The 60948-nt window shown below is 37.9% G+C and overlaps 3 protein-coding genes and 2 pseudogenes across 3 annotated transcripts; 3 read left to right on the top strand and 2 right to left on the bottom strand.

Moving 5' to 3' along the window:
- Positions 1-792: 792 nt before the first annotated feature.
- On the top strand, positions 793-1758 carry Or52n1 (olfactory receptor family 52 subfamily N member 1). The gene has a single exon (NM_001000175.1). It carries the CDS (start codon positions 793-795, stop codon positions 1756-1758), a length of 966 nt encoding a protein of 321 aa, NP_001000175.1.
- A 19139-nt stretch (positions 1759-20897) lies between these two features.
- On the bottom strand, positions 20898-21857 carry Or52n4d (olfactory receptor family 52 subfamily N member 4D). The gene is given in 1 exon segment (NM_001000174.1): positions 20898-21857. A coding segment is annotated over 1 exon segment (960 nt).
- Positions 21858-50159: 28302 nt separating this feature from the next.
- LOC120100117 (U4 spliceosomal RNA) lies at positions 50160-50310 on the bottom strand (annotated as a pseudogene).
- A 3797-nt stretch (positions 50311-54107) lies between these two features.
- Or56b2k (olfactory receptor family 56 subfamily B member 2K) lies at positions 54108-55067 on the top strand. Its single transcript, NM_001000173.1, is given in 1 exon segment — positions 54108-55067. A coding segment is annotated over 1 exon segment (960 nt).
- Or56b37-ps1 (olfactory receptor family 56 subfamily B member 37, pseudogene 1) overlaps positions 60637-60948 on the top strand; it is a 753-nt pseudogene continuing 441 nt past the window's right edge.

Here is a 60948-nt window from a genome sequence, read left to right as displayed (position 1 = left end):
TGACTCAGACAGAAAATCAAACAGCATGCTGTTATGGGAAAGTCAGTTGCTTTTTTTATGATGTGATTTATCTTTATTCCCATCCAATAGACTCTAGAGTCTACTAAAGTAGATGCTTTTGTGAGGAAAACTTTGGCCTTTCAACTGTATTTCTAGTGACTCATTGTCCTCTGTCTACCTTTCTATTCACCAAGTAGATGATTTCTGATGGGGGTTAGGCAAGTATTTATTATTTATAGTAGTACATTTTTATTTTTGAGAGAGTATATTGATTATGTTGGTGATTTATATATTTTGGGCTATTTAATTTTTCTATGAGTTATAATGGAGTAGTTTGAGCTAGAAGGTATGTGAAATCATTTCCAGAAGGCCTACAAAGTAATGTCTTTGACAGTGAAATACATAAGAATCACTAGTGTTGCTAATAATTCAGTACAGACTGGGCATCCTGAGGTGAATAAGGAATATGTGGAGCAGAGCAAATGTTTTGTCAACCTGGCTGCCCCATTAGAGGCCATCTGCAGTCTGTGGAATGTATGACATGACAGCATCTCAGACACAAAGACCAGACTTTATGTTTTGAACATCTAGTACTAAAGGGATGGATACCAACTGTGTGTACAATGCAAAAAAAAACCTTGGTAGAACACATGTAATCAGACAGAGATGGACCCTCAAGAAAGACTCTAGCCAATATAGGGAATAAAATTATGTTGGTCATGTAGTGTGTGAACTTTAGGTGTATTTTTCTTTTCACAGAGACAACTCTACCATGAGTTTCCAACACTCATTATGTCAATTCTAAATGTCAGCAGCCTGACTCCAGCTTCATTCATCCTCAATGGCATCCCTGGTCTGGAAGAGGTTCATTTATGGATTTCTTTCCCACTATTTACCATGTATAGCATTGCCCTTACAGGGAACTTTGGACTTATATATCTTATCTATTCTGAAGAGGTCTTACACAGACCTATGTACATCTTCTTAGCCCTTCTTTCCTTCACAGATGTGCTCATGTGCACAAGCACCGTTCCCAACACTCTCTGCATATTGTGGTTCAATTTCAAGGAGATTGACTTTAAGGCCTGCCTGGCTCAGATGTTCTTTGTGCACACTTTCACAGGAATGGAGTCCGGGGTGCTTATGCTTATGGCCCTGGACCGCTATGTAGCCATCTGTTACCCTCTGCGCTATGCCACTATCCTCACTAATGTGGTCATCGCCAAGGCAGGGATGCTTACTTTTCTTCGGGGCGTGGCTCTCGTCATTCCCTTCATATTCCTCACAAAGCGCTTGCCGTACTGCATGGGCAATGTCATACCCCACACCTACTGTGACCACATGTCTGTTGCTAAAATATCCTGTGGCAATGTTCAGATCAATGCCATCTACGGTTTAATGGTTGCCCTCCTGATTGGGGGCTTTGACATCCTGTGCATCACAGTTTCCTACACCATGATCCTAAGGGCCGTTGTGAGTCTGTCATCGGCAGATGCGCGACAGAAAGCTTTCAGCACCTGCACTGCTCACATATGTGCCATTGTCATCACCTACGTCCCAGCCTTTTTCACCTTCTTTACACACCGCTTTGGGAGGCATACCATCCCTCCCCACATACATATCATTATGGCTAATCTCTATCTACTCATGCCTCCCACCATGAACCCTATTGTGTATGGGGTGAAAACCAAGCAGATACGAGAGAGTGTCATTAGGTTCTTGTTTAAAGGGGGAGAAAATTCTTCTCATAAAATTTAATGGATGCTTCTAAGAAGCCATAGTTCCATTGGTCAGCTTTACCTCAGAGAAAACTTTAAATCCTGTATCTGACTGTAAGAAGTACATCCATGTGGCTCAGATTCTTCTACCTATTTTGAACAAGTGAAATCATGTTCAGGTAAACAGAAAGTATGAACTCAAAATCTCTTCCCTTGAGCTCTCTAAGTTCACTGCTTTCAATCTTCATGAACACGTTTGCTCCTGCGTTATAATTTTCCAAACGTTTCAGTATAGTAATTGTGTCACTAGGGCTGCAGTTGACTGGTTCAGAAATACTGATAACTGTCAATGGATGGCCTATCTTCAGGAATATTTGTGCTTATTTTCTTCGTTTTGCTGTTCTAAAATCAATTGGAGTTTGTTGTTATTTCCTATGTTATCTGATTTCTAATCCTAAATTTCTGAGCTATGTATTTCCTTGGTAATTCATGCACATGCTAACTGAAAGAACTTTAAAGAGATGTGAATGATGGAATACTTATATTCTGTAGGGATAGTTGTGTCAGTATTCGTCAGTATCAAAGAAATTGAGTAAATAGTATGGGATTAGTCAAATATAATAATAAATGAAAGAAAAATATGTTTTCATTTGCATGAAATTCAGAAGCATGCAAACTAACCTATGTTGTTAGACATTAGAATATTTTTTTGCTTTCTAAAGTATGACACTAAGTAAAGAAGGGTGTGACTGAGATATTTTTAATATGATGACAGGTGGATAATTATATTCTTTTATTTAAGATGTGAACTTTTTCTTCATGCCATCTAATTTTTGCTTTTGATAACATCAACTGAGCAATACTCCAACTATCTAATCTTTGAAAGATTTCTTTTTAACCTCTCATGCTAGCTATGCATGGTTTACAAATTATATATATATATATATATATATATACATATATATATATTTCTTTCCTTTCAGAAGAGTGTGAAAATTAGTATATATTATATTTAAATATTTGTACAAATTATAACAAAAAATTGTAGGCAAGATTACAGGGAAAATATCCCTCTGTTCAAATTCTCCTTCATTTAATTTTTACCCAGCATGTTCTTTTAAAGAGGTTGTGTTCTCATGTATGTGTTTACTTTGTTTTTCTGATGATTCTTCTCCAAGGTATTTGAATTTTAAATAGATTATTAATCAGTCAATGGGAATTTAACCCAATCATTACACTTGTACCTACTCTACTCTCTAGACAATCTATGTGTGTATATATAGAGAATCTCTAGATTGTCTATATATGTACTCTCTGGTACACATGTGTTGTGTACCAACAGATGTGTTGTATACACATTATGTGTGAGCAGATCACTGTTACCCCAACATCACTGTCAAAAGTCCATATCTTTGGCTTTTCTGATCTTGAGAAAGTTTTGTTTGCCATGATTCTGGGACTCGAATTCGTTCACATTTTCAGTGGGTTAATAACTAAAAACTAAAAATTCTTGAATTGGTATCATCATATGAATATTAATGAGTGTGGAGGATGAACACTGATCACTTTATAACCATTGCAAGGTTTTTCTTCCTTTGTTATTGGTACAGCCACATTACCCTATCTTTTCTGTAGTATGTTTCCAAGATCCACATTTTTCAGAGATGTTTGAGAATATATTTTACTAGTTAAACAGTGGAGACATTTTTATGGAATTGGATCAAGGAGACAATTTAAAATATTAAGAAATTACATCATGTATAAGAAAAAGTGATAGTTAAAAATCCCCAGGGGAAGATAATAGTGCAAATGTAGTGTAGAAAGGAAAAAAGAAAGCCACAGCAATAAAAACTCAAAGCAAGCCTGTCCCAAGGTGCACACCCATAATCAACTGCTCAGTATACTGAAGTAAGAGAATCATGAGATCTAAGCCATCCTAAACACTCAGTGAGAGCTGGCTTAAAGATCAGACAAAAAGAATAATTCAAAACATGTATCAATACTGTGTCTAGGGAGAAAGTATCTGCCTTTAAGAGTTGTCCTTAAGAGAAGCAAGAGAAGATCTGTGTAACAAGAGAAAATCTATGTAAAATATCATAAAATCTTTTCTTTTTTCAATACAAATTTAGATTTGAATGATAAATAACAGCTGACATATTTGTAATGTCATAATTCATATGTAGTTAAATGATCAAATAGGATTGGTGACATTATTTGTCACCTCGCATGTCATTTATTTCTCAAAATAGTGCTCAAAATCCTACCATCTCCCAACTCTTTAGTAGAACTACAGATACTATTCTTGTACAGATGGAAATGTATGTTTGTTAACTTTCTGCTCAAAATGCCCCTGTTTCTGGTAAACGTTATTCTGGTCTCAAACATCTATTAGCTCAACTTTTTAGATTCCACATTTAGTTGAAATTACACAATACTTGTCTTTTTTCTCACTGGTATACTTCATACAGGACATATTTTCCAAGACCATTTCTGTTGTCACAGCAAGCCATTCCTTGGTAGTGGATAAATCACATTCATTGCATGTATACATTATATTTTACTGATTCATTTGCCAATTGATGAACGACTAGATTGGTTCAATTTCTCTCCAGGGTGTGTCATATGTTAGGATGGTATGTTTTATTTTCACTATTAAACTTTTAATAAAGTCCTAAATTCTTCTTTTTCAGTTTATTCCAATAAAAACAAAAATGCTGAGGGCAGAAGATGCTCTAGGCATGTCTGAATAGTGTTTTTAAAGTCAGTTCCCTTCACTCACAATGAAAAATAAAAAAAATATTCTTTAAATTCGCCCTGGAGTATGCTTGGAGTTCTGGGCAAGGGGGAAATTAAGATATTATAAAGGGAACATTGTAGATATGGAAGAATCTTCAAAGAAATAACATTCTATCTTCCCCTAGGGAAAATTAACACACAAGAAACCAAACATTAGATCATATGAAGAGATGAATTGGTTCACTTTTTGTTAGTCCACAAATCTTATAAACTGCCTTATTAGAGGATATTGTTTAATGAAACAGATGCACAAACACAAGAAAATTTGAACTTCATTACGCTTAATCATGAATAGAATTGGGATAGTAAATTAAACATTCATTTTCATAGCACGGACATTTTTTAGTTTTGAAACTAAAACATAATTATATTCGTTTGTGCTTTCTCCTTTTTCATTTTTTCATCTGTACAATGTTTATTTTCTTTTTTTATATCTGTACAATGTTTATTTTCTTTTTTTATTAACTTGAGTATTTCTTATATACATTTCAAGTGTTATTCCCTTTCCCGGTTTCTGGGCAAATATCCCCCTCCCCCCTCCCCTTCCTTATGGGTATTCCCCTCCCAACCCTCCCCTCATTGCCACCCTCCCCCTAACAGTCTAGTTCACTGGGGGTTCAGTCTTAGCAGGACCCAGGGCTTCCCCTTCCACTGGTGCTCTTACTAGGATATTCATTGCTACCTATGAGGTCAGACTACAGGGTCAGTCCATGTATAGTCTTTAGGGAGTGGCTTAGTCCCTGGAAGCTCTGGTTGCTTGGCATTGTTGTACATATGGGGTCTCAAGCCCCTTCAAGCTCTTCCAGTTCTTTCTCTGATTCCTTCAACGGGGGTTCTATTCTCAGTTCAGTGGTTTGCTGCTGGCATTCGCCTCTGTATTTGCTGTATTCTGGCTGTGTCTCTCAGGAGCGATCTACATCTGGATCCTGTCGGTCTGCACTTCTTTGCTTCATCCATCTTGTCTAATTGGGTGGCTGTATATGTATGGGCCACATGTGGGGCAGGCTCTGAATGGGTGTTACTTCAGTCTCTGTTTTAATCTTTGCCTCTCTCTTCCCTGCCAAGGGTATTCTTGTTCCCCTTTTAAAGAAGGCGTGAAACATTCACATTTTGATCATCTGTCTTGAGTTTGATTTGTTCTAGGCATCTAGGGTAATTCAAGCATTTGGGCTAATAGCCACTTATCAATGAGTGCATACCATGTATGTCTTTCTGTGATTGGGTTAGCTCACTCAGAATGATATTTTCCAGTTCCAACCATTTGCCTACGAATTTCATAAAGTCGTTGTTTTTGATAGCTGAGTAATATTCCATTGTGTAGATGTACCACATTTTCTGTATCCATTCCTCTGTTGAAGGGCATCTGGGTCCTTTCCAGCTTCTGGCTATTATAAATAAGGCTGCGATGAACATAGTGGAGCACGTGTCTTTTTTATATGTTGGGGCCTCTTTTGGGTATATGCCCAAGAGAGGTATAGCTGGATCCTCAGGCAGTTCAATGTCCAATTTTCTGAGGAGCCTCCAGACTGATTTCCAGAATGGTTGTACCAGTCTGCAATCCCACCAACAATGGAGGAGTGTTCCTCTTTCTCCGCATCCTCGCCAGCATCTGCTGTCACCTGAGTTTTTGATCTTAGCCATTCTCACTGGTGTGAGGTGAAATCTCAGGGTTGTTTTGATTTGCATTTCCCTTATGACTAAAGATGTTGAACATTTCTTTAGGTGTTTCTCAGCCATTCGGCATTCCTCAGCTGTGAATTCTTTGTTTAGCTCTGAACCCCATTTTTTAATAGGGTTATAGTCTCCCTGCGGTCTAACTTCTTGAGTTCTTTGTATATTTTGGATATAAGGCCTCTATCTGTTGTAGAATTGGTAAAGATCTTTTCCCAATCTGTTGGTTGCCATTTTGTCCTAACCACAGTGTCCTTTGCCTTACAGAAACTTTGCAGTTTTATGAGATCCCATTTGTTGATTCTTGATCTTAGAGCATAAGCCATTGGTGTTTTGTTCAGGAAATTTTCTCCAGTGCCCATGTGTTCCAGATGCTTCCCCAGTTTTTCTTCTATTAGTTTGAGTGTATCTGGTTTGATGTGGAGGTCCTTGATCCACTTGGACTTAAGCTTTGTACAGGGTGATAAGCATGGATCGATCTGCATTCTTCTACATATTGACCTCCAGTTTAACCAGCACCATTTGCTGAAAATGCTATCTTTTTTCCATTGGATGGTTTTGGCTCCTTTGTCAAAAATCAAGTGACCATAGGTGTGTGGGTTCATTTCTGGGTCTTCAATTCTATTCCATTGGTCTATCTGTCTGTCCCTGTACCAATACCATGCAGTTTTTATCACTATTGCTCTGTAATACTGCTTGAGTTCAGGGATAGTGATTCCCCCTTAAGTCCTTTTATTGTTGAGGATAGTTTTAGCTATCCTGGGTTTTTTGTTATTCCAGATGAATTTGCAAATTATTCTGTCTAACTATTTGAAGAATTGGATTGGTATTTTGATGGGGATTGCATTGAATCTGTAGATAGCTTTTGGTAAAATGGCCATTTTTACTATATTAATCCTGCCAATTCATGAGCATGGGAGATCTTTCCATCTTCTGATGTCTTCTTCAATTTCTTTCTTCAGTGTCTTGAAGTTCTTATTGTACAGATCTTTTACTTGCTTGGTTAAAGTCACTCCGAGGTACTTTATATTATTTGGGTCTATTATGAAGGATGTCGTTTCCCTAATTTCTTTCTCGGCTTGTTTCTCTTTTGTGTAGAGGAAGGCTACTGATTTATTTGAGTTAATTTTATACCCAGCTACTTTGCTGAAGTTGTTTATCAGCTTTAGTAGTTCTCTGGTGGAACTTTTGGGATCACTTAAATATACTACCATATCATCTGCAAATAGTGATATTTTGACTTCTTCTTTTCCGATATGTATCCCCTTGACCTCCTTTTGTTGTCTGATTGCTCTGGCTAGAACTTCAAGAACTATATTGAATAAGTAGGGAGAGAGTGGGCAGCCTTGTCTAGTCCCTGATTTTAGTGGGATTGCTTCAAGTTTCTCTCCATTTAGTTTAATGTTAGCAACTGGTTTGCTGTATATGGCTTTTACTATGTTTAGGTATGGGCCTTGAATTCCTACTCTTTCCAGGACTTTTATCATGAAGGGGTGTTGAATTTTGTCAAATGCTTTCTCAGCATCTAATGAAATGATCATGTGGTTTTGTTCTTTCAGTTTGTTTATATAATGGATCACGTTGATGGTTTTCCGTATATTAAACCATCCCTGCATGCCTGGGATGAAGCCTACTTGATCATGGTGGATGATTGTTTTGATGTGCTCTTGGATTCGGTTTGCCAGAATTTTATTGAGTATTTCTGCGTCGATATTCATAAGGGAAATTGGTCTGAAGTTCTCTTTCTTTGTTGGGTCTTTGTGTGTTTTAGGTACAAGAGTAATTGTGGCTTCATAGAAGGAATTCGGTAGTGCTCCATCTGTTTCAATTTTGTGGAATATTTTGGATAATATTGGTATGAGGTCTTCTATTAATGTCTGATAGAATTCTGCACTAAACCCGTCTGGACCTGGGCTATTTTTGGTTGGGAGATCTTTAATGACTGCTTCTATTTCCTTAGGAGTTATGGGGTTGTTTAACTGGTTTATCTGTTCCTGATTTAACTTCGGTACCTGGTATCTGTCTAGGAAATTGTCCATTTCCTGCAGATTTTCAAGTTTTGTTGAATATAGGCTTTTATAGTAAGATCTGATGATTTTTTGAATTTCCTCTGAATCTGTAGTTATGTCTCCCTTTTCATTTCTGATTTTGTTAATTTGGACACACTCTCTGTGTCCTCTCGTTACTCTGGCTAAGGGTTTATCTATTTTGTTGATTTTTTCAAAGAACCAACTTTTGGTTCTGTTGATTCTTCCTATGGTCCTTTTTGTTTCTACTTGGCTGATTTCAGTTCTGAGTTTGATTATTTCCTGCTTTCTACTCCTCCTGGGTGTATTTGCTTCTTTTTGTGCTAGAGCTTTTAGGTGTGCTGTCAAGCTGCTGACATATGCTCTTTCCTGTTTCTTTCTGCAGGCACTCAGCGCTATGAATTTTCCACTTAGCACAGCTTTCATTGTGTTCCATAAGTTTGGGTATGTTGTACCTTCATTTTCATTAAATTCTAAAAAGTCTTTAATTTCTTCCTTGACCAGTTTATCATTGAGTAGAGCATTGTTCAATTTCCACGTATATGTGGGCATTCTTCCCTTATTGTTATTGAAGACCAGTTTTAGGCCGTGGTGGTCCGATAGCACGCATGGGATTATTTCTATCTTTCTGTACCTGTTGAGGCCCGTTTTTTGACCAATTATATGGTCAATTTTGGAGAAAGTACCATGAGGAGCTGAGAAGAAGGTATATCCTTTTGCTTTAGGGTAGAATGTTCTATAAATATCCGTTAAGTCCATTTGGCTCATGACTTCTCTTAGTCTGTCTACGTCTCTGTTTAATTTCTGTTTCCATGATCTGTCCAGATCACAGAGAGTGGGCTGTTGAAATCTCCTACTATTATTGTGTGAGGTGCAATGTGTGCTTTGAACGTTACTAAGGTTTCTTTTACGTATGTAGGTGCCCTTGTATTTGGGGCATAGATATTTAGGATTGAGAGTTCATCTTGGTGGATTTTTCCTTTGATGAATATGAAGTGTCGTTCCTTACCTTTTTTGATGACTTTTAGTTGAAAATTGATTTTATCTGATATTAGAATGGCTACTCCAGCTTGCTTCTTCTGACCATTTGCTTGGAAAGTTGTTTTCCAGCCTTTCACTCTGAGGTAGTGTCTGTCTTTGTCTCTGAGGTGTGTTTCCTGTGGGCAGCAGAATGCAGGGTCCTCGTTGCGTATCCAGTTTGTTAATCTATGTCTTTTTATTGGGGAGTTGAGGCCATTGATGTTGAGAGATATTAAGGAATAGTGATTATTGCATCCTCTTATATTCATATTTGGATGTGAGGTTATATTTGTGTGCTTTCATTCTCTGTTTTGTTGCCAAGACGATTAGTTTCTTGCTTATTCTAGGGTATAGCTTGCCTCCTTATGTTGGGCATTACCATTTATTATCCTTTGTAGTGCTGGATTTGTAGAAAGATATTGTGTAAATTTGGTTTTGTCATGGAATATCTTGATTTCTCCATCTATGTTAATTGAGAGTTTTGCAGGATACAGTAACCTGGGCTGGCATTTGTGTTCTCTTAGGGTCTGTATGACATCTGTCCAGGATCTTCTGGCCTTCATAGTTTCTGGCGAAAAGTCTGGTGTGATTCTGATAGGTCTGCCTTTATATGTTACTTGACCTTTTTCCTTTACTGCTTTTAATATTCTTTCTTTATTTTGTGCGTTTGGTGTTTTGACTATTATGTGACGGGAGGTGTTTCTTTTCTGGTCCAATCTATTTGGAGTTCTGTAGGCTTCTTGTATGCCTATGGGTATCTCTTTTTTTAGGTTAGGGAAGTTTTCTTCTATGATTTTGTTGAAGATATTTACTGGTCCTTTGAGCTGGGAGTCTTCACTCTCTTCTATACCTATTATCCTTAGGTTTGATCTTCTCATTGAGTCCTGGATTTCCTGTATGTTTTGGACCAGTAGCTTTTTCCGCTTTACATTACTTTGACAGTTGAGTCAATGATTTCTATGGAATCTTCTGCTCCTGAGATTCTCTCTTCCATCTCTTGTATTCTTTTGGTGAAGCTTGTATCTACAGCTCCTTGTCTCCTCTTTTGGTTTTCTATATCCAGGGTTGTTTCCATGTGTTCTTTCTTGATTGCTTCTATTTCCATTTTTAATTCCTTCAACTGTTTGATTGTGTTTTCCTGGAATTCTTTCAGGGATTTTTGTGACTCCTCTCTATGGGCTTCTACTTGTTTATTTATGATTTCCTGGAAATCTTTCAGGGATTTTTGTGACTCCTCTCTATGGGCTTCTACTTGTTTAATTATGTTTTCCTGGAATTCTTTCAGGCATTTTTGTGATTCCTCTCTGTAGGCTTCTACTTGTTCTCTAAGGGAGTTCTTCACATCTTTCTTGAAGTCCTCCAGCATCATGATCAAATATGATTTTGAAACTAGATCTTGCTTTTCTGGTGTGTTTGGATATTACATGTTTGTTTTGGTGGGAGAATTGGGCTCCGATGGTGCCATGTAGTCTTGGTTTCTGTTGCTTGGGTTCCTGCGCTTGCCTTTCGCCATCAGATTATCTCTAGTGTTACTTTGTTCTGCTATTTCTGACAGTGGCTAGACTGCCCTATAAGCCTGTGTGTCAGGAGTGCTGTAGACCTGTTTTCCTGTTTTCTTTCAGCCTGTTATGGCGACAGAGTGTTCTGCTTTCGGGCGTGTAGTTTTTCCTCTCTACAGGTCTTCAGCTGTTCCTGTGGGCCTGTGTCTTGAGTTCACCAGACAGGTCACTTGCAGCAGAAAAGTTGGTCTTACCTGTGGTCCCGAGGCTCAAGTTCGCTAGCAGGGTGCTGCCCAAGAGCTCTCCTCGGGGTCAGCAACCAGGAAGATCTGTGCCACATTTTCCGGGAGCTTCAGTGCACCAGGATTCCAGATGGCGTTTGGTGTTTTCCTCTGGAGTCCGAGATGTGTGTGCAGACTGCAGTCTCTTCTGGTTTCCCCGGCGTGTCTGCCTCTCTGAGCGTTTAGCTCTCCCTCCCACGGGATTTGGGTGCAGAGAACTGTTTATCCAGTCTGTTTCCTTCAGGTTCCTGCGGTGTCTCAGACGCAGCGGTCCTGCGGCTCCTGGGCCGTCCCCCACGGGAACCCAGAGGCCTTATACAGTTTCCTCTTGGGCCAGGGATGTGGGCAGGGGTGGGCTGTGTTGGTCTCTTCCGCTCTGCAGCCTCAGGAGTGCCCACCTGGCCAGGCGGTGGGGTCTCTCTCCCATGGTTTCTGGGAGCAGAGAGCTGCTGCGGGCCGGGATCCGCGGGTGTGGGACTCCCGGTAAACACAGGAGGTGCCCGGTCCTAGAGGAATTCTGCCTCTGTGTGTCCCGAGATCACCAGGCAGGTCTCTTGCACCAGAAAAGTTGGTCTTACCTGTGGTCCCGAGGCTCAAGTTTGCTCCCGGGGTGCTGCCCAAGAGCTCTCCACGGAGTCAGCAACCAGGAAGCCCTTCTCCTTTTTCTGTAACCCTTCCCAAGTACCCTCCACAAGATAATGGACTTTTTGCTTTAATGTTAATTATGTTTTTCTGTCTGTTTGTGGGTTTGTGTGTGTGTGTGTGTGTGCGTGTGTGTGTGTGTGTGTGTGTGTGTGTGTGTGTGTGTGTGTGTGTGTGTTACTAAATATATAAATACAACCATCTGTCCATATATTACTTGCATGTATATAATCTCAGCAGGGAATTCATTGGCCACTGCAAACTCCAAATAGGTTAGATCAGAAAAGAAATTCCTCTTGTCACTAACAAAGAATATTAATAGCAGTAAGGGAAAAAGGGCAAGTAACATATAGAGTCAGACCTATCAGAATTTCACAAGACTTTTCAACAGAGACTATGAAAGTTCAAAGATCCTGGAGAGATGTCATACAGACTCTAAGATAACAAAAATGCCAGCCCAAGCTACGATATCCAGCCAAACTCACAACTACCATAGATGGAGAAACCAAGATATTCCATGACAAACCAAATTTACAGAATATATTTCCACAAATCCAGCCTTACAAAAATATAATTGGAAAACTCCAACAGAAGAAGGGAAATGCTTTGTGGCTATTTTTAGTCTGTCCCTCTGAAGACTTTCCCTAGTGTTTCTTAGGGATTAGATTGCATCTTAGGTCATTTTGTATGCCACATAAAATATAACAATATTAATTGTGATAAATAGGTAACAATTTGTTTTTATCCATTTATTTATGCATTTTCAATGTATTTCTTCAATAATTGGTAGCTTTCACTAAGCACTTTAAAATTTTTGTTTGACTAAGTTCCTATGGTATGTTTGGAATCCAGTGTAAATAAACTGTCTTCTTGATTTTGTGCAAATCTTCGATTGGACAGATAATGACATCAAACACTACAGTGTTTTGTTTGTTAATTTTGTGACCTACAACTCGACGAAATTCATTACCAATATTGACAGTCCTTAAATGCTAGATATTCTATTATATGACTGTGCCACCAAACAACAAAGGTTCTTTAGGTTTTCTTGTTCCATTTGAATTTTTTTTATATCATTCCCTTTTATTTAGGTATTTTGGTTTATTTATTCATTTTTATTGGATTTTTAAATTTACATTTCAATATCTCATCCTCTCTCACACTTCTTCTATGAGGATATTCCCCAACTCAACCACCCAACCCTTCCTGCCTCCCTGCCCCACCCCACCCATCCCACCAGACCTCTAAACTTCCTGGGGCCTCCAGTCTCTTGAGGTTTAGCTGCATCTTCTCTGACTGAACCCAGAACCAGGAATCCTCTACTGTGTATATGTTGGGGGCCTCATTTCATGTGGTTTATTCTGCCTGATTGGTGACCCAGTGTCTGAGAGATCTTGAGGGTCCAGGTTAATTGAGTCTGCTGATCTTCCTACAGGGGTGTTCTCCTCCGATTCCTCCAGCTTTTCCCTAATTTTACCAGAGGAGTCAGCAGTTTCTATTCATTGTGTAGGTGCATATATCTGCATCTGACTCTTTAAGCTGCTCATTGGGTCTTTGGGAGGGCAATCATGATAGGTCCTTTTGTGAGCACTCCATAGCCTCAGTAATGGTGTCAGGTCTTGAGGAGTCCCCTGGAGGTAGATTCACCTTTGGCCCTGTCTCTGGACCCTCTTTTCCCAGGGTTCTTCTCCATTTCTAACCCTGCATTAGTTTCAGACAGGAAGAATAATGGGTCAGAGTTTTGACCTTGGGATAGCAATCCTATCCCTCACTTGATGCCCTGTCTTTCTGCTAGAGGTGGGCTCTACAAATTCTCTCTCCCCACTGTAGGATCTTTCATCTAGGGTCCCCCCACCTTGAGTCTTGAGAGTCTCTCACTTCCCAGGTCTCTGGTACATTTTGGAGGGTTCCCCACCTCCTTCCTCCTGAAGTCACCTCTTTCCCTTCTTCATGCTTGCTTTCAGGGCTTCAGTCCTTTTCCTCCACCCAATACCAGATCATGTTCCTTTGCCCCACCTCCCACCTCTTTCCCTTTCTCCTTGTTCCTCATCCCTCTCCCCTTGTGGTTGCTTTCTTCTTCCTCCCAACTGAAACTGAGGCATCCTCACTTGGGCCCATCAGATTCTTGACCTTTTTGAATTCTCTAGACTGTTTCTTGGGTACTCTGTTTTTGTTTGTTTGTTTGTTTGTTTGGGTTTTTTGGTTAATATCCACTTATTAGTGAAATCATACTACATATGTCCTTTGGGGTCACTGAGGACAATATTTTCCAGTTCCACCCATTTGCATGCAAAACTCAAAATGTACTTATTCTTAATGTGTGATTAATATTCCATTGTGTAAATGAACGACATTTTCTATATACATTCTTCTGTCGTGGGACATCTGGGTTGTTCCCAGCTTCTGGCTATCACAAATAAGGCCACTATAAACAAAATGGAACATGTGACCCTGTGGTATGGTGGGGCAACTTTTGGTGGTATATTCCCAAGGGTGGTATTTCTGGGTCTTTAGGTATGTCTATTTCCAATTTTCTGAAGAACCTCCAAAATGATTTCCAGAGTGGCTATACCAGTTTGCAGTCCCACCAGCAATGGTGTTCCTCTTTCTCCACATCCATGCCAACATGTATGGTCTCCTGAGGTTTTGATCTTAGCCATTATGACTGGTGTAAGGTAGAATCTCAGGGTCATTTTAATTTGCATTTCTGTGATCAATGAAGAATTTGAACATTTTTTTAGGTGCTTCTCAGACATTTGAGATTCCTCTGTTGTGAATTCTCAGTTTAGTTCTATACCCCATGTTTTGATTGCTTTGGTTTTCTTTTGTTGTTTTTGGTTTGTTTTTGTTTTGTTTTGCTTTTTGTGGTTAGCTTCTTTAGTTCTTTAAATACTTTGGATATTAGCTCTCTATCAGATATAGGGTTAGTAAAGATTTATTCCCAATCTGTAGGTTGCTCATTTGTGTTATTTACTATGTCCTTTGTCTTACAAAAGCTTTCCAGTTTAATGAGGTCCCATTTATTAATTATTAATCTTGAGACTGAGCCATTGGAGTTCTGTTTAGGAAATTGCCCCCTGTACCAATGAGTTCAAGCCTCTTTCCCACTTTCTCTTCTATTAGATAAAGTGTATCTGGTTTTATGTTGAGGACCTTGATACTCTTGGACTTGAGCTTTGTGCATGTTGACATATATGGGTCTATTTTCATTTTTCTATATGCAGACAGCCAGTTAGACCAGCACCATATATTGAAGATACTTTCTTCTTTCCATTGTATATTTTTAGCTTCTTTGTCAAAGATCAACTCTGCAAAAGTGTGTCGTTTTACTTCTGAGTCTTCAACTTTATTCCATGAATCAACCTGTCTTTCTCTGTACCAATACCATGTAGTTTTTATCACTATTGCTCTATAGCAGTGTTGAGGTCAGGGATGGTGATTCCCCCAGCTGTTCTTATATTGTTAAGAATTGTTTTTCACTATTCTGATTTTTTGGCCTTTCCGAATGAATTTGAGAATTGCTCTTTCCATGATTTATAGAATTGTGTTGGGATTTTGATGGGGGATTGCATTGAATCTGTAGATTGCCTTTGGTAGGGTGGCCATTTTTACTATGTTAATTCTGCCAGTCCATGAGCATGGGAGATCTCTCCATTTCCTGAGATTCTTTGATTTCGTTCCTGAGAGACTTAAAGTTATACAGAGCTGTCACTTGTTTGGTTAGGGTTAACCCAAGATATTTGATATTATTTGTAGCTATTGTGATGAGAGTTGTTTCCCTAATTTATTTCTCAGTCTGTTTATCATTTGTATAAAGGAAGAATACTGATTTATTTGAGTTAATTGTACATCCACCCACTGCAATAAAGTCTTACCATCAAGGTCAGTAGTAACAGTGAACAAGGACAATAGCCTGCTTTGTTATTTTTCATAGTGTAATTGCAATATCTTATGTAATTGTTTCTAATTAGACTCACTATCATTTGGTTATTTTGTTTCCTTTTGATTGTGTGAGATACCTCCCTTCCTCCTCTCCTTCCTTCCTTCCTTCCTTCCTTCCTTCCTTCCTTCCTTCCTTTCTTTTGTATTAGCATAAGAACTGATGTAGCCCAGGATGATTTAATTTCATTATGAAGCTGAGAATGACCTTAAACTCCTGTTCTTTCTGCTCTTTGTTTCCAAATGATTGGGATAACAGGTGTGCTCCAAAAGTCTATCTGCATTTTATCTCTTAAGGAAAACATCTTAGGTCTTCTCACCAATGATGTAACAGAGGCTTGGCATGCACTCTTTCTTGTCTTGTTTTTATTTATACATCATATTTATTTTACTATATAGCAGGTACAATATGGAGAACTTTCTATGTATTCAGAGACTGGATTCCCACTACCATCTTAACAATATTTTTGTAACCTGGCCAAAGCAGTGGAGCAAATAGCAGTAATGTATACAGAAGGCTTCCTTATGCATTAATGGCAAAATTTAACCCTCTGTTTCATGTCAATATGGCAATAACTATTTAAACATATAGTTTACTTTTCTCATTTTGTGATCAAATATCCAATAAAAACAACTTATTGAGAGCAGAGTTGTTTGCCTTACAGTTTGAGGGCATAGATTCAATCTACAATGGCAGGGAGGCATGGGCAGGCTGATGAGGCAATAGTCACATTTCATCGACAGTTGGAAATCAGAAAAAGCTGACTGCTTGTTTTCTTGTTTTTATTTATTCTGAAGTCCATGAAATGGAAAGACATCACCCATGTTCATTATAGCTATTATCAATCTAGAACCTCGCTCACAGACAAGCCCAAAAGATTTGTCTGTCAGAAGATTCTAGGTCTTGTCAATTTGAAACAATTGGGCATCACACTCTGATATAATATCTTTGCTTTGTAGGTTTTATTATTGTAGTTTACAAGTTTATTTTATGACTTATTTCTTTATACCCTAGTTTTTTTTTTTAATTTAGATACCCCAAGTATCAGATGGTTTGTTGTTGTTTTTTTTTTTTTTTCCAAGAATGTACTTTGATGATGACTATATAACTGTTAGGCTTTAGAAATCTAGAAACTCCTTCGGTAAATGAATGTCATAAATGGTATGGTTTGATTGAGTTCTTACATAAGGACCTTCCTTCATTGAAGACATCTCACTCTTTCTCCCTCTCTCCCCTGTTTGCTTCTATGGGTTTGCACTGAATGCTACCAGACTAGTTATTGCAAGAGTCACTGCTGTGTTATATACACGTTCATAATAGTCTTCTTTACAATATATGTTCTTGGAATATTATAAATCTAAAGAAGACTTTGGGACAAGTTTCTTTTTCTTGGAGCTGAAATATGGTTATAATCCTGCCTGATGGACAGGGGCAAAGAATTCCTTCCTAATAATTTCATTTTGCCTATTCATATCACTCAGATACATGGCATATAATTTCCATTTAGTTCCTATTACCAATATCAAAATTTTTTGAAACTTCATCTACCTTAGAAATATCTACCTCTGTCTTGGGCAACACACAACCCCCTATCTGCTATCTATCTATCTATCTATCTATCTATCTATCTATCTATCTATCTATCTATCTGTCTGTCTATCATTTATTCTCCTCTCATGTAATACATCTCAATAACAGTTTCTACTCCCTTAATTTTTCCCAACTTTACTCCTTCCCCCAGATCAACTTCTCTTCTGTTTCCCTTCAGAAAAGAGTAAGCCTCCAGGGAGTCCAGCCAAACACAATAAGTTTAGGATACAATAAGTTTAGGATAAACCCTGATATCAAGGCTGGGTGAGGTAGCTAGCAATGTGTCAGGTTGGTCAATCTTATGTTGTAATATTAACACCATGATTGTATAAAATGTTTTTATATTTTTGTATCACTTACACATTTAAATGTCTTAATATTGTAACAAATATTATTTTAAGTTTTTACTTGCAGCATATAACAAGTTAAATAACACCTATTATCCATCAAAGTATTTTTGAATGGATAGGCAGATTAATAAAATTTAAACTGACTTGAAACATTATTTAGCTGCAATCTAATAATGCTATGTGGGAAATAGAAAAGGAACCACCCTAAAAACATAATTTCTGCCTCATATGTAAGCAAGAACATTAATTTTCCCAAAGCTCATAACTAGACAAAAAAAGAAAAATTCATCCCAAGATAAAAAGAAAATGATTTAATGCAATTCAAATGTTTCTTTTAAAAATAAATAATTTGACTAGTACCAGGAACATCATAATTCAGTGTGTTTTAAAAAACAATAAAATAGGTGCATAATAATTAAAATTATACTTAAATTGTGAGTCAATGTGAATGTATTAAAATAAAATAAAATAATGAAAATACCCCCTCTAAAGAAGAGAAAGGGGTTAGTGGAGCACAATGCCACGTGATACACTGCTTTTATTTATCTCTAATTTTGGTCAAGTTTCTTAATAATAGTCTGCCTAATTGGAACAATCCATAGATTTCTAAATGGGGCTGTTATTTTAATCACCAAATCAGTTCCTTGGTGCATCTGAGATATATTTTTCCAAATAATAATTGATTTTCAACAAATGCCAAGAAGGCTAAAAGAGCCTTGACGTTGCATTTTTATCAAAAGAACAATATCAGCCTATAAAAAATTTGTGCTTCCATGAATACTAAAATGCCCATACACTCTTTTGTCAGGCTTGTAAATATGTGCTATACACTTTGCATATATTACATTTTTCAGATTACTTTTACAGATCTTACTTTAAAAAGTTATATACCCATGCACCTAGGTTATACACACATATAACTGACTACCAGAAAGAAAGATTAAATTTATTTCTTGAATACTTTTGTAGTGTGTCCTAAAGTGTCACAGTCATTTCCAAAATTAATCTCATCACTCATTGTTTCTTAATGTCCTTGACTAGCAGGACTCTATGTAGTGTCTGTACAAAAAACATAAATAGTAAAATTAGAGAAAGCATAGGGGTCCATGACCAACAAATTTCAAAAGCTCCTCAGCTTGTGCTGTGATTCTCTACCCATCTCCCCTATCCATGCTGGTATTTTGTCTGATTTAAGTTTACATAGGTCTTATCCATGCTGTCACAATTCCCATGAGTTCTTATGTTTATCTGCCCTGTAGCATTTCTAACACAGTATTCTTGAAGTTATCTACCATTTCTCCCAATCTTTCGGTACAATCACCCCCCCCCAAAAAAAAAATCCTTGAGCCTTGTGAGTGAAATATAAGCGTGTATAGATACTTTCCAAGTTTTGGAAATTAGGCTGAGCACTTCACAGTTTTGTCTTTCCTGTGTAGTGACCAGTTAAACATCTACCGCAGTTGCCATTAACTGCAAGAAACTTCTTTGATAAGGGTTGAGCAATGTGATGATCTATGGATGTAGCAATTAGACTAGGGTAGCTGGACAGTAAGTCACAGGAATCTTTTTGCTTCCAGCCTCTGGAATCTGGGATTAAACGTTCATACCACCACGACTATTGGCTATTTTACATTAGTTATAAGAATCATAGGGTTCTTATGACTGCATGACAAACACTTTCCCAAATAAGTCATATCCTAACCACAGTTTTAACTACTTTTACTCTTTTAAGAAATTCATATATTACACTCTATTTACATCATTTCCATTCCTCCCCAAACCCTCCCATGCCTCATCCAATCTCAAGTTCCAAACTCTTCCTAAATAATTGCTTCATATGAATACATATGTGTACATACATGCATGCATACATACATACATACATTTATTTACCAAGTCTACTTAGTGGTGCTGACTATGACCACTTGGTAGTGGATAACCCACTAGGGGGATATGAAATTTATTCTCTTCTCTCTGAGACCATCGGTTACTATTAGATCTTCATCTGGAACATGGTCTTATGAAATTTCTCCCATTCACAATGGAATGTCATTGTCATGTCACTGTACTCTCATTATGAAGATCTTGTTTTAGGCAACAATACTGTTAAGGTTTCATAGGTTTGGCTTCCTTGTTGTATTTACAAAACACTATTTAGGAGCAGGTATCCTGGTCATCTGGTTCTCATAATCTTCCCACCCAACTTTCTATGATTTTCCTGAGCCTTATGTGCATGACTTTAAATTTAGTTGCATCACAGGGATTGGACACCCTATAGTCACATATCCAGTGCCTTTTGACCAGTTTTGGATCACCAAATAGTCTGTAGCACCTATTTTAAAGATGATGTCATTTCATTGTTATTAAATGTGATACAGTACAAAAGGTTTACAAATGGATGAATGAAATGTAATGACTATAGTTCATTCATCATTATGATCTCTCAAATTATGATTTGAAAGAATGTGTTTTCTTGCCTCCTGGACAAGGAAAAATGGGAATAAAAAAATTAGTTTACTCTGCATTCCTTACAAATAAACTCAGCTAACAAAAAATTAAATATACAAATACTGTTTCTTTGAACTGTTTTTATTAATACAATAGAATATTTAAATATTAGAGAAATATTCAATTCTATTATACTCACAATTAAAATTAAAAAAAATTTAATAGTTTCTTATATATATTTCCTATGGAAAATATGTGGATTTCCTTAAATGTGTTTCAGAGAAATAGCTCTAGTTCTGAACTGCTTGATCTTTAAGACTGTCGTGAAGGAAATGGGATAGTGAGTTGTTCTGCTGTGAAATAATTATAACAGTGGCTTGGACAGAGAAGCTTAGTTAGACTAATAAGATTCTATTGAGCTCCAAAGATAGTAACATGACTTTGTGAGAAACATCTCTTTCCTTTCAGGAAGAAAGAAGTATTTGAAAAGCAAGCACTTTGTAATATATATAAAATATATATTATATATGTAATATATATGCCTATGTATAAGATCTATACACACATTTACAATTGTATACATATAAACATATATACTCTATCAAAACCAATAACTGATATATCCTAAAAATTACAGTTGATATATCTAAACAAGACTTAAAATCCTCCTTCTTAACTCATTTTTCACTGGCTTCTATCAATGAAACTTGGTTCTTCCAGTAGATTATTATTCAAAAGGGAAGGTATGTATAGTCATGGGAGATTGGTGACCGTTCTAGGACTTTTAAAGAATACATGTAACATGGTCTGGTTTTTAGTGCTATGGTAAGATAGTACATCTACAAGGATTTTACCAACTTCCACCTAAGAAAACAATTAAATGTAATTATACTCTCTTACCCTGCCAAAGCTCATTTATATACTGTGAGCTTTGAAATCCTTCGACCCTGAAAGAATCCTTATGACACAGTCTCGTATTTGCTTCATTTTCACTCCATAGACAATAGGATTCATAGTGGGAGGCAAAAGCAGATAAATATTAGCCACAATGATGTGACAAGATGGAGGGATGGTATGCCCCCCAAACCAGTGTGAAAACAAAGAAAACAAGGCTGGGCTATAGGAGAAAACAATGGCACAGATGTGGGCAGTGCAGGTGCTGAAGGCTTTCTGCCTAGCATCTGCTGAGGATAAGCTGACCACTGCCCTCATGGTGTAGGAGACTGTGATGCACAAAATGTCAAAGCCCCCAATCAAGAGAGCAACCATCAGGCCATAAATGGCATTTACCTTGACATTGCCACAGGACAACTTGGCTACGGACATGTGGTCACAGTAGGTATGGTTTATTATATTGCCTCGGCAGTAGGGTAGGTACTTGATGACAAATATAATTGGAATAATCAGCAGTGCTCCTCTTAGGAAGGTGGCAATCCCAATCTTGGCAATGATAGCATTGGTGAGAATGGTGGAGTAACGCAGAGGGTAGCAGATGGCTATGTAGCGGTCCAGAGCCATGAGCATGAGCACCCCAGACTCCACCCCCGTAAAGGTATGGGTAAAGAACATCTGTACAAGACAGTCATCAAATCCAATTTCTTTTTGATGAAACCAGAAGATGCAGAGGGCTTTAGGGATTATACTGGAGCATATGACAAGATCTGTCAGAGAAAGCATTGCTAAAAAGTAGTACATGGGTCTATGTAAGGAGTCCTCAAAGACGATGAGATAGAGCAGTCCACAGTTCCCCATCATAGCCACTGCATACATGGAACAGAATGGGAAGGAAATCCAGATGTGTATGTCTTCCAAACCGGGGATCCCATTCAGAACAAAGGAAGCTGGAGTTAGATCTGTGTTATTCTGCACTGACATGACCAGGCTGGTACCACCATGAAACTGCTTAAAATTATGTAGGTTTTTCTAAAGAAATGACAAGAGAAACTACAGGTTGGGATTGCTATTTATAACTCTGCTCTACTTTTAAAAACCATAGAATACATTTTAATATTCAATCGACCAAAGGAATAGCTATGTCTGTATTGTTATTTATTGTTAATTCATTGATTCACTTAGGAAATTGTAACTGATCAGATCATGACTGAATTTTTGAAAGACAAATTTTCACCTTTATAGAATAATAATCCACTGTATTCTGTAACGATTTGTTAAAATGTGGCTTTATTCAACTGTTGATACATATTTTACTATAGATATGGTCTTAGAATGTAGGTTGGTCTGGGAATGTTGGCTGCATGCCTATCATACCAGCTCTGGGGAGACTGAGTCAGGAGAGCTGGAGTGAGTCCAGTTTGTAATATATTGCACGTCTCATAGATAGATGATAGACAGACAGACAGACAGACAAATGATTTCATCCTCTCAGCAACTATTAAACACTTAGGACTTAGACTATTAAAATTCTTATCAATAGTGGTTGAAGTTTATCTTTGTTACTGATGCTCTATTCAAAGGATTCTGAAAATAGTCTCATGATTTATTCCCCAGTAAATCTCAGGATCTCACAAGTCAGTGATATTGTTCCCTCATTCTTCGTGATTTCTCTTTACTGTATTTTAACATGCTGAACTATGATCCTTTTTCTCCACAAGATGAATGTGTGGTCACAGGTCAAGAGCAGCTTGTGGTGCCTAGAATGGTGAGTTCCTTGGTTTACTTTTTCTACAAAATAAGCAGTAACATCCTTTCATTTATTCTTTCAACAAATCCCCCTGCTTTACCTTCCTTGTCCTCTGAGAGTTTCCATTGCCTGTGTTAGATGTATCATACATATTTTATACACATTTTCTACATTATACAAATGCCATTAATATTACTATTTCTTATTGAAGGCTATTAAGTCTTTGCCTCTATTATACTATCTCCCCATTTAATATGCATTTTTCTCGATAACATGCTAACATCTATGATATTGTTTGCTCATTTATACTCTCTGATCTTTTGGATTCATGTTTTCATAGTCATAAAAATGGAACCCATTTTAATTTGTCTTTTGGGGATGAGTAGTCACATAAATAAAAGTTATATTTGGATAAAGTCTTCCAGGTTTGCCCACAAGAACTACCAGGCAGTTCCTGGTGAACTCCACTGCATTCCCTCCTCCATCTGTAACCAAGGAACTGACTGCACCCATCCTGACTTTCTTCTCTATCTCCACCATCCAATAGCAGGAGCTCAGCCTCCAGGAGCACTGACCACACCGAGCTCCAGTATGGCCACAACAATGAGGACCCAGAGTCATGTTAGACTCATCCCATCCAAAAGGGCTGCAGGACCTGTGTATTTGAGCCCTTTTCTTTTCACCATCCCAATTTTTCCACCCTGCTCTGTGACCACCCCTCTGCGCCCCAAACACACCCGTGGATCTACCGGAGATTACAGCTGCCAGAAGTGGACAGATAAGGCATTGGATCTGGAGGTTGACAGCTGTGTTTTGGCAGGATCTCTGTGGCCAATATCCAAGGTCCAAATGAGCACCTCACTTCCTGAGCCCTCTTGGTGATGCTGCATCTTGTACTCAACCCTGCAGCCAGGCGCCAGGGATCCCCCAAAGTCCGAGGTCTTCTCACCTAACCCAAGAACATGCTAGAGCTTCTGGAGGTGAAAGCGAAGCGGACTAAGCACACCCTTAACTGCAAGGGCAACTCAGGACCCACAGCAAGAGCACAAGCACAGGAGTGACCTGCTCCACCTGGCCACAGGGATGGCTCAGATCGATCCAGTGCTACCTGCACCACTGCGAGCGCTGTGGCTATCTGGCACTGCACATGTATCAGGACGCCCTTGCCAACCTCGTGTGGCTGGTTCCATGCACCGGGAAGGTCTCATTTCCAAACTCTAAAGTGGTACTTATTGAACACTGAGGACTGGGCTGGGCAGTGTGGCCACTGAGGGGCTTTCTCCATATTCAAAAGACAAGGACTCCACCTCTCCAGCCCCCATGAGTGAAGGTCTTAGGGGAAGTAGACAGGAGCCTCTTAGACAAGTTTTGTTTGTAAAATAGTACAGTAATTGTGTCCTTACTCCCTCGAGTCCACTAGAGACTTGAGTATGTCTGCCTTGGGAGAAGCTGCCTTCTAGTGTACTGTCTGTGGTGTTTTGAATAAAATTCTGTGTAAGAAACCTTGAAAAATATTGCTTTGCCACAGATAAAGGAAAAATGCATGTTTTCATTGCCTCTTTTTCTTTAAAAGAACTGCTTGCCTGTTTGTTGTTGTTTGTGGTGGTGGTGGTTTTTAAGTTTTGCTTCTTTGTAGGAGAAATGCTTGATATTGGGCAGTTCTAATCTTATCTCATATTTGTTTGTCATACTAGAAGAGTATTATTGAATCCCAAATTTTCTTTGCTTCCAAACTCTGTTTCTAACTTAAGTGTTTGGAGTAGAGAAATGGGAGAAATTGTCTTTGTTTGTTGTGGTTTTTGTTTGTTTGTTTTGTTTTCTGCTATGGAACAATGTGAATCCACACAGGCCTACCCTGGAAGCTCAGAACTCCGTGGTGAGAGGCTACAAATACCTGAGCAACTCTTGCAGAACTAGAATCCAGTGCTAAGGATCCCAAAGGAACACTGGACACTCTGTCTCTCTTTCTCATTGTCTCTCTGTATCTTTCTGTGTGTGCACATGTGTCTGTATGATGCATGTGTGTGAATGTTGTGTGTGTGTGTGTGTATGTATGAAGTCTATATGTGGTATGCAGTGTGTATGCATGTGATGTAATGTGTTGTGTGTATGTAAGGGAGAGAGTGTGTGTGTATGGTTTGGTGTGTGTATGTGTAAGGGAGTATGTCTGTGTGTGTGTGTGTGTGTGTGTAGTATGTGTATAATGTGTGAGTGTATGTGTGTGTGTAATGTATGTGGATGGTGTGTGATGTGTATGTATAGTATGTAAGTGTGTGTGTGTCAGCATCAATATGAACAAATTTTTATACACTCTCACAGTAAAATTCTATATAATAGTGATGATAAAACCTGGATTTTCATACAATCTAAATAAATTTTGTATACTGTGTTGATGTTAAAAACATTACGCATTAAGCAGTGTATTTGCTTAGTGACCCCTTTATAAAATAGAAAACTAAATCAATTTTGTGTAAACTGTCAGAAATAATTAGTATCTGTGAGGCTGAGACCAGGGAAAGTTCAAGTTTGAGACTAACCAGGGCTACATAGTGTCGTTATCTCAAAAAAATATTCAATATAAGTGGAAAATGTTCTTATTGGGTAAAAAAGAGTGACTAATAGAAGTATAAAGTAGAGGGCTCTTGCAAGCTACTGAATTTATTCTGTCTGGATTTGGACAGGCGATTACTAGTGGGGGCGGAAGAGTTACTTCTTTTCATAAATATGGACACTGGTGAGTTCCCTATACCATGGTGGATGACCTCACATTCACATCTATATGGGGAGAGCTAACTGAACTCAAAGGTTAAAAATACATTATTAAATATAAATGGAGAAGAAGTTGAGAGGGAGATGAGATGAGGATCCTTAGGAGTCAGAGTGGGTACAGGACTGGGTATGATCAAGAAACATTGCACTCTTGTATGAAATATTTAAAGAATAACTAAAGTAAATTCATCCCTTTTATATATTAGGGTGGCCACTATATGATGACAGTAGTGTGTGCCAGCTGCAAGCAGGCTGTCACCTGTGAGTTGGCTCAGCAGTTAAGAACACCTGCTGCTCAATCATGAGACCCAGAGATTTTATTCCAGCACCCAAATCAGGCAGCTCTCAAACATTTGTAACTCCAAGGAGCCAGTGCCCTCTGCAGATTTCTGTCAAAACACACACACAGACATGCATACACGCACACACGCACACACACACACACACACACACACACACATGCCTGCCTGTGTACAGACTCACATGGACACACACACACACACACACACAAACACACACACACATACACACATGATTAGTCTTACTTCATATTAGTAATCATGTTTTGTGATGGGAATCTGTGATTCTTCATATGGACTTGATGCTATTATATGATCACATTAATGAGAGTATGAACTGCTTGAAGGGTGAATATTGTAATGAGCTGATGATACATTAATTGACTTGATTATGGTGGTCATTTCACAAAACATAAGCATGTGAAAACAGCATACCGCATACATCAAAAATGCATATTTTTGCCCATTTCATCATAAAGTTGAAATAATATGAGAAAAATGTCTCATTCAGACATAAAAATATCAAATGGCATTTTTTTTATATTTTTTTTATTAACTTGAGTATTTCTTATATACATTTCAAGTGTTATTCCCTTTCCCGGTATCCGGGCAAACATCCCCCTCCCCCCTCCCCTTCCTTATGGGTGTTCCCCTCCCAACCCTCCCCCCATTGCCGCCCTCCCCCCACCAGTCTAGTTCACTGGGGGTTCAGTCTTAGCAGGACCCAGGGCTTCCCCTTCCACTGGTGCTCTTACTAGGATATGCATTGCTACCTATGAGGTCAGAGTCCAGGGTCAGTCCATGTATAGTCTTTGGGTAGGGGCAACAAAAACAAGATTACATGGCATCATCTGAGCCCAATTCTCCCACCAAAACAAACACTGAATGTCCAAACACACCAGAAAAGCAAGATCTAGATTTAAAATCACATTTGATCATGATGCTGGAGGACTTCAAGAAAGACATGAAGAACTCCCTTAGAGAAATGCAGGAAAACATAAATAAACAAGTAGAAGCCCATAGCGAAGAATACCAAAATCCCTGAAAGAATTCCTGGAAAACACAATCAAACAGGTGAAGGAATTAAAAATGGAAATAGAAGCAATAAAGAAAGCACAAAGGGAAACAACCCTGGATATAGAAAACCAAAGGAAGAGACAAGGAGCCGCATATACAAGCATCACCAACAGAATACAAGAGATAGAAGAGATAATCTCACGAGCAGAATATTCCATAGAAATCATCGACACAACGGTCAAAGATAATGCAAAACAGAAAAAGCTACTGGTCCAAAACATACAGGAAACCCAAGACTCAATGAGAATATCAAACCTAAGGATAATAGGTATAGAAGAGAGTGAAGACTCCCAGCTCAAAGGACCAGTAAATATCTTCAACAAAATCATACAAGAAAACTTCCCTAACCTAAAGAAAGTGATGCCCATAAACACACAGGAAGCCTACAGACCACCAAACAGATTGGACCAGAAAAGAAACACCTCCCGTCACATAATAGTCAAAACACCAAATGCACAAAATAAAGAAAGAATATTAAAAGCAGTAAGGGATAAAGGTCAAGTAACATATAAAGGCAGACCTATCACAATCACACCAGACTTCTCACCAGAGACTATGAAAGCCAGAAGATCCTGGACAGATGTCATACAGACCCTAAAAGAACACAAATGCCAGCCCAGGTTACTGTATCCTGCAAAACTCTCAATTAACATAGATGGAGAAACCAAGATATTCCATCACAAAACGAAATTTACACAATATCTTTCTACAAATTCAGCCCTACAAAGGATTATAAATGGTAAAGTCCAACATGAGGAGGCAAGCTACACTCTAGAAAAAGCCAGAAGTTAATCATCTTGGAAACAAACAAAGAGGTGAAAAGCACAAAACCATAATCTTACATCCAAATATGAATATAAAAGGAAGCAATAATCACTATTCCTTAATATCTCTCAACATCAATGGTCTCAACTCTCCCATAAAAAGACACAGATTAACAAACTGGATAGGCAATGAGGACCCAGCATTCTGCTGCCTATAGGAAACACACCTCAGAGACAAAGAGAGACACTACATCAGACTGAAAGGCTGGAAAACAACTTTCTAAGAAAATGGTCTGAAGAAGCAAGCTGGAGTAGCCATTCTAATATCAAATAAAATCGATTTTCAACACAAAGTCATCAAAAAAGATAAGGAAGGACACTTCATATTCATCAAAGGAAAAATCCACCAATATGTACTCTCAATCCTAAATATCTATGCTCCAAATACAAGGGCACCTACATACATAAAAGAAACCTTAGTAAAGCTCAAAACACACATTGCACCTCACACAATAATAGTAGGAGATTTCAACACCCCACTCTCATCAATGGACAGATCATGGAAACAGAAATTAAAGAGTGACATAAACAGACTAAGAGAAATCATGAACCAAATGGAATTAACAGATATTTTAGAACATTCTATCCTAAAACAAAAGGATATACCTTCTTCTCACCACCTTAAGGTACTTTCTCCAAAATTAACCATATAACTGATCCTTAACTGTAAAACAGTCCTTAACAGATACACAAAGATAGAAATAATCCCATGTGTCCCATCAGACCAACACGGCTAAAGCTGGTCTTCAATAACAATGAGGGAAGAACGCCCACATATATATGGAACGTGAACAATGTTCTACTCAATGATAACCTGGTCCAGGAAGAAATAAAGAAATTAAAGACTTCTTAGAATTTAATGAAATTTAAGGTGCAACATACCCAAACTTATGGGACAAAATGAAAGCTGTGTTAAGAGGAAAACTCATACCTCTGAGTGGCTGCAGAAAGAAACAGGAGAGAGCATATATCAGCAGCTTGCCAGCACACCTAAAAGCTCTAGACCAAAAAGAACCAAATTCACCCAGGAGGAGTAGAAGGCAGAAAATAATCAAACTGAAAGCTGAAATCAACCAAGTAGAAACAAAAAAGAACCATAGAAGAATCAACAGATCCAAAATTTGGTTCTTTGAGAAAGTCAACAAGATAGATAAACCCTTAGCCAGACTAACAGGAGGACACAGAGAGTGTGTTCAAATTAAGAAAATCAAAACTGAAAAGAGACATAACTACAGAATCAGAGGAAAATCAAAAAATCATCAGATCTTATTACAAAAGCCTATATTCAACAAAACTTGGAAATCTGCAGGAAATGGACAATTTCCTAGACAGATACCAGGTACCAAAGTTAAATCAGGAACAGATAAACCATTTAAACAACCCCCATAACTGCTAACAAAATATAGGCAGTCATTAAAGATCTCCCAACCAAAAAGAGCCCAGGTCGAGACGGGTTCAATGCAGAATTCTATCAGACCTTCATAGAGGACCTCATACCAATACTATCCAAACTATTCCACAAAATTGAAATAGATGGAGTACTACCGATTTCCTTCTATGAAGCCACAATTATTCTTATACCTAAAACACACAAAGACCAAACAAAGAAAGAGAACTTCAGACAAATGTTCCTTTTGAATATCGATGCAAAAATACTCAATAAAATTCTGGCAAACCGAATCCAAGAGCACATCAAAACAATAATTCACCATGATCAAGTAGGCTTCATCCCAGGCATGCAGGGATGGTTTAATACACGGAAAACCATCAACGTTATCCATTATATAAACAAACTGAAAGAAGAAAACCACACGATCATTTCTTTAGATGATGAGAAAGCATTTGACAAATTTCAACACCACTTCATGATAAAAGTCCTGGAAAGAATAGGAATTCAAGGCCCATACCTAAACATAGTAAAAGCCATATACAGCAAACCAGTTGCTAACATTAAACTAAATGGAGAGAAACTTGAAGCAATCCCACTAAAATCAGGGACTAGACAAGGCTGCCCACTCTCTCCCTACTTATTCAATATAGTTCTTGAAGTTCTAGCCAGAGCAATCAGAAAACAAAAGCAGATGAAGGGGATACAGATTTGAAAAGAAGAAGTCAAAATATCACTATTTGCAGATGATATGATAGTGTATTTAAGTGATCCCAAATGTTCCACCAGAGAACTACTAAAGGTGATAAGTGGCTGGGTATAAAATTAACTCAAATAAATCCGTAGCCTTCCTCTACACAAAAGAGAAACAAGCCGAGAAAGAAATTAGGGAAACGACACCCTTCATAATAGACCCAAATAATATAAAGTACCTCGGTGTGACTTTAACCAAGCAAGTAAAAGATCTGTACAATAAGAATTTCAAGACTGGGGTTGGGGATTTGGCTCAGTGGTAGAGCGCTTACCTAGGAAGTGCAAGGTCCTGGGTTTGGTCCCCAGCCCCGAAAAAAAAAAAGAATTTCAAGACTGAAGAAAGAAATTGAAGAAGACCTCAGAAGATGGGAAGATCTCCCATGCTCATGGATTGGCAGGATTAATATAGTAAAAATGGCCATTTTACCAAAAGCAATCTACAGATTCAATGCAATCCCCATCAAAATACCAATCGATTTCTTCAAAGAGTTAGACAGAACAATTTGCAAATTCATCTGGAATAACAAAAAACCCAGGATAGCTAAAACTATCCTCAACAATAAAAGGACTTCAGGGGGAACCACTATCCCTGAACTCAAGCAGTATTACAGAGCAATAGTGATAAAAACTGCATGGTATTGGTACAGAGACAGACAGATAGACCAATGGAATAGAATTGAAGACCCAGAAATGAACCCACACACCTATGGTCACTTGATTTTTGACAAAGGAGCCAAAACCATCCAATGGAAAAAAGATAGCATTTTCAGCAAATGGTGCTGGTTCAACTGGAGGTCAGCATATAGAAGAATGCAGATTGATCCATGCTATCACCCTGTACAAAGCTTAAGTCCAAGTGGATCAAGGACCTCCACATCAAACCAGATACACTCAAACTAATAGAAGAAAAAGTGGAGAAGCATCTTGAACACATGGGCACTGGAGAAAATTTCCTGGACAAAACATCAATGACTTATACTCTAAGATCAAGCTTCGACAAATGGGATCTCATAAAACTGCAAAGTTTCTGGAAGGCAAAGGACACTGTTATTAGGACAAAAAAGCAAGCAACAGATTGGGAAAAGATCTTTACCAATCCTACAACAGATAGGGGGCTTATATCCAAAATATACAAAGAACTCAGGAAGTTAGATTGCAGGGAGACAAATAACCCTATTAAAAATGGGGTTCAGAGCTAAACAAAGAATTCACAGCTGAGGAATGCCAAATGGCTAAGAAACACCTAAAAAATGTTCAAAATCTTTAGTCATAAGGGAAATGCAAATCAAAACAACCCTGAGATTTCACCTCACACCAGTGAGAATGGCTAAGATCAAAAACTCAGGTGACAGCAAATGCTGGCAAGGATGTGAAGAAAGAGGAACACTCTTCCATTGCTTGTGGGATTGCAGACTGGTACAACCATTCTGGAAATCAGTCTAGAGATTCCTCAAAAAATTGGACATTGAAGGACCTGGGGACCCAACTATACCTCTCTTGGGCATATACCCAAAAGATGCCCCAACATATAACAAAGACATGTGCTCCACTATGTGCATAGTAGCCTTATTTATAATAGCCAGAATCTGTAAAGAACCCAGATGCCCTTCAACAGAGGAATGGATACAGAAAATGTGGTACATCTACACAATGGAATATTACTATCACAAACAATGCCTTTATGAAATTCATAGGCAAATGGATGGAACTGGAAAATGTCATCCTGAGTGAAGTAACCCAATGACAGAAAAACTTACATGGTATGCACTCATTGATAAGTGGATATTAGCCCAAATGCTTGAATTACCCTAGATGCACAGAACACATGAAACTCAAGAAGGATGACCAAATGCGAATGCTTCACTCCTTCTTTAAAAGGGGAACAAGAATACCCTTGGCAGGGAATAGGGAGACAAAGTTTAGAACAGAGACTGAAGGAACACCCATTCAGAGCCTGCCCCACATGTGGCCCATACATATACAGCCACCTAATTATATAAAATGGATGAAGCAAAGAAGTGCAGGTTGACAGGAACCAGATGTAGATCTCTCCTGAGAGACACAGCCAGAATACAGCAAATACATAGGCGAATGCCAGCAGCAAACCACTGAACTGAGAACGGGACCCCCGTTGAGGGAATCAGAGAAAGGTCTGGAAGTGCTTGAAGGGGCCCGAAACCTCATATGAACAACAATGCCAACCAACCAGAGTTTCCAGGGACTAACCCACTACCCAAAGACTATACATGGACTGACCCTGGGCTCCAACCTCATAGGTAGCAATGAATAGCCTAGTAAGAGCACCAGTGGAAGGGGAAGCCCTTGGTCCTGCCAAGACTGAACCCCAGTGAACGTGATTGTTGGGGGAAGATGGTAATGGGAGGAGTATGGGGAGGGGAAGCCCCTGTAGAAGGGAGGGGGATGGGTTAAGGATTGTTGGCCCAGAAACTGGGAAGGGGAATAAGAATCTAAATGTAAATAAGAAATACTCAAGTTAATAAAGAAAAAAATGGAAAAAAAGAAATACTCAAGTTAATAAAATTTTTTAAAAAAGACAACAGTCCAGATTGTGTTATATATATGGTTTTCAAAAATGTCAGAAATCCACAAAATTTGAGATTTAAAGTTATTTATTTTTTCTTGAGACATATCTACTCCTAACAGTTTCCCTTTGGTGGATTTAATGAAGAATTTGAACATCTCTACTTCAAGGTGAGGCAATACTTTGTGACTAGGCAGTCACTGGACAAACTGCCTCTTTCATCTGCAGACTAATACTGTCCAGAAAAAGACAAATTATGCAGAATAATTGACTGATAAGCTCTGGCAAAACAGGTTATCAGCCCTTCAAAAATCTGCATTTCAAGAGTCTGTGAGTTGATTTTGGTACAGAAGGCTGAAGACTTGCACTCAAACGTTGCTAACAGAGGACTATGCTAGTGGACATTTATTTCTACAACCTCTCAGTTCTGGAAGCCTTGGTAGACTTCCTATGTGTGTAGACATTTGGTCATTCAAAGATTTCTGACATGTTTGAAGACTGGTAGTCTTATAGAGAACCCAAGCTGTTTAGCATTGAGAAGGATAATAAATTTGAAAGGTGGTTTTTCAGATGGCATATGACCTCAAACCAGGATATAAGTCAGGTATAGAATTATAGTCTTTTAGGATGGATGGCAAGGTTCTTTAGTTAATGGACATTATTGATGGATTGGGTGTTGAGTGTATCATATGTTTTATAAATTGTAGATTGGTAATAATTGCACTTAATTTAATATAAGTGAAAAGGCCTTTTTACTGGACAAAAAGGGCAAAAAGGGGGAGCGAAGTGGGTGAGAGGCTTTGCTGACTGAGAATTAAGCTATGCAGCAGATATCTTGGAGCACTGTGGTGTAGACCTAGTGGAAATGAATGATACCATTTTATTTTTTATATTTTCATAACAACACTGGGTAAACCCCAAATTCTGCATCTGCTTGTCTGCTATCAAAGTAGTCTTCAGATCCCAACTCATTTTCATCTTTGTTGACTGCAATAAACTTCTTTTTCCTGGACTGGTTCTACTCCCTGTTATCAGCTTTTCTCAGCAGATAGTCCACGATTCTACCTTCTTGAGCATCTTGGGGTCTCCAAGGCAACTTTAGTGTTATAGATTCTTGATTCAGTGTCTGGAATCCACACATGATCTTCTGGTTCCTCCAAAGGGCTGCATCACTTCTCTAGCTCTGCCCTCTGTAGTACTCTAAGCTCAGGCTGATTCATTCTACTGCCCTGTGTTCTTGGTGATCATCCCATGGAACTGGAATCTCTGATACACTGGGGTCTTCTGCTGCAACTATGCTTCACCAATAGCCTCTCACAGGCTCTCTTCATGGTGCCAAGCCTCAACTCCTTTGCATGACCCCTTCAGTCCTGGGCTGTCAGCAACTGAGGCTGCACCTTCACCAATGGCCTTCAATGGCCTCTCACTGTTACAAGCCTCAGCTGTTCTCCATGACCCCTTCATGCCTTCAAAAGCAGTACCACCTGGCGACCCTTACACATTACAAAGTACAGCTGTAACAAGAGTTACAATCTTGGCTATCTCTGAAAGACAGCATCTTTGGGCTCTCAGAAAAAACTTCCCAGAAGATTTCACCTCAATTTTGCTGCTTTCTTCTTAAGCACAACTAGTTTCTTAGCTCTAGTTAACCAACATCAATTTCCCTAGTTCTTCCTCCTATTTTTCACTCTAAAGCCAGAGACACATGGCTGAAGCTGCCAAGTTCTGCTGTGTACAGTAGCTATAACATGATCCCCCTTATTCTATTATTTGCTTTTCAACCCCCTCTCTTCCTAAGCCTGGCTTTCCTGGAACTTGCTCTGTAGACTTTTTGAGACTTCCTTTGTCAGTGTAATTAATATAAGTCTCTTTACCTTAGACTCAAGAAAATTCTTCAGACAAGGGAAGAAAGCAGCCACATTCTTCGCCAAAATACCACAAAAACAGTCTCTAGGCGACATTCTGAAATTCTTCTCTACTGAAAACACTTATGCCAGGTCCGTACAGTTCAAATCATACCCAGCAACAAAGTTTTCCATTTTCCCACTAGGATGGCCTATTAAGCCCAATTTAAAGCATCCCACTGCTTTCCAAATCCAAAATCCTAGAACCCACATTCTTTCAAACAAAGGCATGGTCAGGTCTATTACATTGATACCCCAGTACCTAGTACCAACTTCTGTCTTAGGATTTTACTGCTATAAACACACACCATGACCAAAGCAACATTTTTGACAACATTAAATTGGGGCTGGCTTACAGGTTCAAAGGTTCAATACAGTATCATCAAGGTGGGATCATTGCAGCATCCAGGCAATGTGGTCCAGGAGGATCTGAAAGTTCTGTCTTCAGCTGCTAGTGGAAGACTGACTTCCAGGCAGCTAACATGAGAGTCTTAATGCCCACACTCACAGTACCTATACACCTATTCTAACAAGGCCACATTTAGTCTAACAGGGCCAAACCTTCTAATAGTACCATTCTCTGGGCCGAACACATACAAACCATGACAATAAGTATGTGTCCTTCTCTATCTCTTTTAGTTTTGCTTTGAAATCCGTTTTTTTTAAAGATATTTCTCAGGTACACCAGCTAGATTCTTAGGTCCTTTTTATTTATTTTTCAATTCTTACCCTGAGGTGATGTCTATCCTTTATGATAAGGTACGTTTCTTGAACGTACCAGCAGAATGTCTTCTGTTTTAGTTGTGTTAGCCTGTGACTTTTTATTGGAGAACTGATATCATTGATACTGAAATAAATCAGTGAGCAATGTTTGTTGATATATATTCTTGTAACCTCCCTCCTCTCTTTCTCTGTGTGCTGTGTGTGCATGTATGTGTGTGTGTGTCTATCTTTCCATGTTTTTTTATTTGCTAGCCTGGGATTCTTTATTTCTTGTCTTTTCTTGGATGCAGCTAATCTCTTTAGGTTGGAATTTTACTTCTAGTATCTTCTATATGGCTGCATTAGTAGATAGATATTGCTTAAATTTGATTTTATCATGAAATATCTCATTTTCCACATGTATTTTGATTGAAAAATTTGGGTATAGCAGTCTGGTCTGGCATCCAGACCTCTTCAAGTCTGTAGAACATTTTTTTCAGGCTATGGCTTTTAAAGTCTCCAGTGACATATAAAGTATTAGTCTAATAGGTCTGCCTTTCTATGTTACTTAGTCTTTTTCCCTTTTAGCTTTTAATATTTTTTCTTTGGTCTATCCTTAGGTCAAGGGGAATATCTTTTCTGGTTCAGTCTGTTGTTCTTTATCTTTCTTGTATCATATTAGGCATCTCCTTTAGGTTAGAGCAATTTTCTTCCATAAATTTGCTTTTCAAAATACATCCATACCTTTGATTATGTTTCTTCTTCCTCTATGCCTATTATTCTGTTCTTCTTACATTTGGTCTTTTCTTGGTGTTCCAGATTTCCTGACTGTTTTGTGCTAGTGAGTTTTTGGATTTAACATTTTGTTGGACTGGGGTATTCATTTCTTTTAGCATGTTTTCAATGCCTGGAATTCTTCTATGTCTTGTATTCTGTGAGCGAGGCTTACCTCTAAGGTTCCTGTTTGATTTCCTAAAGTTTTCATTTCCACATTTCCTTCAGCTTGGGCTTTTTAAAAAAATATTATTCTCTCTCTACTTTCGGGTCTTGAAATTTTTTTTCTTTTCATTTCCTTCCACTGCTTGTATTTTTATGTATTTCTTTAAGTAGTTAATTCATTTCTTCTATAAGGTTCTCTGTCATGTTTGTAATATCTGTGTTAAAGTCTTTAGCTTGTGCTGTGACTAATTATTGCATTTTTTATGGCCTACTGTGGTATGCTTCCTGTGCTCTAATGGAGACTTTGTCCTGACCATTATTATGTTTTTTATAGGTGTCCAGAGTCTGGGTTTGGGAAGATTGTAAATCTAGATGCTGATATCCTTGACTTGTCTTTGTTGTGTGGGTGTTTCATTCCTTGCTTTCTGTTGCCCTCTTCCTTTCTTAAGAGAGTGTGGTGGCTGTTTTTCCTTGTGTCAAATTCTTATGGGATTCTACTAGGTATGGTCACTCGAGGTTCTAGGTAAAACATGTTTCTATGTATTGGGAGCTGACACTTAAGTCTAGGGATCAGGTTGGGAGATAGTCTGAACGAGTAAATGAGAGGGAGGAAAGCAGGGTGTTCTACAAGGGTCTCCTTAGTTCCCTAGGGATGGGAGCAGAGAGTGGGCAGAGGACATAACAGGTAGTCTGCCACAGAACTGTGAATGGGACTGGGGAATTAGAAACTGGCCTAGGTGCCCATCTGGCAGGCTTTCCTGGCTGAACTGGGGCCTGGGATAAAGCAATAACACTGGAGAGAGAGCAAGAAAAAAAGATAGGCTAAAGCAGCTGGTCTGCTACAGAGATAGGGATGAAACTGGGGACTTGAATTTGGAAGAGATGGGGGAGGAATGAAGGTCCAAAGTTAGGCTACCTGTTTCCCTGGTGGCCATCTTAAAATGCATTTTAAATATGCAATGACTTGGTATATTTCTGAAAAAATGTTCAAATAACACCACTTGAAAATTTAAATTTCATTATTACCAGTCATTATAATGTATTAAAGAGATTTTTAGGTGGGTTAATCTGTCTGACCCTATATAAATAAAGGTTTATTGAGTATTTACACAGTCCTGGAATCACAGTCTAATTCATTAAAATCTATTTTTATTTTCCAGGAAACTAGAGAAAATACATATGTAAAATATAATGTCATCACATTTTTCAATTTTTTTCTCCATCTTTATTAAATTGGGTATTTTTTATTTACATTTCAATTGTTATTCACTTTCCCGGTTTCCAGGCCAACATCACCCTAACCCCTCTTGCTCCCCTTCTATATGGGTGTTCCCCTCCCCAACCTTCCCTCATTACTGCCCTCCCCACAACAATACCGATCACTGGGGGTTCAGCCTTGGCAGGACCAAGGGCTTCCCCTTCCACTGATGCCCTTATTCATTTCTACCTATGCAGTTGGAGGTCAGGGTCAGTCCAAGTATAGTCTTTGGGTAGTGGCTTAGTCCCTGGAAGCTCTGGTTGGTTGGCATTGTTGTTCATAAGGGGTCTCGAGCCCCTTTAAGCTCTTTTCGTCCTTTCTCTAATTCCTTCAACAGTAGTCCCATTCTCAGTTCAATGGATTGCTACTGGCATTCGCCTATGTATTTGCCATATTCTGGCTGTGTCTCTCAGGAGAGATCTACATCTGGTTCCTGTTTGTTTCACCCATCTTATCGAGTTTGGTGACTGTATATGTATGGGCCACATGTTGGGCAGACTCTGAATTGGCTTTCCTTCAGCCTCTGTTCTAAACTTTGCCTCCCTATTCCCTGCCAAGGGTTTTCTTGTTCCCCTTTTAAAGAAGGAGTGAAGTATTCGCATTTTGGTCATCCTTCTTGAGTTTCATGTGTTCTGTTCATCTAGGGTAATTCAAGCCTTTGGCCTAATATCCACTTATCAGTGAGTGCATACCACGTGTGTTGTTCTGTAATTGGGTTACCTCACTCAGGATGATATTTTCCAGTTCCAACCATTTGCCTATGAATTTCATAAAGTCATTGTTTTTGATAGCTGAGTAATATTCCATTGTGTAGATGTACCACATTTTCTATATCCATTCCTCTGTTGAAGGGCATCTGGGTTCTTTACAGATTCTTGCTATTATAAATAAGGCTACTATGAACATTAGTGGAGCATGTTTCTTTGTTATATGTTGGAGCATCTTTGGGTATATGCCCAAGAGAGGTACAGCTGAGTCCTCAGGGCGTTCAATGTCCAATTCTCTGAGGAACCTCCAGACTGATTTCCAGAATGGTTGTACCAGTCTGCAATCCCACCAACAGTGGAGCAGTGTTCCTCTTTCTCCACATCCTTGCCAGCATTTGCTGTCACCTGAGTTTTTTGATCTTAGCCATTCTCACTGGTGTGAGGTGAAATTGCAGGGTTGTTTTGATTTGCATTTCCCTTATGACTAAAGATGTTGAACATTTCTTTAGGTGTTTCTTAGCCATTTGGCATTCCTCAGCTGTGAATTCTTTGCTTAGCTCTGAACCCCATTTTTTAATAGGGTTATTTGTCTCCCTGCAATCTAACTTCCTGCGTTCTTTGTATATTTTGGATATAAGCCCCCTATCTATTGTAGGATTGGTAAATATCTTTTCCCAATCTGTTGGTTATCATTTTGTCCTAACCACAGTGTCCTTTGCCTTACAGAAGCTTTGCAGTTTTATGAAATCCCATTTGTCGATTCTTGATTTTAGAGCATAAGCCATTGGTGTTTTGTTCAGGAAATTTTCTCCAGTGCCTATGTGTTCGAGATTCTTCCCCACTTTTTCTTCTATTAGTTTGAGTGCATCTGGTTTGATGGGGAGGTCCTTGATCCACTTGGACTTAAGCTTTGTACAGGGTGATTTGCATGGATTGATCTGCATTCTTCTACATGATGACCTCCAGTTGAACCAGCACCATTTTCTGAAAAATGCTATCTTTTTTCCATTGAATGGTTTTTGGCTCCTTTGTCAAAAATCAAGTGACCATAGGTGTGTGGGTTCATTTCTGGGTCTTCAATTATATTTCACTGGTCTATCTGCCTGTCACTGTACCAATACCATACATTTTTTAATCACTATTGCTCTGTAATACTGCCTGTGTTCAGGGAAAATGATTCCCCCAGAAGTGCTTTTATTGTTAAGGATAGTTTTAACTAACCTCGGTTTTTTGTTATTCCAGATGAATTTGCAAATTGTTCTATCTAACTCTATGGAGAATTGGATTTGAATTTTGATGGGGATTGAATTGAATCTGTAGATTGCTTTTGGTAAAATGGCCATTTTTACTATATTAATCCAGCCAATCCATGAGCATGAGAGATCTTTCCATCTTCTGAGATCTTCTTCAATTTCTTTCTTCAGAGGCTTGAAGTTCTTATCATACAGTTCTTTTCCTTGCTTGGTTAAAGTCACACCAAGGTATTTTATATTATTTGGGACTATTATGAAGGGTGTCATTTCCCTAATTTCAAGCTCGGCTTGTTTTTCTTTTGTGTAGAAGAAGGCTACTGATTTATTTCACTTAATTTTATACCCAGCTACTTTGCTGAAGATATTTATCAGGTTTAGTAGTTCTCTGGTTGAACTTTTGGGATCAATTAAATACACTATCATATCATCTGCAAATAGTGATAGTTTGACTTCTTCCTTTCAAATCTGTATCCCCTTCATCTGCTTTTGTTTTCTGATTGCTCTGACTAGAACTTCAAGAACTATATTGAATAAGTAGGGAGAGAGTGGGCAGCCTTGTCTAGTCCCTGATTTTAGTGGGATTGCATCAAGTTTCTCTCCATTTAGTTTAATGTTAGTGACTGGTTTGCTGTATATGGCTTTTACTATGTTTAGGTATGGGCCTTGAATTCCTATTCTTTCCAGGACTTTTATCATGAAGCGGTGTTGAAATTTGTCAAATGCTTTCTCATCATCTAAAGAAATGATCGTGTGGTTTTCTTCTTTCAGTTTGTTTATATAATGGATTACATTGATGTTTTTCTGTATATTAAACCATCCCTCCATGCCTGGGATGAAGCCTACTTGCTCATGGTGGATGATTGTTTTGATGTGCCCTTGGATTCGGTTTGCTAGAATTTTATTGAGTATTTTTTGGTCGATATTCATAAGGGAAATTGGTCTGACATTCTGTTTCTTTGTTGGGTCTTTGTGTGGTTTAGGTATAAGAATAATTGTGGCTTCATAGACAGAATTTGGTAGCACTCCATCTGTTTCAATTTTGTGGAATAGTTTGGGTAGTATTGATAAGAGGTCCTTTATGGAGGTCTGATAGAATTCTGCACTAAGCCCATCTGGACCTGGGCTCTTTGTGCTGGGGAGATTTTAATGACTGCTTCTATTTCTTTAGGAGTTATGGGGTTGTTTGAATGGCTTATCTTTTCCCGATTTAAATTCGGTGCCTGATCTGTCTAGGAAATTGTCCATTTCCTCCAGATTTTCAAGTTTTGTTGAATATAGGCTTTTGTAGTAGGATCTGATGATTTTTTTATTTCCTCTGATTTTATTGTTATGTCTCCTTTTCATTTCTGATTCTGTTTGGATACACTGTCTGTGTCCTCTGTTAGTCTGTCTAAAAGTTTATCTATCTTCTTGATTTTCTCAAAGTACTAGCTTTTGGTTCTGTTGATTCTATATATATCACGTTTTATTTCTACTTGGTTGATTTCAGCTCTGAGTTTGATTATTTCCTGTCTTCTACTCCTCCTGGGTATATTTGCTTCTTTTTGTTCTAGAGCTTTTAGGTGTGCTGTCAAACTGCTGATACATGCTCTCTCCAGTTTCTTCTGCAGGCACTCAGAGCTGAGTTTTCCTCTTAGCAGAGCTTTCATTGTGTCCCATAAGTTTGGGTATGTTGCACCTTAAATTCATTAAATTCTAAGTCTTTAATTTCTTTCTTTATTTCTTCCTTGACCAGGTTATCCTTGAGGAGAGCATTGTTCAACTTCCATGTATATGTGGCTGTTCTTTCCTTATTGTTATTGAAGACCAGCTTTAACCTGTGGTGATCTGATAGGATGCATGGGATTATTTCTATCTTTCTGTATCTGTTGAGGACTGTTTTATGACTGATTTTGTTTTCAATTTTGGAGAAAGAGTCATGAGGTGGTGAGAAGAAGGTATATTCTTTTTTTTAGGATAGAATGTTCTATAAATATCTGTTAAGTCCATTTGGTTCATGACTTCTCTTAGTCTGTCTACGTCTCTGTTTAATTTCTGTTTCCATGATCTGTCCATTGATGAGAGTGGGGTGTTGAAATCTCCTACTATTATTGTGTGAGGTGCAATGTGTACTTTGAGCTTTAGTAAGCTGTCTTTCATGTATGTAGGTGCCCTTGTATTTGGAGCATAGATATTTAGGATTGAAGGTTCATCTTGGTGGATTTTTCCTTTGATGGATATGATGTGTCCTTCCTTATCTTTTTTGATGACTTTTGGTTGAAAATTGATTTTATTTGATATTAGAATGGCTACTCCAGCTTGCTTCTTCAGACCATTTTCTTAGAAAGTTGTTTTCCAGCCTTTTACTCTGAGGTAGTATCGGTCTTCGTCTCTGAGGTGTGTTTCCTATAGGCCGCAAAATGCTGGGTCCTCCTTGCATATCCAGTTTGTTAATCTGTGTCTTTTTATTGGGGAATTGAGTCCATTGATGTTGAGAGATACTAAGGTATAGTGATTGTTGCTTCCTGTTATATTCATATTTGGAGATAAGATTATGTTTGTATGCTTGTCTTCTCTTTGTTTTGTTGCAAAACGATTAGTTTCTTGCTTTCTCTAGCGTGTAGTTTGCCTTCTTGTGTTAGGCTTTACTATTTATTATCCTTTGTAGGTCTGGATTTGTAGAAAGATAGTATATAATTTGGTTTTGTCCTGGAATATCTTGGTTTCTCCATCTATGTTAATTGAGAATTTTGTTGGATACATTAACCTGGGCTGGCATTTGTGTTCCCTTAGGGTCTGTATGACTTCTGTCCAGGATCTTCTGGCTTTCATAGTCTCTGGTGAGAAGTCTGTTGTAATTCTGATAGGTCTGCCTTTATATGTTACTTGACCTTTTCCCCTTACTGCTTTAATACTCTTTCTTTGTTTTGTGCATTTAGTGTTTTGACTATCATATGACGGAAGGAGTTTCTTTTCTGGTCCAATCTATTTAGAGTTCTGTAGGCTTCTTGTATGTTTATAGACATCTCTTTCTTTAGGTTAGGGAAGTTTTCTTCTATGATGTTGTTGAAGATATTTACTGGTCCTTGGAGTTGGGAGTCTTCACTCTCTTCTACACCTATTATCCTTAGGTTTGATATTCTCATTGTGTCCTGGATTTCCTGTATGTTTTGGACCAGTAGCTTTTTCTGTTTTACATTATCTTTGACCATTGTTTTAATGATTTCTGTGGAATCTCCTGCTCCTGAGATTCTCTCTTCTATCTCTTATATTCTGTTGGTGATGCTTGTATCTAGGGCTCCTTGTCTCTTCCTTTGATTTTCTACATCCAGGGTTGTCTCCCTTTGTGCTTTCTTTATTGCTTCTATTTCCATTTTTAATTCCTTCACCTGTTTAATTGTGTTTTCCTGTAATTATTTCAGGGATTTTTGTGTTTCCTCTATATAGACTTCTGCTTGTTTATTTGTGTTTTCCTGCATTTCTCTAAGGGAGTTCTTTATGTCTTTCTTGAAGTCCTCCAGCATCATGATCAAATGTGATTTTAAATCTAGATCTTGCTTTTCTGGTGTGTTTGGATATTCAGCGTTTGCTTTGGTGGGAGAATTGGGCTCTGATGATGCCATGTAGTCTGGGTTCCTGCGCTTTCCTCTCGCCATCAGGTTGTCTCTGGTGTTACCTCGTTCTGCTATTTCTGACACTGGCTAGACCATCCTATAGACCTGTGTGCCAGGAGTGCTGTAGACCTGTTTTACTGTTTTCTTTCTGCTACTTATAGGGAAATAGTTTTCTGTTTTCTGTCATGTAATCGATACTGTCTAGTGGTCTTCAGCTGTTTTGTGGGCATGTGTCCTGAGTCCACCATGAATGTCACTTGGAGCAGAAAAGTTGGTCTTATGTCTGGTCTTGGGCCTGAAGTAGCTCCTCAGGGGCTGTGTTTCAGCTCTCTGTGAGGGCAGCAACCATAAGGGCCTGAGCTGCCTTCTCCAGGGTCCCTGCACACAGGGAGCCCAGATGGCGCTAGGCGGTGTCCTCTAGAGTCATAAATGTGGGCAGAGAGGAGTCTCCTCTGGCTTCTGAGGCATGTCTGCCCCTCTGAAGGTCTAGCTCTCCCTTCCACGGGATTTGGGTGTAAGGAGCTGTTTCACCAGGTCCCTTCAGATCCAGGTGAGGTCTGGACTGCAGTGCTCCCATAGCTTGAGGGCCCCTATCTTCCTTTTCCCAGAGGCCCTATACTGTTTCCTCTTTGGCCAGGGATGTGGGCAAGAGTGGGCAGTACTGGTGGTCTCTCCTTCCCTGCAGTCTCAGGAGTGCCCACCTGTCTGGGCAATGAGCTCTCTCTCCCACGGGGTTTGGGAGAAGGGCGCTGTGGCCAAGTTATTTATTTTTAAAAGAAATATTTGAATTGTGTTAAATCATTTTCTTTCCATCTTGGGATGAATTTTTCTTTTTTGTCTAGTTGTTATAAGCTTGGAGGAAAGTCATGTTTCTGCTCATTCATGGGGTAGAAATTATGTTTCTATGGTGGTTCCCTTTTTATTTCCCACATAGTAATATTAGATTATAGTTAAATAATATTTAAAGTCAGTTTGAATTTTATTAATCTGCCTATCCATTCAAAAATATTTTGACAGATAATAGATGTTATTTATCTTGTTATATACTGCAAGTAAAAGCTTTAATATTTGTTATATATTATACATTTAAATGTGTAAGTGATACCAAAATATAATAATATTTTATACAATCATGGTGTTAAAATTATAACATAAGATTGAACAACCTGATACATTGCTAGCTACCTCACCCAGGCTAGATATCAGGGTTTGTCCTAAACTTATTTTGTATTGCTATGGTGTGATTGATGGAATCCCTGGAGGCTTGCTCTTTTCTGAAGGGAAACAGAAGAGGAGTTAATCTGTGTGAAGGGGTGAAGTTGGGAAAAATTTAAGGAGTAAAAACTGTTGGTGAGTTGTATTGTGAGTATGATAGATGATAGATAGATGATAGATAAATAGATAGATGGATGGATATTAAGTTATTAAGTAGGAGATTATGTGTTGCCCAAGACAGAGGTAGACATTTCTAAGGTAGATGAAGTTTCAAAAAAGTTTTGATATTGGTAATGGGAACTAAAAAGAAATAATGTGCAAAATAATGAATAGGCAAAACGACATTATCAGGAAGGAATTCTTTCCCCCTGTCCATCAGGCAGGAATATAATCATATTTCAGGTCCAAGAAAAAGAAACTTGTCTTTCTAGGTCCCCCTTCTTTAGCTTTATAATATTCCAAGAACATATATTGTAAAGAACACTATTATGAACGTGTATATAACACAGCAGTGACTCATACAATAACTAATCATAGAAGCAAACAGGGCAGGGAGGGTGAAAAAGTGAGATGTCTTCAGTGAAGCAAGGTCTCTATGGAAGAACTCAGTCACACCATACCATTTATGAGATTCATTTATTGAAGAAGTTTCTAGATTTCTAAAGCCTCGTGGTCATATAGTCATCATCAAAGTACAATCTTAGGTATAAAAAACAATAAATCATCTGATACTTGGAGTATCTAATAAAAACTAGGGTATAAAGAAATAAGTCATAACATGAATTAAACTTGGAAGCTACAAGAATAATACTAACAAAGCAAAAATATTATGTAAGAGTGAGGTGCCCAATTTTGTCAAGTTGACAAGATTTAGAATCTTTTGACAGACAAATCTTTTCGGCATGTTTGTGAGTGAGGTTCTAGATGGACAATACCTATCCTGAACACAAGTGACATCATTCTATTTCATGGGCTTCAGAATAAATAAAAACAAGAAACCAAGCAGAACACTCAAAGTCACCTTTCTCTGATTTCAGACTGCAGGTACAATGTGACTATTGCCTTATCAGCCTGCCCATGCCTTCTCTGCCATTGTAGATTGAATCTATGCCCTCAAACTGTAAGCCAAACAACTCTGCTCTCCTTATGTTGCTTTTATTGGGTATTTGATCACAAAATGAGAAAAGTAAATTATATGTTTAAATAGTTATTGCCATATTCACATGAAACAGAGGGTTAAATTTTGCCATTAATGTTTAAGGAGGCCTCCTCTATACATTACTGCCATTTACTCCATTGCAATGGCCAGGCTACAAAAATATTGCTAAGCTGGTAATGGGAATCAACTCTGTGAATACATAGAAAGTTCTCAGTACTATACCTGCTATATAGTAACTTAAATATGATATATTAATAAAAACCAAAAAAAGAAAGAATGCATCCCAAGCATCTGTTGCATCATCAGTGGGAAGACCTCAGACCTTTTCCTTAAGAGATAAAATGCAGACAGACATGCTGGAGCACACCTGTTATTCCAGTCATTTGGAGACAAAGGGCAGGAAGAACAGGAGTTTAAGGTCATTCTTAGCTCTATAATGAAATTGAAATCATTCTGGGCTACATCAGTCCTTATGCTAATACAAAAGAAAGGAAGGAAGGAAGGAAGGAAGGAAGGAAAGAAGGAAGGAAGGAAGGAATCTCACAAAATTGAAAGGAAACAAAATAACCAAATGGTAGTGAATCTAATTAGGAAAATTACATAAGATATAACAATTACACCATGAAAAATAACAAAGCAGGCTATTGTCCTTGTTCATTGTTACCAATGAACTTGATGGTAGGACTCTATTGCTGAAGCCACATCACATCTGGGCTGTAAAACATGGAGAAATAATGCTGGTAGTGATCTGGAACTTCTCGCCTACCAGAATGTGCTGCTCAGGTTGTTAGGGGAGAAGAGTCATAACCCAGCTGTGAATCTGCCAGCACAGTCAAGACTGACTTGGCAAAATACTTCCATTTGGCATCTTGGATGTTATGCGGATAATCAACGATTTTTTTTTTTTACTGGATTTAGGGTTAATTCCATGGGATATATCAGTTACACTTGGTACTGTAAAAGTGGTCATGAGCTTACAAGTGAGTACATCCTAGGCACTAGTGGTGGAGATTTTACTACTGTTTCCCTTATGAAACTGATACAATATTAAACTGCCTTCCATGTACTTATTTGGAGACCCATAGATTAGTGCAGCTCCCAATCCTTACTTAGAAAGTTTTTTTTTTTTTTTTTTTTGTAGTGAACAGCAATTGAGCCACAGATGTTTGACCTTACCTTGGTGTTTCCCTTCCCCCTCGCTGAGCCTTTTAGCCTGCTATAGCAAGAAGTTGTTTACACCCTTGGCAGCTGCTCTTAGCCCCTAATTTGTGGCTGGGCTTTTCCATGGCACCCTTCTTCCCCACCGAGCCTTCTAGCTTGTTGTTAAGAAGTTGTTTATGTCCCTGATTGGGCCTGGAACTTTCCACCATACAGACTTTTCCTGCTTTCCTGGTTGGGGATTTTCACCTGCCTTGTTGTTTTCCATTACTTTTACCTCAGATATGTAAGGAGATCTCAGTAAAGCCGTGGTGGCACTTGTTGCAAATGGGTGACCCGTGTACGTGTTTTCTTTTTAATCCACAGGCCCTCGCTGACTCGGGGTAGCAGGTTAGCTATGCAGGCGTAGCTGACAAGTGGAGGTCCCACCGAGATTGGAAAGAAGGGAGAAGCTGAGGGACCGCTCCTAGGCGCACCAAAGAAAAGGAGTGAATTGATCAAGCAAACCGAAAGTAGCTAATAGTAGTTTGAATATTCTGGATTGGAAACAGGTTAAAAGGGACAAGGTAATAATGGTAAAATGTTTTTGTGTATGTGTTCTTTTACAGTTATGCTAAAATCTAGAGAAGCAAAGTCAATTCTCATAGATGCTTTTAGTCTTTGGACCCTGACTAAAGACAGTTTACACCCTAGACAAGAGAGAGAATGGTGTTGAGAAAAACAGTCCTCCTGGAACTTTGATAGAGTCCTTTGGAACTCCATAGATGCTTTGGCAAAAGAAGGAAATGAGCTTAAGCTTTTTTGGAGCTCTCCTAGGGACAGGAGGTGGGAGACGTCTTGCGTCCTTGCTGGCTCCTATTGGAGAAGTTCTTATTTCTGATTCTGGGTCCTTTAGGTAGGGTATCTGGGTCCCTTTGGTGGGACGCCATCTAGTTCTTTTCCTCTATGTCTATTGTCTGTCCTTGGTGCACCAAGCTGTCCATGTATGTCAATTTATGTCTAGGTTTTGCTTCTTGTTGCTTGAATATTTTGTATTTCATGTTTAAAAAAAATGGTTAAAACTTTAAATGCTGGTTGACTCACCCCTTGAATCAACTAGTAGTAGTTTTAACTCCTTGCTAGAAAGGAACAAATAAAAAGCAGTTTCAATTGCCTTTTGAGCCCTGCATCTGTAGCTAGGAGCCTAAGTCAGCTGGGGAAGCCCCCTACAGGGCTGGCTAAATGTTTACACTAGCAGACCCTAAAGGCACCAGGAGCTTCACAGCTTCTATGGTAATGGAACTGATGGCTGTTTCTCTTAGAAAAATCTTTGTGATTAATTGGATTCAACAGGTGACAAGGTGCTTCTCTTAAAATCGGTTAGAAAAGGTAAAAATGGTATTTGATCTAAATATTAAAGATATGCGTAGTCACTTCATTTTTGCTTCTGATTAGTTTTGAATGTATAATACACTCTATGTCTTGGTTATATTTTACTGACTTTTAAGTTATTAGTTATGGTTAAAAATTTGTAACATTGGTAACATACAAAGTTGGCTTAAACCTCATAATTCGCATGGAATTGGCTATAGTTTACAGTTTGACCACAGACAGATTTGTAATTAAGAAAAAAAAATCAAACAGGTGGAGATTGTTACAGGATTTACGAAAGGTTGATGAGGCTATGGAACTTATAAGAGCATTACAGCCTGTTTGCTCACTCCAACTGCTATTTCAAGAAATACACAATTATTATAGATTTAAAAGATTGTTTGTATGCTCTTTCTTTACATCCTGGCGATTGTAAAAGATTTTCATTTAGCGAGCTTGCTTATAATTTTGGAGAGCCCATGAAGTGATACTATCAGGAAGTTTTGCCTCGAAGAATCACTCTTGGCCCTACATTATGTAAAAATTTTTTGTCACTGCTTCAATACAAGAAGCTAAGACTTTGAATCTTTAAGTGTATATTATTCATTATATAGACATTTAAATTTTATTACAAGCTTTTACTCTTACAACGTGCTTTAAATTTTTGGGAGTAGCTGCTGCTCCAGACGAGATTCAATATTTCTTTTCAATATTTGAGACATTAGTCAATTAAGAAGAGAAAATTTTTTCTGAAATCTGTGCCATGCATGTTGGCACCCATTTTCCTTTTTGGTTCAGAATGGGACTAAGGCAGTGTCAAGGGAGGAGATTCTCAATTGTTCTTCCAGGTCCTATCCTACAGACTAGTTGCTGGGAACAGGAAGATTCTACATGGATTGTTCGAGTTCCTGGTGTGATCCCCATACCTCTGGATGAAGGCTGATTCCCAGTGGTACTCTACAGGTATAAAAGAGACTTTGGCATTACTGCGACAGTCATTGTTGCCATCGCCATTTCAGCCACTGCTGCTACAGTGGCCAGTATGGCCATATCTCAATTGGCAGCTAAAGTTGGGACTGTGGGACTATGGATACGTTCCGGAGAAGTCGCCACATCATTGACTGTGCAGAATAGCATTAATATTCAGATTCAGTTGGTCATTCTTGATCTCAACCAACAAACTGCTCTCAAATGGATTTCCTCTGGGAAACCCATGTTATATCTTGTTTTAACTTTTATCATTCTATGTGTGTAACTGCTGTTAAGGTCCTTAATAGCAGCAAGGCTGTTGGGGATGAATGCTTATCTTGAATGCTCGCTCTTAGCAGCTGCCTTTGGGCTATTTTAAAGTACCAACAGATCCAGTCTCAGGCTGAAACCAACAGGTTTGGTTTTCATTGGCCAGGAATAATCCATCGGCCCAAATTAGGCTCAGTTTGTATGACAAGTAGTTAGCCAAAAATGGGTAACCTTCTGGGACCATACTTGCCTAAGAAAGAAATCCTGAGGCTGGCAGGATTTTCAGAGATGGGAAAGAGTTTTGGAACCCCAGATTGATCCTAAGACAAGTGCTACTTTAAAAAAATAATAATAAAAGAGGGGAAATTGTTGGGCCCTACCTTGGTGTTTCCCTTCCCCCTCACTGAGCTTTTAGCCTACTATAGCAAGAGGTTGTTTATACCCTTGGCAGCTGCTCTTAGCCCCTGATTTGGGGCTGGGATTTTCCATGGCACCCTTCTTCCCCACCGAGCCTTCCAGTTTGTGGTTGTTAAGAAGTTGTTTATGTCCCTGAATCGGCCTGGAACTTTCAACCACACAGACTTTTCCTGCTTTCCTGGTTGGGGATTTTCACCTGCCTTGTTGTTTTCCATGGCTTTTACCTCGGATATATAAGGAGATCTCAGTAAAGCCGTGGTGGCACTCGCTGCAAATGAGTGACCCATGTACGTGTTTTCTTTTTAATCCGCAGGCCCTCGCTGATTCGGGGTAACAGGTTAGCTATGCAGGCATAGCTGACAGTTCACCTCACCGAAGATTATTTTTTCTAGTTCCATCCATTTGTCAGCAAATTTCATGATGTCATTGTTTTAGCTGAATAATACTTCATGGTGTAAATGTATCATATTTTCTTTATCCTTTGGTGCAGGGACATCCAAGTTGTTTCCAGTTTTTGGCTATTACGAATAAATCCTCAAAAACATAATTTATCAAGTATCCCTATAGTAGGATGGAGTGACCATTGGGTATATACCCAAAGGGTGGGATAGCTGGATCTTGAGGTAGATAAATTTCCAGTTTTCTGAGGAACTGCCATATTGAATTCCATAATGGCTATAGAAGTTTGCACTCCTACCAGCAATGAGTTTTGTGAGGGGTGATAAATACAGATGCATTTTCGATTTTCTACATAAAGACATTGAGTTTGACCAGCAGCATTTGTTTGAAGATACATTCTTTTATCAAGTGTGTATTTCTGAATTCTTTTTAAAAAATTAGGTGTCCATGTGTCAGGATCCAACGAGCTAATAATCTTCCTGAGATGGTTTGCATTGGATTGAAGTAACCCATGACAGATTTACTTCTATATACAAGGCTTAAGAGAAAATCATTTTAGGAAAGATTCTTGCTATCAATATGCTTTTCCTGTCATTATTAAATATCTGTGACAATTGCTAGGTATTCACCCACCCTTTTGAGCAGATCCCTGCAGATATATGAAGATGCACTATCTTTCCAGTTAGCAATAATCATGCCTCGGATAAACTTCATTGGCTACGATATTGCCACAGTGAAGAGATGAGTATGTACTATTTTCTAGTAATCCTATATAGATAAATAGAGGATAGGTAGGTAGGTAGATAGATAGGTAGATAGGTAGGTAGGTAGGAAGGTAGGTAGATAGGAGGGTAGGTAGATAGGAGGGTAGGTAGGTTGGAGGGTAGGTAGATAGGAGGGTAGGTAGGTAGGAGGGTAAGTAGGTAGGAGGGTAGCTAGGTAGGTGGGTAGGTAGGTAGGTGGGTAGGTAGGTAGGTGGGTAGGTAGGTAGGTGGGTAGGTAGGTAGGTGGGTAGGTAGGTAGGTGGGTAGGTAGGTAGGTGGGTAGGTAGGTAGGTGGGTAGGTAGGTAGGTGGGTAGGTTGGTAGGTAGGAAAACAGATCATACAGAAGATTAATGAACCCTTGGTTGAATTCAAAGAGAGAAGACACAAGCAGCTAAATGAAATAAGGAAGTCAGTACAGCATGTAGACGTGGAATTCAATAAACAGAAATGCTTGAAAAATAAGCCAGTAAAATGTTTGATGGAAACCCTTTCAAATATTATAGGTTGACACAAGACAGAATAGCAGAGCTTGAAGAAAAAAATACTCATCCCCAGTGTATTTTCTCCTTTAATAAGACTCAGTATACTAACCCAGGGTGTGTTACCATGGACATTATGATGTATCTTTCCACTCAGTTAACTTTGTCTAAACAGTCCCACACAGATGGCTTCAGAGACTTGCTGCTTCAGTGATCTTTCCAGAGATGATTAATATTAAGTATTAATATTAATGTTAAGTATCCTGAGGTGACCAGCTGCCTCACACTGCAGATCTCACATAGGTTGTACCAGATTTCATGCTGCCACTCCTAGCTACTTCTTCTGTAGAGCAATAATTCTATTTTAATAGCATGATTAATACAAAATGCTATTACAAATGACAAAAATTTGGTTTAACAATTTATTAAATTCTTTCTATAATCTTTCTATACATCTTTCTCAAAATTAATAATTATAGGTTAAGAAATATTTACTAGGTATTATGTCTTTTCTCAGATATATTTTAATTATTTTAAAGTTTATAAATAATGAAAATATACTATAAGTATTAATTTGTTACCAATTTAAACACATAGAAAATTGGAGTCATTTATTGTTTTTTCCCTGTGATTACCATACCTCAAACATTGCATGTCCAATCAGATCTAAGATACTAACCTTTGGCTGAACTTCTCAATGTGATGACGTTTATTGTTAATCCCATTTGTAAATAAGCAATGTTTATGAAAGTCAGAATCAATGTTATCTAGGTAGGGATCATTTTGAATTTTCCACTCCTGCTTGCTGTAGAGTTCTCAGTGATCCCTAAACATAATAATTATTTCATCAAGAGTCTCAGGTCAGCATTTCAGATCTCAAGGGATTTAGACATGAAGGGCCATGCACATGGATATAAATACAGCACATATAATAGGATTCTGGAGTTTGGGGATCACCACACTGAACATCTGAACCAGGTTACTTTCATCTCTTTATTTTTCTCTTCTTTTTTATGCTGACTAGAAACTAGGTATGAGAGGACACGTGACAGGCTGCACAGACACAGGGTTTCTTTGTGAATGGTAGTATATCCACTGCCTGGAAGCTTTGTTAGAGGGCTTTTGGCATTTTTTGTATGTTTCAGTTGATTGTCAAATTGCTTAACTCCTTAGAAAGGCTGCTTTGATTCCATTCACCTAGATCACAGTCTGTCATGAAGGTTATTGCTTGTTCATTGGAGAAGATATTCCCCAGAATCTTCAGACTTCATTTCTGTATAGATTTCCAGGGTGATGTTTATGATGATGGTGAAAAATCTCTCTTCCCCTAAACAAACAGGCATCACTGGAAATGATGATATTCAGGTGAGAATCATAACCAAATAAGAAGCTGCAGAAGAGATACTGATCACAGTCTGGACACTTGTTTGTTACCCGTTCTCTCTTGTTCTTCAGAAGCAACATTTTTTACTTTCTTCTTTTATGACATACTTAGACTAAGATGGAAAGAACCTATCTTAGACAGCAAAGCTGAACTGGTGAGTCTACTGCCATGTTAAGGGGAAAACATGCACTGTAAAGATAGCGGATGATAAAATGAGGGTTGGAAACATTATCTTCAGGGTTGGAAAGGAAGATGGAATTGGATGCTCTCAATATTGTTCTTGATATATTGAGATACTCATGTTTCAAGTTGTTATCTCTACAGATCTTTAGCCTAATAGAAGTCTGCAAAAATAAGGCTGTGTAATATTTAAAGCATTTTAATTTTTATTGGAAAATATAATTTATACTAAGCATTTTCTTCGAGATTATATTAAATCTTTGACAAAGAAGTTTTAAAATATATAGAAAGTGCGGCAAGTAAACCAACAATAATAATTATAATAATATCAATAAAGGAAATATGGGTAATATAAACAGAAAGATTATCTCATATGTGGAAAATAATTATAAGGATACAAGAAGCCATCTTGGAGACATATTTCATATTCTTAACTGAAAAATATATTAATGGGTTCCCTGATCTTCCTACTTGCTTACACATGCACTGAGAGTTCAGTATTACTGGGTGTGGTGGCACATGCCCTTAAATCTAGCACTCAGGTGGACAGAGCTGTGAGTTCATGGCCTCCTTAGCCTACCTAGTTAGATCCACAATAGTGAGGTTAAATAGTGAAATCCTATCTCAAAAAAATTGACTGTTATTGAGGGAATAATAAGTTATGACCTTGAAAAAATCTGTGAAAAGGTAAGTATATAATTCAGTTTAATATATTTGTGGACTTTTTAATGGTTTTTGTATAAAAAGGGAACGGGAATTACAGTATTTGCATTTAAGACCTTGGCTACCCTTACCAAGGATGAAAGAGAAAATTGAACATCAGTGAGTGAGGTGGAAGCTGGTGAAGCTTTTGCTCAACTCATTCAACTTCTTAAAATGCATCTAGTTTCACATAAATTTACCCATGGGAGTTTGTTAATGTTTGTCACATAACAATAAAAATTTTAATGATTAACTTTTTTGACATAAATCAGGGATAGTATCCCTAGCATCTTCGAGGACCAGAATTTAACTCACAGCAAACACAAAATAAAAACAAACAAAATTTAACTATTATATCCACATCCCAAACACCAGCTTCTTTCCCATTATAAGATAAACATGCATTTGATTAAACATATGCTTACATATACATACTATTAATAAAAGTTTCTCACAAATGTAAGTAGAAAGATTTCTGTTCTAAAATATATGACAATTTAATATTGAACCAAAGAAAAATTTGTACATAGCCAAAAAGTTTCTCACAAATGTAAGTAGAAAGATTTCTGTTCTAAAATATATGACAATTTAATATTGAACCAAAGAAAAATTTGTACATAGCCATCTCCACTGGGGTTTATATTATATTTCTCCAAAGTAACCCTTCACCAAATCAAATATACCCATTATACAGAAATATCAGGTTATTTACATCATGCAGAGAGTCAATGACCTACTACATGGGAGATCATTTACATAATCTGATTTTCTCTAATGTTCTATTTCTGAATTAGGTGATAGCAGAAAACATGGTCTGCACCAAGGAATTCTGTGTGATTTGATGAATTAAAATATAACATGCTACCTACGAGGGTTCCTGCTCATAAGGATAACAAGTGTCTGTAGCAGTATGGAAAGATGAAGATGCAAACTCATCCCTCAGTATCATACCCTGGGCAAGTCTGTATCCAACACTATCACACAGAAGCTCAGGACTAGTAAGCAGGCATTATTTTATTATTAGCAAGAGATGTTCCAAATCCTCAGGGATTCTAACAGCTCTAGGTTCCAGGTGTCTGAGTTCATTCTGATGGGATTTCCAGGTATCCACAGCTGGCAGCACTGGCTCTCCCTGCCCCTGGCTCTGCTCTATGTCCTGGCTCTCATTGCCAACACAGTTATCGTGAGCATCATTTACCAAGAGGCATCACTACACCAGCCTATGTACCATTTCCTGGGCATCCTTGCTATTGTGGACATGGGTCTGGCAACTACTATCATGCCCAAGATTTTAGCCATCTTTTGGTTCAATGCTAAGGCTATCAGTTTCAATGAGTGCTTTGTTCAGATGTATGCCATACATTTTTTTGTTGCCATGGAGTCAGGTATCTTTGTCTGCATGGCTTTAGATAGGTATGTGGCAATTTGCAGACCACTCTGATACACTTCAATAGTTACTGAGTCTTTTGTGGTCAAAGCAACTGTGTTTATGGCCTTCAGAAATTGTGTGGCTCCCATGTCAGTACCTGTATTGGCTGCTCAGAGAAATTACTGTTCCCGGAATCAAATCAACCACTATTTTTGTACTAATCTGGGGGTCACTAGCCTTGCCTGTGATGACAGGAAAATTAACAGCATCAACCAGTTATTCCTGGCTTGGGCAGTCATGGGAAGTGACCTTGGTTTAATTATGGTTTCCTATGCTTTGATTCTTCGGTCTGTGCTGAGGTTGAACTCTGCAGAAGCTGCATCTAAAGCCTTAAGTACCTGTACCTCTCACCTCATCCTAATATTTTTCTTCTACACTGTTATCATTGTAATGTCCATCACCCACAGTGCAAAAATGTCAGTTCCTGTCATCCCGGTTCTGCTGAACGTGCTGCACAATGTTGTTCCCCCTGCTCTGAACCCCATGGTGTATGCCCTTAAGAACAAAGAGCTCAAACAAGGTTTGTACAAGGTGCTTAGGCTGGATGTCAAAGGAGGCTAAAAAGGAGAAAAAAAATTTTTTTCTATTTCAACAATAGGATATCTGATTATACTGATTAATCTTATAGGTATAAAATAAAACATCCTTAATAAATCTGTGTAATGTTTTATATATTTATCATCAATATCACTTAATATAATTATTTTTAAAACATGGTATCAATTTTGTAGTCATAGCTGGTCTAGAACTTGCTATGTAGACCAGACTGGCCTTGATTTTTGAGAGAGCCACTTGCCTCTGTTTCCTGAGTGTAGGAATTGAAGGCATGGGTATCACATTCAATGATAATCACTATCTTGAAAAACTGAAAATCAAGATAATCTAATGTTTTTTTTCAAAGTCACTAGCCTGGCCTGAATGTTACTAAACACTTATAGTATAATACAATTCATTCAAATGTATACATGTAATCTATTATGAATAAAAAAATTAATTGTCTTGTGTGTGAGACATTTTTAATGTAAATTCCTTAAATTTGTGTCCCCTTGGCAGAAAGAACAGCTGTGATATGATGTTAGTTTGACTTTTAATTCAGATACTTTGCCTGTTCTATGTGTATACACACAGTCACACACATGCATGTGTACTGATTGATATATGAATGTGAAATTATTTGGTTGTTTATGAACATCAGAGAGGTGGCAAGAATGAAATCCTTACTGTTACTCCTCCTATGCAAGGTGTGCTGATCATCATACAGGCAATTGTCCCTTCTGGGGCAATATCAGTTCAAATGTGTAGCTGTCAAGGGACTGAGATGTTAAGGGATGGGTGCATCTCTATAGCAGCATCCAATGGTTTTTAACCTAGACTGTCTTCTTGGACATCACTGCATCCAGCTCACTGTTTTGATATTTAGAAAGAAGCCATTTCATAGGGTGAGGAGGGAGAGCAGATAGTGCCGCCATGCTTTTGTTGTTAGGAGGAGATTAATTGGAGAGGTTTAGTTAAAGGGACAGTGGCTTTGAGGGTATGATAATGAATAAGAGCATTCTTAAAACTATAATCTTTATTTCAATCATTCAGAATGAAGACATAAATTTTGTGGGTTTTTTTTTTTTTTGGTAAAATGTTTACTTAGTAATTTCCTAGATGGAAATTCAGTAAAGCCTTTCACATGGAATTGAATATTGATGTTTCCCCCTGACTAAATGGAATCACTGGAAATGACAGCAGTAAGCTTACATTATTACAGAATGAGAAGAAGTACCTGGAGGTAAGCTCCTTATTTTGAACATTGTTGCTTGTCCTCAATGCCCTTTAGAAAGAGAAGGACTTCTGGTCCAAAAGGTGTAGATATCACATTAGAAACAACATTAAACCTTTAGATATCTTAGTAGGATATATGAACTCTCACTATCATATTGAAAGAAGATGTGTTTCAATTTTCAAGGCTAGTAATCTGACTCTAAAGAGCTTGGGATAATGTTAAACAGTAAATGTTTCTCATGACGTCTTTTATAAACAATGATATTTATAATTAAGCTATTATATCAATAGACCTTCTTAGTGATGGACTAATGACATTTTCTTTCAGAAAAGTAAGGTTTTTTTACTATTGTAAGCCTTTTATATTTTGGTGGAAAATGTGTAAATTATTCGTAGTTAGCACTCTATTTGTTATGCTTTATTTGAGAGATTTGAAACCATATTGAAGAGACAGAAGTTACTTATATAACAACAAACTCCATACTACTTACTATGTTTATAACTATAAGGAAAATATAATAGAAATAAATAGCATACTTACCTTATATTTTAAGAAATGATTATTTCAGAAAATAGCACATTGCCTCTCCGGTATAGAATTCCCCTTCCTAGCTTAGGAGTAAAACATTCCCGGCAACATTCCTACTTGCTGCTGTTTTATAAAAACATAGTGTACAAATGTTATGCCTGCATATGTGTCTGTGTATTAATGTGTGACTGCATCCCCTAGAACTGGAATTATAGATGGCTGTAAGCCACCATGAAGGTGCTGGAAACCAACCCAAAGTTCTCTGTAGGAGCTGAGCCGTCTCTCCAGCAATGATGGCTGCCAATGTTCTTGTTCTGTTATGTTGTGGATAATGGAAGGAGAAAATGGTGGGCAGCTAATATTACAAAAGTTGATTCTATTTCTCGGCTACACAAGTGTATTACTTCTGATAATGAACTAATTTTAATATGAATGCTTTGTATATTCCATTATTGTAAATTTTGCATATTACATTATGTTATAGTAAATCAAGTATAAAGTATACATGTCTTTAAATGTATGTGTATGTGTAGAGATATAAATTCTTAATTTTCTTTTTGAAACTTTTGATAGTTTATTATTTTGTTTTGTGTCTGAATTCCTGCATAAATGTAATGCACTATGTGTATGCAGTCACTGAGGAGGCCAGAAGAGGACATTACATCACCTGGAACTGGAGTTTCATATGGTTGCGAGTCTTGAGGATCCTGGGGATCAAACCCAGGATTTTTCTGAAGAGCTGTGCTGTTAACCACTGAGCAATCTCTCTAGCTCTGAGTTTATAGTTTTCTCAATTAATATTTTGTTAAAAAAATTAAATGTAGTGTTGAATACAAACCAGTGAGAGCAAATGCATCTGGAATGGTACATTTATGAAGTAAAAAATCTCTAATGTTAAAAAAATTAAATGTAGTGTTGAATACAAACCAGTGAGAGCAAATGCATCTGGAATGGTACATTTATGAAGTAAAAAAATCTCTAAGTCTGAAAGAAAGAACTTGATGACAATTTTTGTGTCAAGGTTGACCTCAAAGAATTTTTGTGTCAAATATCAGCCTAGTTTATTTGTCTGAAGTATAAATTATAGGACATTGTAAAGACTGTGTATTATTAGTAAAGTAGAAATGAGCAGGGACTCTGAATCAGCCACACATTGCATTAATTGGGCTCTCTGTTGTTTTATTTTACACTGTGTGCTGATAGATAGAAGAAAACATTTTCAGGATGTCTTACTATTTTTATTGTAGAAATCTGTGTAAAATATAGAGGTAATGTTGTTTGACAGGACCAGTTCTAATTATTCTATACTCTTCCTTAGCTATAGGACAGATAAGTGATAGATGTCTATACTCTTTTTTTCTTTCTTTTTTTCTAATTGCTTTACATCAAGCATTTACTCTATTATTCTTAAAAGTGAGCACCATGGAATTGTTTTGGGTTTTTTTTTTTGCTTCCTAATATTTGGCTGTTACTGATATTTACACATTAACATTTACAGTATATTTTTAATAATTTGTACGGTTGGTATTTTCCAAAGTATTCTCAGATATATTGTGCACAGGGATTTTTATTTATGCCTTCCTTACATATCTGTATTTTAAATATTACAAATTGTAATATACCCATTTGCCTGAGCTCTCTAACTTTAAAAATGTATTAAATTTATATATTCTGTCCCTATGTATGTTCATGTATACATGCGTGTGTGTGTGTGTGTGTGTGTGTGTGTGTGTGTGCATGTGTGTGTTTAGACACACACTTTCCATGGCAATGGTATGGAGGTTAGGGGACCACTTGAAAGAGTTAGGAATCTCCTTCAACCATGGGAGTCCCAGGGATCAATCTCAGGTTGTCAGACTTCTGCACAGGTATCATCTCACAAGTCCTTCTACTAGATTTTACATAACTGATGAGATGGCTCAAACCAAAAAAAAAGTTCTTCTAGGTTCTTCCTTTTTCTACTCTTATAAGGTGTTCCTTATGCTTTTAAAACAATGTTATTATTAAAATATATTTCATTCTTATTTATGAAGTAACCTTAAAATTTTTATCTTCCCTTGTAGGGATCTTCATGCTTTCAATGAATAGTCTTTAAATATTTATTATATTTCTTCCATTTATTAGTTTTTCAATCCATTAATCATTGCTTTGTAAACATTCATTGACATCAGGACTATATCTTGTTTAACACTGAAACTGTAAGTATGAATTAAATATGTATATTAAAAGTCATGTGATGGGTGCTAAATGCAAAAGTAGGTCAATTTTCATAATAAATATATTACTTCAAGATTGTTATTTTTCTAATTCCAACTTGTAACAACTGATAAGGATAGTTATATATTGTGTCAAAGCAAAGAGATGAGTCTTACTAAGGAAGGCAAATTTGTCGGTGGATTTGGTGAGATGGGAGAGGAGAGGGCACCTCAGAGATCAGAGGGTTGCTGGGACATAAACTGTAAAATAGCAAGCTGGAAATAAGCAATATAAGAGAATGTCGAACTATCGAAGACCATCCATGGCTCAGGAATAAGGCCACACGTCTTTTCCTCTGTGAAAGCAACCATCATTTTCTCCAAAGTTTGAGGCACTTGACATTTCTATGTGATCCTATTTTGCTTTAAGATTTTATCATGACTCAGGAAGAGATCTCAAAGATCATCCTTAGAAACATGCTTGTCTTGTATTCTTTTTCTTCTTGCAGAAAAATTGCCTAGAGCAGCATCTAATTACTCCAAAGAAAAATGAGGAAGTGATAGGAAAAGTGAATAGAGAATAATATGATATATGAGATTTTCCCACCACCCTACACATCAAGGAACCTCTTCTATGTCTGGCAGTTTAGTCTAAGAAGGACTTTTAACAGATGCCACAGGCACATCCACATTAGACCACACAAGGAATAAAGTGAGTCTTCCTAAGGGATGGAGTGGAATTTAATATTGGTGATTCAGTGTGAGATTTCCATTAGATTCTGTTACACCAGGACTACTCAGCTGTACAAACATTCCTAAAGTATGCATATCTTTTCTGAAACAATGACATTTTCGTATATATATTCTTCAGGTCTGTCCCAGGAGTTATAGTATGTTTTCATGAACTGATCCAAGAACCAAAATAATTGTCATAGATAAGGTAAGTTACTCACAAACACAGTCAACAGAACTTAGACATCACAGGCCTTTAAGCACTACTACTTTTTAAATGTATGACTAGAATTGAAGAGGACATTATTTTTTTTAAATCAGTTTTATTAGCATAGATAGGTCTAATCCACTGTCTCAGCACAATTTAATGAATTTGAATTTAAAAATATATATCATCTGATTGTTCTGAATTGATTATATAAATGAAACATGCATGAATGTATGTATTTAATAATGTAATTTCATATGCAAGAAGTCTCCATGTATCAAAAAATTTATCTCTAAACACATTAGCATAAGGAAACAAATAGCACATTCGCAAAACCATATTTAAAATGTGAGATGGAATATCATATTCCTGTTATTTTTATTGCCTGTATGGTCTCTACAAGGATGATAGCGAGCAGGGTTCTGATTGTCCTTAATATCCCATGTGCCTATATTGCTATAGCATAAATACATTCTTTATTATGGAATTCAACAGATGACTTGTTGAGTTAGCAAGTAGAATGTGCCACCTACCATAGATTATCTTATTTCATCATGTTTCCCTAGTACAAGAGGCAGGATAACAATAATGAAGAGGCAAAATCATCCTAAATATAATGATCTGAGGTAAGCTCCTTCCTGACAATCATATTGCTGATCTAAACTAACAAGATTAACCATTTTCCTCTAGCAAAAGATGTTCCAGGATGTGACAAATTCCAAAAGCTCTAGATTTCAAGTGTCTGAGTTCATTCTGATGGGATTTCCAGGTATCCACAGATGGCAGCAGTGACTTTCTTTGCCACTGGCTCTATTCTGTCTTGGCTCTTACAGCCAACATACTTATTACCATAATCTGCCAGGTAGTGTCACTACACCAGCCCTGAACCATTTCATGGACATCCAGACTATAGTAAACATGGGCTTGGCAATCACCATCATGCCCAAGATTTTAGTCATCTTGTGGTTGAATGATAACACCATCAGCCTTCCAGAGTGCTCTGTTCAG

The sequence above is a fragment of the Rattus norvegicus genome, chromosome 1 (genome assembly GCF_021556685.1).
Source record: "Rattus norvegicus strain SHRSP/BbbUtx chromosome 1, alternate assembly SHRSP_T2T, whole genome shotgun sequence".
Classification (NCBI taxonomy): Eukaryota; Metazoa; Chordata; class Mammalia; order Rodentia; family Muridae; genus Rattus; species Rattus norvegicus.
Note: the sequence above shows the minus strand (reverse complement) of the source record. Positions and strands in the feature narration are given on the sequence as shown.

Excerpts from the sequence above, each read along its gene's own strand:
- Or52n1 (NM_001000175.1), top strand. The coding sequence starts at position 793 with ATGTCAATTCTAAATGTCAGCAGCCTGACTCCAGCTTCATTCATCCTC.